Source organism: Amphiura filiformis, unplaced genomic scaffold (assembly GCF_039555335.1).
Source record: "Amphiura filiformis unplaced genomic scaffold, Afil_fr2py scaffold_29, whole genome shotgun sequence".
NCBI classification, from domain to species: domain Eukaryota; kingdom Metazoa; phylum Echinodermata; class Ophiuroidea; order Amphilepidida; family Amphiuridae; genus Amphiura; species Amphiura filiformis.
Window position 1 is genome coordinate 481,921 of NW_027305493.1, and position 72,089 is coordinate 554,009.

Below are 72,089 nucleotides of genomic sequence, written 5' to 3' on the forward strand. Positions count from 1 at the left end.
TTGCTCCTGGGACGGGCAAAATTAATGCCTTTGACAAATGCCATATTATGAATTGTATGTTTTGAGAAGCTAATTGACCTTTTTAGTAGACCCAATTTGTAGAACAAGGCCAAATCAGCACATTATTTGAACTCTTTGAACCCCCAATGGGCTATAGAGGTCTGGCAAATGTTTTAAAGGTCAAATTAGGACAGGCAATTTTATTCAAATGACGGGCAACTCACGATTTCTAGCTAAGACCCTGATGTGAATCCTATGTTGCATTTTGATGTTGCAGTCATTTGCATCACTTGAAACTAATTGGTGAAGGCTCATGTGGATCACTTGAAACTGGTGGTTTTGATGTTTGATGTTCTGCAAACATATCATTTTTGGAAAAATATGGGTTTTTTTCCCCATGTTGGAAATAAGAAATGTGTCACATTATGCAGTCAAATATTTAGGAGGGTATTTTTTGTGAATACAAAGATATAGGTGACAACATCAATAACAAAATAAACAGATACGTTGCAAGTCAAAGTCATATTATTCAGGTTAATTTATTTTGGTATGTACTCAAAACATTTCCGAACAATAAACATGTTTAAACTATTATTTACACTTTGGTGGGAAAAGTATTGGTCCATTTTAAATTTGATACAGTAATTATTATGTAAATGCAAATACTAAATAATACTTTTTTCAAGGCCTTATAAAATTAATGTTTTGGTTCTCCTCCCCTCCTTAATTTCTGGGATTTGTCAGGGTTTTTTTTTTTCCTTTTCTTATAAGATTTTTCAATTTTTTAGACTTTGGAATACTTTAGGAAAACTTGATATATGAAGAGCTTATTTCCAAAATTAAATCCACAACCCCATGTGTCTCATTTACTTGTGAGATACAATCATAATTACTTTGACAAGTTTGACATTAGCAACAACAAATTGTACCATCAACAAACTATTATTTACCATAACAATGCTGCATAACAATATGCAGACTATTGTTCTCATTTGGGAGACAAGTCCATCCACTGTTTGATTTGTAATGGTGCATCCAACTGAAACTATAATACCTAGCATCACAACACATTGCAATATCGCACAGGGAAATCAGAAGCATGAGATAGTGGACTTAATCGGTTTGGAAATAAGCTCTTCATATATATAAAAAAAAGTTTATTAGAGAACATGGATCACTTCAAAGACTTCTTGTGGTACTCTAGAAGGGTTTATCCCTCAGAATCTCACATTAAAAAAAAGGCCTCCTTTCCTCTTGCTCTGTTGGAAAACTACTAACAATGCTCATTTTACATTGGAAATAAAATTTTAAAAAACGCCTCCCATAATCCTCTAGATAAGAACCAAAACATTAATTTTATACGGCCTCATGTTCACAATTAATTTTCCATATATATTTTGTACACACTGCTATAAAGTTAGCTAAATATACCTTTTTTGCCTATTGGCCTACAAAGTAAGACTTGAAAAACAGGTACTTGGTAGGTGACCAAAAAAAAAACACCTGTTCTACAGGGCCAACCCAGATACCAGTATTTGGCATATTTTTGGGGATTTTTTTTGTAAAAAGGTTAATTGATTTTGACTAAAAGTGAAAAAAGTTTCATGATTAAACAGATTTGGGGTCAATTATACTAAGCTACACGTCAGTCTGCCCACTGAACAGGGTTTTTTTTTTTGATCACCTAATAAATAAACACTAGCTTTGGTTGATTTTACTTCTTTATACAAACGCACCCTCTCATGATCTGACCTCGGTCAGTGACCTGTATTGAAAAATATTGCATAATATAATTCTGACTAAAGCAGATTCAACACATTGTTGGACGTTTTTTCCAACAAATCCAGGCTGCCGGTCAGTCATCTTTAGCATGACCGCCCGGTGGCTTGAATTTGTTTGAATTATATTTGATGGGTTATGATTTTTAAGTGGATATTTTTTTTGCATAGAACCATTTATTAGGGCATAACAATGTAGGAACAGACTCCAGACCAATTTTAATCACAAGTTTGCAACATAATTATAGAGCTGACTGTTGCTTTATTAACAGTGGAAGCATACAGCAAAATACTAGCAGTACGGTAAGTTTTAAATGCTACAAAATAACTTAATTCATTCAAACAAATGTTATTCTACAATAGGACTGTATATCACATTACGTTTAATAGTGTACATGTTACATTTAATAGTGCACTACGATAAAGTCCTGCATCCTCCACTTGTTAACTTGTTTGGGGTATTTTGTATTATTAAAATTCAAAATGCTGTTACATTTTGTTTTATTTTTACTACCAAATATTGCTGCGGGCCACCCCAAGGTACACTGCTGCCCAGCTACCGTACTTCATTTGGTACCTTATAGACCCGTGTTGATACTCATAACTCATGAGTACACACATCAGAATCACACATGCAGTGCACACATTACAATGTATGTGCTGCAATGGTTCTCTATAGAGAAATTAAGTAGCCACAAAGTAGCTCGGCAGCAGTGTACATCTGGGGCGGCAGTAATTGGAATCTGGAAGCGTAGTGAACCATGCACGTTTTTGTATCCAAAACAGTCCCTTGTCCTGAGTTTTCACGCAAGATAGTTGAGTGCTGGACTGCTGGTGCACCACAAGAAAAAGGAATTTGTCTCATGCCCAGGGCAGGTTATCAGATGCATAGCAAAAAGCATCACACTTGATGTTTTGTTTTGGAAATTCTGTGCAAGAATGTTTTTTTGCAAATAGATTCCCGTATTCCGATAAACACAAACTTCTTGAAAGCATTCCTTGCCTTTCTAAAACTAATAAATTTGTATTTCCTTTGGAAGACAGGAGAGACTATAATACTTGGAGACTGAAACCAATTGTACTTGCGGCTGTTATAATACGTATATAGTTTATACATCATTTGGAGTTCTTCTAGCTACATAAATGCACATAGCTGGATAAATTTGCATACATTAAATTTGTTCGCATAGCTCATTAATCAACATGCATACATTGGTAGTTGCTTCAAAAATAGCCAGAGAAAAAACCCTTTACACTTTCTTCCTTCCCAAAATCAATCAACTGCATATTAAGAAAATATTATTTACAACAATATTACTCTTTGGTGAATTATGAATCTGTAAAATTTCTCCTTGCGAACTGCATATAGATTTGTTTAAAAAACAAAATATTGACTTGTTTTCAAAAAATCAGTGAGACCTTCCAGCCTTTTGAAAAATTGTGTTCCGTCACATCCCAAAGTTAGAGTACCTTTACTTATGAAAAAATGATTTGAAATGGTTAATACCAAGTCCTTGTTTTTCAAATTCAATGTGAATGTTATATTTTGAAGGAATTGCAAAAAAAATATAAATGTTTGTTTAGATTTTGCAAGTTTGACAAATTTGCGATCTCAATATAACTTTCCGAAGGTACCGTTTGATATGACCAATCCGTCACAAATGAAAAATCACTTACAATGAAACAAAGTTCATTTAAATTCTGTTTTCAACACCAATACGACACATCCATTTATACAATAGAACACAATATGGGAAGGGCATACAAACAATAAAAGATACAAATATGAATGTACCTATAGATATTATGTTGTACAGGTATAAAACTGTTTCAAGTTTACTGCACATTTTTGTGGTAGGTATGAAACAAGAATTTAACAGTCAGGTATGCTTGGAGTTGCGGCAAGGGATAGTTAGAAAATTTACATTGCCACGCTAATTAAGTAAACATGATTCGTACGTCGGAACCATGTACTTAATATTTATAAACGCATCGTCGCCACCATATTGTTCAAATGCTTCCAGCACTTCCTGAATCAAGTCTCCCATGTTTTCTCTTCTCTGTTGGCCGTAATCGATACCATCTCCAGAGTTCAGGTTATTGTTCTTGAAGATGTTGAGGATTGGAAGGATTTGACGATAGTAAGGCACCAATGCTTCTCCAACCATTTCACCCGAGACGACTAGATGTTGCAACACTTTCAACGTTGTGCAAATAACTTTGTGGTTGCGCATATTTAGTGCTTTCTTAATTGGAATAATTAACTGGGGAATAACAGGAAGAATCTTCGATCCACCATGCTCCAACATGTCGTGAACTCCTCGTTCTCAAGAAAAACTGAATACGGATGTGTGGTTTCACACAAGCCATCAAAAAACATGGGTAGGTAGTGGTGGTAGTCTAACTTCTCAATCTCAACCTGTGAAAAGGAAAAAAAGTGAAATTAATTAAATAATAATATCAAATGGAAGGACTTAGAAACTGCAACAATTAGAATCATGTTTCAGATTCTATGAAGCCCTTGTTAGAATGTGTAGCATGCAGATTGCAGGGCTCAAATTAGCTCTAGTATAGAGCCTCTCTGCCATTGCCCAATAGCACTTAAGTAATTTATATGAGGTCTGACTACTACCATACCACAAGCAATCCGCAGACTCAGAGGCATGCAGATTGCAGGGCTCAAATTAGCTCTAGTAACAGTACAGAGCCTCTCTGCCATTGCCCAATAGCACAAGTAATTTATACTAGCGGGATACCCGCGCTTCGCGCGTATCCCCGCTAGATGAGTAAATGGGAGCGTTCAGTATAACAGGAAAAATTACTGAACAGATAGAATCATTGAAAAGGTACATTTTTATTTATCTAAATCTGTCTCTTCTACACATTTTCTTTTTTAGTTTCTTCTTCTTAGCTTGTGATTTTCCGTTTCCTTGATATTTATTTATTTAACCCGTTCCCATTATTTTCTAAATCTGTTCTTTCTTACATTTCCCTTTTAGCATCTTTTCTTATTTGCTGCTTGTGATTTCCCGTTTCCATGTTTTTTACTTAATTCTGTTCTCATTATTTTAGTTTATTTTTTTCTTACATTTCTTGATTAGTTTCTTTCCTTCTTTGTTTCGTTCCCGTTTCATTTAGTTACTTTAACCCGTTGGCCTAATTACTCGTACCCTTTTTGTCCTCATTTTGTCTGCGGACGTGTTCACCCGGTATCCCGTGACCCGTCCATGTACCTTTTTGTCCTTTATTTTTCCTTCTTTCTGTGTTATCATGTCCACTGGTCTCTGGGTCGCAAGTGTGGCTTTGCGCCGTTCTGCCAGCGCATTAGGCGTATCATGCGTACGCACGCATAGCGCCGACGCTGCTGCCGCCAGCTGCAGTGACGCGTAGGCTGGTAACCGATTTTCATAACAAAAAACCCGTTTTTACCCACATTTTACTGTTTTTGCAGCCAATTCTTGATCGTTTCCAACCAAATTTTCGCATAACCGTCTCGGTATATGGTTCAATGTCCCGTATGAATTTGGCGACATTTGACTCGAAACTGACGAAGCCTTTATACAGGATACATACATAGATAGATAGATAGATAGATACACAACATTCCCCTATTTATAGTAAGATGAGGTCTGACTACTACATTACCATACAACAAGCAATCCGCAGACTCAGAGGAATAAACTTAAAAATTACAACAGGAAAAGCAAATTGGTGTTTTCTTTGACTGAAACTAAAAGGCCTGTCATGCCTGTTACTGCTATTAACCAAAATCATGAACTGGGGATTTCGCGAGGAGGGTGTCCCACTGTCTTCTTTGACAGACATTGGAAATGGGTAAGTGTAGACTGTAGTCATGGTAGTGGATGGTACAACCCTGACCGAGAGAATTTAGTGCGGCTTTGGGATTTTAGTTTTCAGCGAATTTGGTATATATCGATGATTGGTGCGTTATTCAAACCCATGCTTTGTAAGGAATATGGTCGCATGTCACAAATAGGTCACCCAAAAATGGGGGAGCCGTAACATGAAAATGCTTTCTTCACACTTCAAGTTTGGTTTATTCTAAAAGTATAGTACCTATTGTGGAAAGTTTGGTGTCATTTTGTAGATAATTATGTTCTTTATCCAATACAAAAAAACCCAAGTCAATTGGACAACTACTTTGAGATATATACTTCAATATGTAAGATGTGTCAATGGGGGAGCCGGGGCGGGGGAGCCCCATAGGGTTGTACACAAAATTGTGAAAATATGGAAAACTTCAAACCTTTGTATCTTAAAAAGTACAACTAGCATGGACTACAAATTGCACATATCATCCTGGATTGTAGATCTGCCTCATAGTAGATCAACTGTAACAAACGATGTAACTAATTAATTGCCTAATTAAATGCTAATTAAGACACTTTTTCCTATATGTTACTGTACAAAGTGTACACGTAATGCTCTGACATTTCTAAATGGCCTATCTTTGGCCGAATCATCCTGCTTATTCAAAAGTACACATATTTTTAAGGAAATTTGATGAGGAATTCAATTATGCTATTAGTTTTAGTGCCAGAAATGGAGGAAAAAGTTTTGATTGATATGTCATAAAAATTGTAAAATTATTTTACAATTTTTGACCACCCTGTATGTTTAACACTAGGGATACCAAACTCTTTCTTCCTAATTTGTTTGATGGGCCCATGAAATGTCTTTCTGAATCCATATTTATTTTGAGCTACATAGCTTTCAGAAAAGAAAAATATGGGGTTCACTGTGACAAGAAAGATGCTAATTTTGTTGATGTTCCACCCTGTATATTTCTTACCCACCCTGTATTATGATGTTATATTTTGTTGATTTGGCATCCTTGTAATATAAGCTTTCCAGAAATATATACTTATAATGGTCTAAAATGTATTTATTAAAAGTTGTGTTGAAGTTAGGCCTGGCATTTTCGGGTAATTTTGTACCCGGGTACCCGCCGCAATTTTCGGGCGGGTAACCGGGTACTGAAATTGCAAAAAAAAAAAAAATTTTTTTTTTTTTTTTTTTTTTTTTTTTTTTTTTTCGGTTTTGTAGTGGCTCTGGACCTAGACCTAAATGCCAGGATCATTCATGGTTGACCTAAAAAAAAAAAAAAAAAAAAAAAAAAAAAATTCAAGATAATTTGTTATTTTGTAAATTGATAATTTGTATTCATGTCATAGTCTATTAATGATTTCAAAATGTATTGAATTTGAATGCATTTTGAAATCATTAATAGACTATGACATGAATACAAATTATCAATTTTCATATTAAAAATAACAAAATATCTTGAATTTTTTTTTTTTTTTTTTTTTTTTTTTTTAGGTCAACCATGAATGATCCTAGCATTTAGGTCTAGGTCCAGGGACACTAAAACTCGAAAAAATAAAATCTTAAAAAAAAAAATAAAAATAATTTTTTTTTTTTTTTTTTTTTTGAATTTCGGGTACCCGGGAGGTATTTCCTACCTGGTAATGTAATCTCAGGCGGGTACCCGTTTACCCGACCGAAAATGCCAGCCTTAGTTGAAGTGAATCAGAATTGGTGATATTTTCCTCATTTTACAGTATGTTACACAAAAGATGACCAATTCATGACATGCGACCATATCAGCACTCTGTAGACTAATGCTGTTTTGTTTTTTAAATGATACATGGTACATTATTTAATTTTGAATGTTGGCTGAATATTTTTGATGAAAGTCAATCTTTGAAGATGTAACTTTGCTACGGAAAGTGCTATGTATGACAAAACGGTTTACAGTTTTGGCTTTACTCGAGTCGAGGGCTTTAATTTGATATATAAAATGATGCAGTTTGATGGCAAATTTGATGATGATGATCTTGAGTTATTCTTGACCCCTCATTTTTATAAGTTAAAAATTCTTTTTCATGATTTTTCAATCAGCAATCATCATATGCATGCATAAATGTGCATACAATTCATGTCATATTCATGATTCGATGAACAATTTCACTTTCAGCTGTGATAGGCATGTTCACAAAATTTTCAAGTAGGATAGGCCTATTTCACATGGAAATTATTTTGTTTAAAAAGGTGATTATTTAACTTAAAAAATGAGGGGTCAACCATGTCTGTAGGTCAAAAACTAGCCTGTTTTTAAAAAACTGCACTTTTCTGCGACCATCATTGAATGACAATGCCTTACAATGACTTACTGTACAAAAAAAGCATGTAATGCACCATTTTTTTCCACGATGATCCATTTTAAACAAAGGCGATTTTATTTTATGAAAATTTCAATTATTGAAATCTAACTTTCACTGCATGCTGACTTCTAATATCAAGGATAAAGTACCAGCACTTTTTAGACTACGTCGTGAAGTTTCTGGTGTCCAAATTTCAAATTTTTGTATACATACAATGAAATTTCCCTATCATGCCTATAGCTATGTATGGGGATTACACAGTTAAGCCATTGACTGTGAGCTACTGTGGTCCAAACTTTTTGGATTGAATGTCGCCCTCTATAATAAGCAATGTGGACATGTCTAGCTGTGAAAATGATTCAATTTCAAAATTTTACTTTTTAACTTTAGTTCAACCACTTTTCATGCTTAGTTTCAAACTCACCTTCCAAGCAATCTTGTTTCCTTTTGTGTCGTGTTCTAATGCTATTGGAAAGTCTCCTCTTTCGTAAAAATATCTGAAGTCGGTACCTTTGCTATCTAGCGGTCTTTCATCGAAAGCCCCCTCTGTTGGTGGTGGTAGGACTGTGGCATTTTTCATGTGTGATTTTGTTGAGAAACCTGCAGCTGTCAGCTGTGGTTTTCCTGTCACTGTCAGCTGTGGTTTCTTTCTGCTTTTCGTAGTGGCACTCATGATATCGGATGATAGTTTGGGTAAAAACCCTCTAAGAAATAAAATCTACACCACTTCAGTTCACTACGTTGTTAATATGGCCGAAGTTTGTTTCTAAATAGTTAACAAATAATTGATTTTCTCCACTGTGTGTGTTGTTTGTTGGCACCTCCGCCATAACAAGCGAGTTGCCTAGCAACCAAGCGTCCTCTTTCAGCTACACAGAAGTAGAGAAAGAAAACGTCTATATTATTGACCCTTAATTTAAAATCATTACGCTTTGTACAAATTTTATGTACAAATTCATAATTAATTTGTTCCTTAAAACAACTTTTAAGAATTTAAACTTTTGATTTTGTAAATTTAATATTATACTTTATTGTACAGTAATGGGTCATAGTTCGTATTACATTAGACTATACCATTTTCGCATAGGTAAGAATAATTACCATGTGCCGTGTGGTGGCGTCAGTTGCACTTATATTTCAGCAGGCGGTACAGGACACTTGTACAAGTCTTTTGTGGTACTCTAGGGGTTTATCCTCAGAATCTCACATTTGAAAAAAAAAAAAAAAAAAAAAAAAAAGGGCCTCATCGTTTCCTCGAGCACTGTTGGAGAAGACCGAAAACTACTGACAATGCTAATTTTACATTGGAAAAAAAAAAAAAAAAAACACCTCCCTCCCTCATCAATTCATGAAAATCCTCTGGACGAGAACCAAAACATTAATTTTATACGCCCTAATGGTTGAGGACGCAATCCGTCCATCCGTTGCGAGTCACAGTGCTGCATCAGATTCTTGGAATTGTCAAAATTCTGATTTTGACAATTCAAAATTCTGGAATTTTGACAATTGCAAGATTCGGACGCAGCCCCCGGGGGGAGGGGGGGCACTCCAACTTTGGAGGTGACGCGTATGTAGGGCTGTTAAGACCCCTTTTTCCGCTAGCGTCGCTGTCACAAAGACCCCATATTTTTTTACGAACATGTGTTCTGTCACCCGAAGACCCCCTATTTGTTTAGCTTTTTTCATTTGATCTGTCACCCAAAGACCCTTACATGTTCAATTTTAACAGCAACTTTCATCAATCACTGATTTCGTCACTTATTTTGAAAAAACAAAGAAATTTAAAGCCAGAACTAGAAATTCGATTTTCGAGGTTTTCTGTGGCGCTGTTTCGGCTCTCACCCAAAGATAAAGGTCATGCTATAGAGGTATATAGTAAGAAATAGCAAAAAAGCCGGGATTTTGTGAAAATCTACTGCCTGGGCGAAACATGCTCCGATATTACTGATATTTCAGCACAATACTACTATACCCCAGTAAAATTCTCCGAGAGTTCCAAGTCGATCCGAGAAAAAATGTGTTTTTTGGCCCACTCTAGTGTAGGCCTACAGCTAATACGAGCGTATTTAGTAGAACAATATCAATGTACTTCACACATGGTTTGTGTTATAAAACAAACGTAGGGGCCCGAAGGCCAGCTGACAAGGGGGCCCTGTCAGCAACTGCTGACAGCTTAAATCCGCCACTGCTGGCAAGGGGGCCCTGTCAGCTGCTGACAGCGTAAATCCGCCACTGACATGTAGCACTGAATAAGAGTTTAAATTTAATATTCAAGATCACTTAGCTGGTAACAAAAATGAAAGAAATTCTATTACTGAAATACAGTGTTGTAGTCCTCGAGTACAGTCCTTGGCCTCGAGGACTCCTCGAGGACAGGTTTTGAAGTCCTTGGTCCTCGGACATGTAGTCCTTGGCCTCGGACGTGTAGTCCTTGGCCTTGGCCTTGGCCTCGGACCCCAAAGTCCTTGGTCCTCGACAACAAGGACCCGACAAGGACAGGCAAAATCATCAAAAATGCAGGCAAATGTTTAAAGAGTGAAAGAGTACAATCTGCTGTTTAGGTATAAATTGAAACTTTTCATAGAGAAACATGACAATTAAGGATAGCTTTTTATTGTACCTGATTGAAATACAAAACAGTTTGTCAATATTTTGGTGCACTCTTAACTATCATCTTTGCTCTTTGCAAAAGATGCACATGGAGGCCAAATATGTGGTTTTATATTAAAATTCCACTCAGCCAATATGATTCCTAAAATAGGAATATCGAATAGACACAAGAGGTGCTTTAGATATTTTAAGAAACTCATTGGACGCTACTGTAGGACATGTTTCGATTACCTGGTAGACCTAACTGTGATTAAGGGGTATAATCCACGCGTCTAGTACGCACTCGTTTCTAACTGAAATTTCTGTGAAATCTTGTCCGCGCAGTTCTTGCCGCCACGCGCGCGTCAAACTAAAAACTGCGTGGAGTGTGCGTCAGGCGCTGGTAAGAAGTTCAGCTACGCGAGAGTACCATGTTTTTATCGCCATTTATCGGTACCAGTGATTTTTGTAAAAGAAAGAAAGATAAACAAAGTAGGAAGGAAATAACTAAAGAAAGAAATCAAGAAAGGAAAATATCAGGAGTGAAAGAAAGAAAGAAAGAAAGAAAGAAAGAAAGAAAGAAAGAACGAAAGGAAGAAAGAAAGAAAGAAAGAAAGAAAGAAAGAAAGAAAGAAAGAAAGAAAGAAAGAAAGAAAGAACGAAAGAAAGAAAGAAAGAAAGAAAGAAAGAAAGAAAGAAAGAAAGAAAGAAAACTAATAAAAGAAAGAAAGAAAGAAAAGAGAAGGAATAAAAGGAAGATAAAAAAAGAAAGACAAAGTGAAATAACAGAAAATTTAAGAATAAAGGAAACTGAACAAATTAATGTAATCAATCAAATAAATAACAACGACAGAAAGAAGTGAGAAAGAATAAAAAGAAGAAAGGAAACAAACACAAAAAAGACAGAAGAAGGAAAGGTAAGAAAAAAGGAAGACAGAATTAAATAATGAGGGAAAATAAAGATAAAAAAACCAAGATAACAAAATATATAGACCTAGGCCTAATTAGACTAGGGAGAGCCCATTTCAGAAATCCAAAAATGTATTATTTCATGGAAAAGAAAATTATGATGTAATTAAATGGTATTAGCGTTACACATCTCTCATTTGGTTACCTATAGGCTAAAGTGTAACTTCGTAATGTAATGTAACACAATTTAACTCAAGAGGAAATCAATAATACGTAAAAATAATATAGGCTATAGGTATATATAATTATTATAAAACTAGGTCTATGTTTTTTTCTTATGCATACTGTCCATTTAAACAGGCACAGTAGGCCTACGAAAAAAATATATAAAAGGCTGATGTCAAACGGCCTTTTATATTTATCTTATTAACTAGTATTATATAACTTATTTATTATAAAGTTGTTTCTTATTTTACTGATTGTTAATATAATGAAATTATTTCAATAGTATTTTAAGGTAAAATTCTGTAATTTGAAATATATATCACATGAAGTCAATTTTATTTTTTTAATAAAATGTCTATTTTCACATCTGACTTACTTCGCGTGCAACTGACTTTATAACTTAATCATGTAATGATAAAACGAGAATGATAAGTAGATCGAACCAAGTTGTCCCAGCAAACACAAAAAACGTTAAAACGTTTTAAACATTTGGGTTTTGATTTAAGTAAATTAAATGTCGGGTTATATAAAGGTTATGAAAACGTTTTAATACGTTTTGTATGAAAACACACTACAATAATATTTCTAAATTGTTTTCAAAGTGTTATTGTAAAAATATGTTTTGCAAATAGTTTTTGCAAAATATTTTGTCAACACTAAAATAACATTATGTTAGAATGTTTGCAGTATAACGTTTTTGAGTGTTTTGGAAACGTTTTATACCCCTTTAAATAACCCGACGATTAAACGTTTGCAACCTTTTCTAACCTTTGCGAATGATGTCGAAAATGTTTTGTGTTTGCTGGGTACATGCCCAAAATGAGATGATATTTGAGTAATATTAATATCATTCTAAACATGATAAATAACGGGATCCGCTAAAGTTAATAATTAAAGGCCTATTCAGTGATAGCCTGCAAAAAAATTAACATTGTTTATAAATTGCATAGGAGTGAAGGATAAGTCATTAAAGTTGTCATAGGTAGGCCTACAAGCATTTTTGCTATGCAAAACAACGAGAAAAAACGGCAGCATTGACAAAGTTCAAATTCAATTCAATTTGAAATTACAGATTTATGTAAAATATCTCATTTTGTTTGTTGGCGCATGGCTTAACTTTTGAATCAAGAGGGTTAATAAAACCGAAGAAAATCGCCCACTGTCATGTTGCAGGTGTTTGCGATATCACCTGCATACGCGGACAATATAGCGCGTATGAGCTGCGACAAGTTTTTTGCGAGTGACGCGCTATGATATCGGACTGGTATTTTGAACCAAAAATATGCCATTTCTGCTCAAATTGCGAAAAAAGTAACTCCGTGACCCCTCTTTTTTATTAGCTTTAATGAAATATCCCATCAGTGCGCATATTATATCAAAAAATAAGCAAAATTGTTCGGGTAGATTTTTTGTTATAATCGAAAACATGTCTAAAATTTCCATTTTCCCATAGACGCCTGTACTAATTTTTCCCAAAAACAGCATTTTTAAAATGGTTATTTCTTGAAAACTAACTCCGTGACCCCTCTTTTTTATTTTAGATATTCGAAGTATATCGATGAAATTTAATTGGTACTAAGTTTAAGAAAAATCGTTCGGCGGGATCTTGTATGGATTATACCCCTTAAATGAATTTTATCTATTTTGGTTAATCTCATCAGCTACATTTTGCTGCGTTTGATCTTAAGATAGATCAGTGCCCACATAACTGTCTAGCTTTTGATCAAACATAAGTGTGTTATATTGTAATCTTCACTACTTGTAACAGCCCAAAAGTTGAAGTCTTATTTACGAAAGTCCTTCCGTTAGGCCGCGATCACATATAAGTATACGGTATTCGCTATACGAAATTCGAAATACGCTCATTCGATCAGGCTGAGTTCACATAGTATACTCCTATGTGAACTCAGCCTGATCGAACGAGCGTATTTCGTATAGCAAACACCGTATATCGTATATTTATATGTGATCGCAGCCTTAGGTAGGGAGGCGGGCCGAAAAGTCAGATTACGTTTGTAAAAAAAGCTGTTAAAACATCGGTCAAAGTTGATCTTTTTTAAGGATTTAAAGGAGTATTTCGTGATCCTAGCATCCTCTATTTATGTCATTTTTCATTAGATATCCACGAAAAAAACCTATTCCCAAAATTTCAGTTGATTCCGATTTTGCGTTCACGAGTTATGCATGATTATGTGTATTACACTGCTCCATAGACAATGCATTGTAATTTCGTTCTGGTGCACCAGAACGAAATTCAAATTTCACGATATCTTTGCTAAACGAATTAATCTGCAAGAAATATTTTGTACATAAACATTATGTAGCCAGAGGTTTCCAGTGATATAAAAATCGCAACTTTTTTTGAGAAAAGTGGGGGGATGAGGCTGTGGATCACGAAATGCCCTTTTAATATAAAATTTCAGTATGTTCTGAAGTAGGCCTACGATATTGAAATTTTACAGTGGTTGCTTCAAAATGATTTTAAATCAATATAGTGTACAGTATTCGCAACCTGCAACTTGTAAGTTAATTTTGTAAGCAGCTGATTATTTTTCATATGAAAATCCAGCATGTCCTAATTATTTTTTTTTCGTGCTGAAAAGGTACGAAGAAAATATCTTAAAATAAAATAAAATATTTGTTTCTTCCATAAACATGATCACTAGTATCCTAGCATTGTCACACCCCCATCCACCATAGCGACGGAACTGTATCCTATGAATACAGGTTGGAGTTTCCGATATTTGACACTTGCATTTTAGGCATGTTTATTTTTAAAAGTTCTATAAATAGGCTTACTGTGCAGCGTTATTTAAAGTGCATATAAAATTGCCTTATGTTGACGACAATATGACCCCCCCATCGGGCGTGGTTTAGTATGGTTCATTATTATAAAAGTCCTTGGTCCTTGGCCTTGGCCTCGGAGACAAAAGACCTTGGCCTCGGAGGGGTGTCCTTGGCCTCGGACACCATGTCCTTGGCCTTGGCCTTGGCCTCGGACACCAAGTCCTTGGCCTTGGCCTTGGCCTCGGACATGAGGTCCTCGACTACAACACTGCTGAAATAATAGAAGTCTTTAGGCCTATGTAATAAGATTTAAGATAATGATTATCCCTTCAGAGTTTGTGGTTATTGTTTCAAAACTCATTGTACTAGCTAGTGTAAGATGTTTTACCAGAGGAGGCTTAATGGCATTCCTACAATGCACTATGATTGGGAATTTTGATCAATATAACCTAATTTTAAAGGCAAAGTCCCCATTGCCACACACACAAAATGGTAATTTTAAAACTGCAGCCAACGAGTTAATAGTTGAGACTTAGGACTGATATTTGATTTTCTTACAGGAAACATTCATAATTGTCCCACTGCATTAATTTTATTCCTAAGTCTCGATGTTTTGAATGTTAAATAATAGGATGAAAACACCAGCTATTTGCACACAATCCCAATGCAAGGTATGGTCAACTGTACCACATGTGTACAAAAGCCAGACATACAAGGTCAGAAACCCCATTGGGTTGTGGGAATGCCTTTAAACATCCTCTGATGTTTTACAGAACAAAAACATAACGCACTACTAAACGCAGTAAGATCTGGTCATGCTTGTTTTCTCTGATAAAAATGGTTATTAATCATTCTTGAAGTTCTTTATTGTATGCTCTTATATACTCCAAATACCCTAATCTACACAGTGATTCCCCTGTTTAAACTTTGATTTTAGATATAGATTTGAATGAAAACCCCCCAAATTCCCAAAATTTCCCATTAATTCCCAAAATTTCTGGTGGAAACTTTCCACCAAGGGTGAAAATAAGTGGGAGACGGGAGCCATTTAGCCCACAAACCCTGAAATGGCCCCTGGTCCCATCTAAATTTAAGCTGACCAGGGGACACTTATCTTCAGAAACTGGCCCCTGGTCACTATACCCAAAAATCCAATTCCATAGCCATAAATGTATGATGAACTTATCCAGATTAGAAGTTGATTAGAAGTCATTAGGTTCTAGTGATGTGGTCGAACCTAAAAATATTTTTGGCCAGAAAATCAAGTTATAGGCCCAAACTGACTTGTTATTCAAGGTAGGATACAAAAAGTTGGATGAACTTGTACATTTTGATTACCTTTGCTTCTATTGAACAGTCAGGGACACATTGAATTAGTATGCATTGCTAGCTGTTCAATAGAAACAAAAGTAATTCAAATGTACAACTTTTTCAACTTTGTAAAAAAAATTGGCATTTTTTTTTTTTTTTTTGAGTAGCAGTATTTCTCTGGTTTTCAACCTTGAATAACAAGTCAGTTTGGGCCTATAACTTGATTTTCTGGCCAAAAATATTTTTCAAAATTAAATTTTTTTTTTTTTTTAGAATTTTTTTTTTATGTCGACACACTGTCGACGTCGGTATACGAATTATATCGACATGTCGACAATAAAAAACGGTGCCACGGACCGCATCACTATTAGGTTCCATGCTGAATGAAGTGAACCAGGGGCCATTTTGTGTAAAAAGGAGCCCCCGGTTCACTATTTCTTATTTTCACCCTTGCTTTCCACTCCGAAAATTTCCTGTAATTACAACCCTACGAGAGCATTTTGACCATTGTGTTTTAGTGCTAGCTATCTACAGTAGATAGCATTTCGGCCATTGTAGTTTTGTGCTCTCTACAATAAGCCTATAGATAGCATTTTTCTATTAGGGCCTACGTGTTATGGCTATATCTATTGTAAATAAAATGTGAATATTGTGTTTTAATAGTGGTAGCCTATATACTGTAAATAGGTCTGTAAATAGCATTTCGACCATTATGCTTTAGTATCTACTGTAGATAGCATTTAGACTATTGTGTTTTAGAGCTATCTTCTGTAACTAAAGTTTTACTTATTTGTGATCTACTCTAGATCGAGCAGTTTGACCATGGTGTTTTAGTGCTATCCACAGTAGATAGCATGTTGACCATTACAGTTTTATGCTATCTATAGTAGATAGGTTTTTGACTTTTGTGTTTTATGGCTATGTAGTGTAATTAAAATTTGACTATTGTATATCACAGTCAACACTACGTTTTCATTTTGTTCGCTGATGTTGTAGTTAGGTTGCAAAGTTGCACAGTGATGTAGGGGAGAGCGGGGAGTGTTCGCCCTATATTTTTCTGACCAGCCTAGCGATGTCAATTTTAAGGTTAGGGGTGACCTGATTAGCCCATGTGAAAGCCCTATGTCTTAGCTATATACGGCCACAATCCCAGAACTATAGGCCTTACAATAGCAACAGGATAGAGCAAACAAAAAAGTTTTTCAAAGTGGCGAACTTGCCCCATATTGGGGCAGGTTCGCCCATATGGTGGGGTAAGTTCACCCTAATCACAAAAAAGCTTTAAACATTGCATAACAATAACATATTAAATGCAACAATTTAGCAAGGGTATGTACAGGGCATTCATTCTCTTCTAGGGAGTCACTAAATTTGTTGCAGGGCTCGGGTCAGGGTAAAATATAGAGGTCCAAAGTGAGCTTAAACGTATCATGTTTACAACTTCGGGGAGATTGTGGATTAGGACATCAAACGGTGGTATGAGTAATACTGATACCACATAACTTTTAAAAACATGCTTTTCAGTAGTTTTGTCTTGTTTAATGGTATAATTATAAATATTTTGCATAATACGCTGATGGGGCAGGTCCGCCCTCCAGTTTGGGGTAAGTCCGCCCGGGGAAGATATAGGGCGAACATGCCCCATCCTCAAAGGGCGAACGTGCCCCTTGTGCACATTTTTGTCTTTTCTTCAGGGTAGCCTATGCAAAATACAAATCGAATAAGGAGTTTATAACTGCATTAAATCTTTGACAAATCCCATGTTCCCAATACAGATTTCCATTAAAACCATCTGTATTTATGTATCAATGATAATACAAGATTATTAATGCAAGAAAATATTACGTTTTGGTGTAATTTTTTTGTTTTGGCTGCAGTTCGATGAACACGTCCCTATATGTCGAGTATACTAATATGAGAAGTTTATTATGACCTATGTCACCTAATTTTGCCATCAACAAATCCCCCGATAGCCGTAGTGCTGAGAAACAAGGGGTGGGCGAACCTGCCCCTAGGGCGAACACTCCCCGCTCTCCCCTATTTACAACGTTCATATTTTAACATATACATGGACATGATTTTAAAAAGCTTTTTTTGGAACATTTGGTAATGACGTGGTATTTACGTCTTAAACATGTATGAAGTTAGCTTTCTGAAATTCATATGTAATTGTTACACTATTTGACTGGACTTAGAAGTAGGACATTTGCATAATACGTTCATCGATAGAACGTCACAATGATGTTATATCAACTTCACAAAATCGAAATCCGAAATAACGTTGTCACCAGATGAATACAAGTCACAGAATTAAAACCAATACAAGTTCACAAATTTATATATTTACAACGTAGATGACTTTTATATGACGTTGTAACAACATAAAATTGTTGGCTAGAATACTGTAGATAGCATTTTGACCATTATGTTTTAGTGCTATCTACTGATAGCAACTTGAATTTTACTATTGTGTTCAACAGCTTTCTACTGTAAATAAATTCTTTTGTGTTTTAGTTGTATCTACTGTAGATAGTATTTTGACCATTGTGTTTTAGTGCTATCTACTGTAGATAACATTTTGACCATTGTGCTTTAGTGCTGCCTACAGTAGATGGCAATTCTGCCATTTTAGTTTTGTCCTATCTACAGTAGATAGCATTTTGTTTGTTGAGTTTTACGGTTATCTACTATAAATAAAATTTAGACTATTGTGTTTTAGTACTATCTACTGTAGATAACATTTTGACCATTGTAGTTTAGTGCTATCTGCAGTAGGTAACATTTTGACTATTGTGTTTTACGGCTATCTGCTGGAATTTGAAATAAAATTTTGGCATTTGTTTTAGTGCTATCTACAGTAGATATCATTTTAACCATTGTGATTTAGTACTATTTACCATAGAAAGGATTTTGACTATTGTGTTTTAAGTGTTATCTACAGTAGATAGCATTTTTACCATTATGTTTTAGTGCTATATATGTTTTTAGTGTTATCTACAGTAGATAGCATTTTTACCATTATGTTTTAGTGCTATCTACATTAGATAGCATTTAGCTGCATTTTTACCATTATGTTTTTAGTGTTATCTACAGTAGATAGCATTTTTACCATTATGTTTTAGTGCTATCTACAGTAGATAGCATTTAGCTGCATTTTTACCATTATGTTTTAGTGTTATCTACAGTAGATAGCATTTTGCCATTATGTTTTAGTGCTATCTACAGTAGATAGCATTTAGCTGCATTTTTACCATTGTTTTTAGTGTTATCTACAGTAGATAGCATTTTTACCATTATGTTTTAGTGCTATCTACATTAGATAGCATTTAGCTGCATTTTTACCATTATGTTTTAGTGTTATCTACAGTAGATAGCATTTTTACCATTATGTTTTAGTGCTATCTACAGTAGATAGCATTTAGCTGCATTTTTACCATTATATTTTAGTGTTATCTACAGTAGATAGCATTTTACCATTATGTTTCAGACTCCAGATAACATTGTTGACCTTTTATAATTACTATATACTATAATAGATATCATCGTGATTCAGTCCTATCTACTGCAGATAGGATTTTGATTATCAAGTTTTAGTGCTATCTACAGTAGATAGCATCTTTACTATAGTTTTAGTGCTATCTACTCAGTGTAATAAAGATAGCATCGTAGACCATTTTTTATAATTAATGCCATCTACTGTTTGATAGTAGGCCCCTATGTGTGTGTGACCCTTGTCTTTTTATTTTGACCATTGTATTATAATGGTATCTACATACCTGTAGATAGCATTTTTGACAATTATGTTGTAGTGCTATCTACTGTAGATAATAAAGCAACAATTAAGTCATCCAGTTGTTTAGTTTGAAAGATAAGAAGGCATCTCATCTTACTAAGGCCCAAAAAAAAAGGGTTGTCTCAAAGCTTGCACATGCATTTGTAAAATTGTGCAATTTGAAGAAAAAGAAATGCGGAATTTTTTTAATTAAAAAAGAAAATTGTATTTTTTTCCGGAAAAATTCGGTGTAAATCAGATTTTTTTTTCTCAAAATACCATAAAAATACCAAGTCGAATTTAAAAAATCAACAAAAAAATCGCATTTAGCATTTGTTTTCAAACCGCTTGTGAGCTTTGAGACAAACCTTTTTTTTTTTGGTCTAACTGGCTCAAGTTACCCGTGGCCGCTGGCACAACTAACCATCACTCTCCTTTACATTTTTAAATGCAAATGTTCCTTTTGGTCCATTTTTTTATGCCAAATTTATTTCATTTATTGCACATGTAATTTACACTTCTTTACTATCTTCTCAAACTTGACAATTCTCAATCCTTTTTGACATTAAAGTCTCCAAATATTTCTCATAAACATACCATACACTACCTATTGTATTCACAATCATACCAATTACATTTAGTACTGTAAGTTGCACACCACCAAAAGTCACCATACCTATTAAGGTAGTTACTACTCCCTTGATTACTCCAACGATACTTGTTGTTAAGGCAGAGTTCAAAGTTGTACATAGAAATATGGAGTAATTTAACATCATCCCCATGCACATTACCAAAACTAGTAATGAGATGAACAAAGGGTCCTTGATATATTGATAGGTTGATAAAGTTGAGAGGTCAAAGGTCACCAGTATAAAGATGAATAGAAATGGTGTGCAGATTAAAGTGTTTAGGTATAATATTCCCGTAGCTGTCATTTTGCTGTTTAGACTAAGTTTTTGAACTAATGTGAGGTATGATGCTTGTGAAAGTACACTCAATATTCCTGCAATGTAGGCTGTTAGGTCGAAGGTCAGATCACCAAGTCCTGTAAATAAGAAAGAAACAAAAATCATTTGCTGTTGTTAGTTATTTTTTTAATGTGGAGCAATTGGGTTGTGTGAATGTGACATTATTGTCAAAGGAATGTAAGCCCTATTGACAAGTCTCATCCCCCCATGTCCAAATTTCTTTTAAAACTTGAGATTTTGGTATCAAAAGAAAACTTATCTTTTTCTCATCAATTTAAGTTTAAAGCCAAAGATACGATGGTGAATTGTGGCAACCACAACTTGAAACACAATAGGCCTACTATCCTATGGGGATAACATTTCTATCCTATAGACATGTTTTTGCTTCGTTGAATAAGTTCATCAGGTTTGTTGATTAAATAAATAAGAGACATTTTTGTGTGACAAAACCAAGTGACAAAACCACAAGCCACTTTACGTGTGGAGCTTTACATGGGAGATATTTTCACTTGGTTTTGTCACACAAAAATGTCTCTTGTTTATGTTTTTGCTTCTTGTATAAAAATTGTAAATAGAATTTAACATGAAACGATTGGACCACGCTTCATATTTTGACTTACTAATGTTCAAAGCATTTAAACTGTTTATTATACATTATTCTATTTTTTTTTCAACCAAGCTTCTCATCCCTTTCATCCATTCTTTTCTTTTGCAAATTTCCTATCAGTCTTTCTTTTATCTTTTGTTTTTCAAATGGGATCTAATGAAAACATTTGCTCAAGAAAAATCATCTCAAAGCCATAATGTATGATTTCAGTCGAATTTTAATTTTGTTATTCTCTGTCAAAAATTATTTACATAATAATTATTATTAACAGCTGTGGAGCTAATAAATATATTAGTAACAGCTGTGGAGGAGGTTTGCATTTTTAAGTCAAATTTAAATAATGAGATAAAATTATGAAAACCACAAGCCACTTTACGTGTGGAGCTTTACATGGGAGATATTATTTAATTTGGCAAATAAAACAGGGATCCCTGTTTTATTATAAAAACTATCGATTTTACTGTATAGTACTTTCACATGCAAAAGTAGAAATGCAAGAAAAATTGAGGGTCTTGCTGTGGAGCAAATCACACATTGTGGCTTTTAAGAAGTTTTTTGTGACTCCAGCGAAGGTGTAAAAACTTAAAACTGTTGATAAATTGCCTAAAAGTGAAGGATTAAAATTGTCATTTAGGTATTTTTCCTAAGAAAACTTAGGCAAAAAACAAAACAAAAATAAAAAACAACAGAAAAACAGCCACAGCATTGACAAAGTAGCCCCATTCAAACACATGTAGATAATAGTATACAGAAATTACAGATTCATGTAAAATGTCTCATTTTGCCTTTAACACTACAGATTTTAAACCACTATTAAAGCAGGCTATGTTGCCAATTTTACTGCCAAAATCTGAGCAAATGGACCATTTCATTTAAAATCCACACTACCCCTGTGGAAGATTTAGCTAAAGTCTGCCACAGAGGGAGTATGAGTTTTGAATAGACAATTGAGTGTTCTTCTATTTGAAATACTTACTCCAGTTGTGGAAGATGTAGGTAAAACTATAATACAGAGGGAGTATGGGTTTCAAAATGATTAATTCTAACCAATTACATTTGCAAAACATACTCCCTCTGTGGAAGATATCTCCAAAATCTTCCACAGGGGTAGTGTGGATTTCAACTGGAATAGCACAATCATACCCACCTGCAATGACGCAACCAACAGTGATGACCAAAACCGATGCAACCACTCCCATCCGTGGCATCCCTCTACCAAGTACTGTTACAGCCAATAGAAGATTAGCAAGGGGAACACATCTTTTCAATACAGTGTACATGGGAATGGACATACCACCCAGTGCACTCAACGCGAGTCCAGCATGGATGGTGTAGAACACTGATGGTAATGCACATATGATGAGGTTGTCATAGGTAACATCTGGTAGGAGGAGATAACCAAGTGTCTTCAGACTTCGTAGGATGATGCTGGTGAAGATCATTTGTCCAAACAAGAGGATACTTGGATGCTGTGAATGTGATAATAAGTAATTACATACATACATACATACATCGATTTATATTGCGCCTATACAATTTTAGCTCTAGGTGCATTACAATGATAGAAAACAAAGAAAGAAATCAGGCGGCGGATGACATGATCGAGCCGGCAACTCGTGAAATCGCCCGGCCGTATGGCATTTTCCATATACTCGGTTAGTTTTGTGGGGTTCATTATCGAACCCCAACGGTTTTAGCTTGTATTTATATTATTTATCAACATAGGCCTATTTGTTTGTGATATTTCAAGCATTTTAAAATTTCAAAATAATCCCATTCAATTACACGGTTGACGATGAAAATTTACTGAATTTAGGGAATGCATGTCATACACCACCTGAAAGAAATGGCAATGACAAGAAATGGATCAAATTTGAAAAAGATGGGTTTTTAAAAGCTTTTTGAAGCTGGCCAGTGTTTGGGCCTCGCTGATGTTGCATGGGAGGTTGTTCCAAATTCGAGGACCAAAGGAAGTGAAGGCGTTATCACCAGCTAATTTGATTGTGAGAGGAATGGAGAGCCGTATTGTAACATTTTCTCACAAGCCCACCCTCAATTTTGATAAAAATCTGATTTTTACACTAAGGCCGTATAAAATTAATGTTTTGGTTCTCGTCCAGAGGATTTTCATGAATTGATGAGGAGGGAGGTGTTTTTTTTTTTTTTTTTTTTTCCAATGTAAAATTAGCATTGTCAGTAGTTTTCGGTCTTCTCCAACAGTGCTCGAGGAAGCGATGAGGCCCTTTTTTTTTTTTCAAATGTGAGATTCTGAGGATAAACCCCTAGAGTACCACAAAAAGACTTGGAAGTGATGCTTGTTCTCTAATAAACTTATTTATATGTATGAAGATTTCATAAATCATTCCAAAGTCTAAAAAATTGAAAAATCTAAAAAAAAAAAAATCTGACAAATCCCAGAAATTGAGGAGGAGGGGCGAGAACCAAAATATTAATTTTACACGGTCTTAAGCTTAAAAAAATATGTTGACTTGCCCTTATTGACCGACCCAAAATCTGAAAAAACAGGGTCACTTTTTTTCAGATTTTGATAGTTTGGTTTATAATTTCAAAATATTTCTGCGTACAAACAAATTCCAACTCAATTTCTGCATAGTTTGTGTTTCATAAACTCTGTGACTATGTTGAAAACATGCTCTATTTTATTTTTTTGAAAAGATATGTTACATTGTAGTAATCACAACAAATTTCTGAAAATGAGTATCTAAGGGATTGAATGAAAAATAATGATTATATTGCTACTGGCGTCACCCAATTAGAATGAACAAAAGCGCATAACCATTGGCAAAAAACAGGGTCACTTTTTTTCAGATTTTGATAGTTTGGTTTATAATTTCAAAATATTTGTTTTATTTATGTTTAACTGCGTACAAACACATTCCAACTCAATTTCTGCATAGTTTGTGTTTCATATAAACTCTGTGACTATGTTGAAAACATGCTCTATTTTAATTTTTTGAAAAGATGTTACATTGTAGTAATCACAACAAATTTCTGAAAATGAGTATCTAAGGCATTGAATGAAAAATAATGATTATATTGCTACTGGCGACACCCAATTAGAATGAACAAAAGCGCATAACCATTGGCAAAAGGCCGCTGATAATGAAACCTTGAAAATGATGAATAATGAATAATGAAATAGTTGCCTCATTATGAGCTGAAAAAATGGGACGCTAAACTCAACATCAAGTTTCAATAGCCTTACCCATCATGCATGCATACATGTTGTATTTTGCAGAAATTACAATGATTAAAAAAACCCTAAATAAACCGACCGACCCAGGTGTTGGCACCTAAGGGAGTGTTCATAAATACTTTGGTGGGGGGAGGAGAATATGGGGGGATCGAAATTCGATTGAAGCACTACAACAAGTAGCACATAAAACTGAATTGAGCGGTATTAATTAAAGCTTACCTGGAAATTGTATGAAGTCAGAATTGTTTTGTTGAGAAATGCCATGGATCCTGAGCAGAATCCATAGAAAATGGCCGAACTAACACTCATTTTAATCTATCTCAATCATGTACACAATGCCACGTCCATGAATACCGTTTATTTCAGGTGAATGGTTTGTTTGGTTAGCTATGATCTATGATCCATGCATCAACACACTCATTTCCAGGTGCTCATTTCGGTGTTTGTTTTGTTTTCCTACGGGCTGCAAGGGGCGGTCAAGCTTCGTGTACACATGCGCAGTGATGATGAAGATCATGATTTTGATTAAAAAAGTGAGTGAACATTTCTGAGAACATTTCATGCTGCTAAATTACATATTTTACAGCAAGATGGAACTTTTTATGTGCTAGTTATAGTATACTAGTATTCCTGCCAGCATTTTACAAACCAGTACAAAGCTGAACTTATTATTATTATTATTTTCCGGCAACGAAAAGAAGTTTAGAAGGTAAGCTTAAAAAAAAGTTAAAAATTGAATAATTTATTTATCAGGCTCCCATAGCTTCTCGTGTTATGTTGAGTCCCAGCATGTCAGTTAACAGATTCAACTTGACAAAACAGGGAACTTAATATAATATTTGTAGAAAAAAAAGGGCTGTGTGCATGCAAGCAATCAGGATCTGAGATGTTTAACCGGGGGTCACTCAATACTTTACTTGCTACACACCCGCGTCCAAGAAAAATTTCTAAAAGGGTATGTTTTTTCACCACACGGCGTCATTGACATCTTTTTGAAAGAAGGGTACTTTTTCAGAAGGCATCGCCATTTTAGGGGTCCTTTTTCAGCCAAATCCTTGGACGTTATTGTTTGAGTGAGTTTGCACTAATTTGATAAAAATCTAGTTCGCAATTAACACAAACTTAACGGGCAAAACAGACACATCATTTATCGGTATGACATTTTCGTATTGGTGCTGCCCTATCTAAGTTTGCACTGAAGTGCCATCTCAGTTTTGGTGCGCCGATGTGGTTCATGTGTTAATGAATTTTTATTTATTCTGGATAAATAATAGGGTATTAATTACAATTTCAAGCATAAGAGTTTAGACAAGAAGTACAAGAAGCTGTGTAATTAATATTATGACAAACATGCAACTATTTAAGCTACAGGAGCCTTGTATTTTTTAGTGCAAAGTTGCACTAGCTTTTTGTACACACTTCATCCCATACCGTTGTGCAGAGCTATTTTGATCTCATATGTCAGAGCGGTACCGCTCCGAGTTGACTTGAATTCAACTCCCAGCGATGCTGCCGCATGGGTAAAGCGGGGGTGTGATTGATATTTCGGCTAGCCGGTGGTCACTGCTAGAGTTTCTGGTAAAACTGCACAGTGAAGCAAAATCATCTTCAGAGCGGGAAAGCGGCAAGCGGTAGGAAAGTATGAAACCAGCATTACAAATGTGCAATTTCCAACCATTTGTTGAGCCAAGATTTCTTTGTGCTGTGGGCCCATGCCATGCCCATGCAGCTATAGATCGATGCATGCAGATTAAAGGAATAAGAGTCAATGGCACTGTACATTTTAAAAACTTCACGGCATAGCCCTGGAGTTTCAATTATTGGAACTATAGACCTGACATGACCTCCGAGACCTTTTTTTACATGCATTGTATAATGCGCCAAGAAAGTATCCTTACAGTTGGAAAAATAATCACAATTTCAAAATTGAACCATATTGGAATAAATTTGTTTTTGACTTTTTGTAATAGATGCACGATCTAATCCTGCACATTATGACACCACATTGAATGCAATGTGACCTCAAGAAGTAAAGTTACAAGAAATTGAATAGACAAAAGTCCAGTTTTAAAAGTGACAAACTGGCCTATACAAGGCACAAAAAAGATTCCAACAAGCGCAACAAAGAGACAACACAGTTTCTTCAATGAAGCTTTATTTAAAGTCTTTTCAGTTTTTACTTCTCTGTAGGCCCCTACTTTTTGTAACTTTCATTTTATTTGTCAGTTCTTTTGTTTCAGTTTTCTTTTGTTCATTTTGTTTAAAAAAAATTAAAGGCATGCATAAATTAGCCATTCACCACTCTCAAACCAGATGTCTAGTCTGTGGAGTTCTGAATAGGCCAGTTTGTCACTTTTAAAACTGGACCTTCGTCTAATCAAATGCTTGTAAGTTTATATTGCTTCTTGAAGTCACATTGGATTCAATGGGGTGTCATAATGTGCCGGATTAGATAGTGCATCTAATTAAAAAAAATTATCCCAATATGGTTCAGTTTTGAAATTGTGATTATTTTTCCAAGTGTAAGGATACTTTTTTGGCGCAGTATACTAGAGACCTGTACCAAAAACCGAAACCACATTTGTATTCCAAAATGACGATTGAACCGAATAGCTTTCCTGGTTCAGTCCGGGTGCCTGCTCATCGTTTATATTGTACAAAAATCATATGCAGCTACTATCATATCTTGAAGTACATACATCGAATATATGGAGCCGGTATAAACCATCTTGTGAAAAGCCGTAACTCACACATACGATGGGTGTAATCTTGAAGTTATATCTTTTTAGAATTGTTTTTTATCATCTCTCTTCATATATTTTCAGGGAGACACAATGGATGTATTGAGGCAGGACATAATTGTCAGTTTTGGAATACCGCTATTGGATATGTCTGCAACAGTTGATACACAGTTCTTAAATAAGTAAGTTTCAACACTTGAGGGTGTAACCATTATTCAGTCTGGTCATTCCATGGTGGGGTGGGATAAAAGCATGGTTGTTGAGATATTTGTTCTGAAGGGGAAACACAATCAAACAAGGGCTGATTAATTACAGTACGGTACGCCAGTATGGTAGTTTTTCTTTTCTCTTCCAGGAAAATAAAGATTGCATCTAGAAAGGTTATGCCCAGTTCCAGGAATGCAAACTCAGCTAGTAGTACTACCAATGACATGTGCATCAGATGATGAGAATGACTGCTAGCTGAATGTCAGTTATTGGAACTGATGTTATGCCCCACGCCCAGTATATGAGCCGGGGGGCACTCAAGAATGATAGTGTACGCATGTGACCAAATTTTTATTTTTTTAAGCACCCCCTAAACAAGTTTTACCCTACCAGCAAATTTAGCCACTTAATAAGGTAATTTAATATAGAATTTACCCCTAATGAGTTTTGGGCTAGTAAAATGTTTTTGGACTTGTAATTTACCAAAAATTTGAAAAGGTACCTTAAACAAGTTGTTCAGTTTCAGAAAACTACCATTATTCTTGAAAATCAGTGTTTTTTAGACCCTAAATATGTCACATGCGTAACTTGCCTTGCCTAAAAAACACCCCTTTTTACTTTTTTTTGGTCACGCATGCGAACAGACCCTTTATGTGAGTGGTCCCAGGCCACGAGTATATGGGCCAGTATCAAATGCCTTTGTCATTTCATCTTGCCTAATTATTTGATGCAAATTGAACCAATTTAGTGAGATGAGAAGTAGGAGTAATATGTGACATAATAATTATGGTGAATGGAGGCCAAAGACTGCAAATTGGAAATATTTGGAGTAAAAATAATAAAATGTATAAGAAAATAGACATCACAAAACTTCATACTTTAGAACCAAGTATCCTAGTCCTTTCGGGCTTTCATTATATATGTGATGCGATCAAGCAAAATCAGTCGGAACTCGGCGATAATAAATTTTCAGTTTTCTATAGGATAGTAAAAAGCATTTACAAAGCTGGATTTTGCAGAAACCCCCATTGAAATTGAACAACCAATTCCAAAGATATGAGCAATTAAAGAGTTTGCAAAACAATAGGAAACAAAAGGAAATATTGCCTTTGTTTGGCTATATCTCAAAAGCAATATTTCCGAGTTCCGACTGATTTTGCTTGATCGCATCACATATGATGAAGTTGAACTTATTTTACTCAATTGTCAATGGACCAGATCATGCCACATACTGTAGGCCTATAATATACATGTACTAGGCCAACATTTGACATGTCATATTGTTTTTCCCAGGTACAAGTTGGGTGCCAATGACTCAGTCCAAGCCAACAAGATTCAAAGTGCCTTGTATGATGACGCAGTTAACACTTATGAAGTAACATATGTAGCAGGTGGAGCAGCACAGAATACTATAAGGGTTGCACAGGTAACTTAATCAAATTTTGTTTTTTGTTGGTTGGTTTTTATGTTATACTTTTCATATGTGACCCTTTCCAATAAAACAAAGAGCTTGTCAAATTTGTACTTTTTTGTGCTTTTGATATCTAGCAGTAAAGAGCAGTCAAGTTAGCTCAATCAATATAGAAGGTGTTGCGAGAGGTTGCAGGTTCAAACCCCGATGGTGGTTAGTATCAGGGTTTACGTTAACGCACAAAACACACATATTTACGCGCTCAGGCACTTTGCGGACCCCTTCAAATCCAAAGGCCCAAAGTCCAACACGTACAAAATCTTGAAAACATATGCGTTCAAATATTGCAAGATTTGAATAAAAAAACACCCGATATTGTACATTTATTCTCGGCTTATGGCCTTTAGGACCTACTCCCGATATGCAGGGCCCGTCACATTTTGTCAGCGTCGATCCATACATGTTTTAGTAATTGCGAGTCTCAAGACTTGTATAGTGTCAGTGGACCTGTGTAATATTTGAAATTTTATAAATTGAGTTCGGGTCCTTTTTTCTTTTTAAAGCAATAGTGTAAAATGATGCACCAAATGGCTTCAATTGAACCTTCATTTTGCAAAATTTTCCCTCGCAGGAGGATCATCCCTCTCAGACACCCCATGCGTAGTGGATAAACAAGTGGCCATTTTCTCTTCTGCTTTTGACATTTTTCCAAAAACTGAGGCCATATGTTTAACACAATTTATAGGCCTACAATAATAGAGACAACGTGGTTCGTCATTTCACAAATTTTGGGCTTTTTAACTGTTCAAACTTAAATTTTACACAGTAATAGTGCCAAAATGGTCCACCAAATCGCTTCAATTAGGTTTGCATTTTGCAAAATTGTTCAAGTTCTGAGGGGGGAGCATCCTTCCTGCGTAGTGGATAAACAAATGGTCACTTTCACCTCTGCTTTCGACATTTGCCAATTTATGTTTAACACAATTTATAGGCCTACCATAATAGGGAAAACTTGCCGTCTACAAAAGGCTTCGTGGACTGCGCGTTTCACAAATTTTTGGCTATTTTTAACTAAAATTTTACACATCTAATTTAATACATGTAGTGCCAAAACTGGTCCACCAAAGATCACTTCAATTAGGTCTTCATTTTGCAAAAGTTTCTTACTTCTCAGGGGGCATTTTTTACATTTTATTATTTTCTTGTAAATTTGCACCCCCCCTCTTTCTGACTATTCTAGATCCGCCACTGCTCCAAAAACACACACATTGTTTAAAAATGTCCTCAAAAATAATATTATAATCTTTAAGCATTTTGCTGAAGGGGTATTTTCAAATTTGTTGGACCCTTTCAATTGTGAATTTTTCCTCTGAAGGAGTCCAAAACAAAGGGGTATTTTTACTCCTTCAGAGGAAAAATTCACAATTGAAAGGGTCCAAAAAATTTGAAAATACCCCTTCAGCAAAATGCTTAAAGAAAACCCTGGTTAGTACATGTATGTTCTTGTGTAAAAAATTGAATTACCTTGAAATTCCCTTGGACAAATAACTTACTGCTAATTATCTCATTCTAACCCGCACGAAAGTCAGGGAGCTGATCCTGGCTGAGGTCAATTGTGAAATGTCTATGGTGTGCATTTCTTAGCTGCAAGTCCCTGTGTTGTTGTTTAATGGTTTATGGAATGATATTAGGGCAGTAATGGTCAGTGACAACCTGTAAAGTGACAGCCTGTAAAATGTGCTGAGGCTTGTGGATCAATGTTTAAGCATAAATAGACTTATTAAGGATGTCCATTGTGTAAGACATATGGTTGTCTTAAGTTTGCAACAGCGTTTTGCAAACCAGGCCGTCCCAGGTACTCAAGTTTAAACTGATCCCACATAAATGTATTTGTATCATACATAACTTTTGAAGACATAGTACAATTTGTCATTCTTCTTGGTATCTTCAATTATTAGTAATTCTGAGAAATAAGGAAATCTGTGCTGGGCACATCATGGCAAAACATTAATACCCTATTTTCCCCTCAATGACACACACAAACAAATTGAAGGTTACATGCAAGAAAGGCCTATCTGCAATAGCTGTCAGGTGCCATGTGTACAATATAGAATGTAGAAATGGTCAAATTGTCTATAGAGCAGCTATTGGAGATAGGCCTTTCTTGCATTAAACCCTTGAAAAATATGATTATGGTTTAGTCTGGACTGCCCTAGTCTACACTCTCAAGGTTTAAAAATGTGTATACCTAACCATCAAAGTTTTATTCTCTTTATTATCAACAGTGGCTACTGGGAGCACCAAAGGCAACCACCCTGTTTGGTTGCATTGGGAAGGATAAGTTTGGAGATATACTACAAGGGAAAGCAGAGCAAGAAGGGGTATGTGTATGCTATGAGAGGCATAAAGAGTTGGCTACTGGAAGGTGTGCTGTCCTTATAACTGATAATAATAGGTAAGACTGACCGGCCTACCTGGGTTTATCCTTTGTGTGTAGATGAGTTGACCTTGATGTTTATCAACAAAGACAAGGGACTGGTGTATCGATATGCTTGAGTGAACCCTGTGCAACCACTACACTTTTTAATAGCCCTATTGTGATGCGAACAAAATATGATGGCGTGCGCATACTGCCAGGCAAAAAAACAATGGAAATTGTGATGATGCGTGCACTTACTGCCAGGTCAACTCATCTATAAACTGCATGGAATTAGTCTAGCACAGAAATCTTCTGTTGAAGGATTATGCAGCTTTATTCAGTAAGCTGGAGTCTTTACACTAGCCTTGAGCAGAGGATCACATTATGTGACTCAGAAAGAATGTCCCCTCATCTCTGTTCATGCTGTTTTTCCTCTCTTACATATCATGAGTCTTTGTTCCATCTTGCCTTGTTGTCATTTTCCTCTGTCTTCCTATATGATTGATATTCTTTCTCAGTCGATTATGTGGTTTGCCCTTGCCATGTGATCAGTGATAGGGGATTTATTTATTTTAGTAAGTGATTCCTTTCATTTGGAGCAGGTGTATTCAAGTTTACCACTCCAAAGCAGATGGATCAAAAACATCATCAACGCTTTAAGAAAGCTAAGTAATTTAAGCTGTCAGCAGAAAACAAAAGTTTTTCCTTTGGCCACAAAGAACTCTAAAGACTTGAAGAGTGAATAACTGATTAATGATAGACCTGATGAACCTCATCAAACACTGAAAAAAACTTTTTCTGTTTTAAAAATATATGAACATGTACAGGTGTTTGTGTGCGGAGTTTGCAGCAGCCAAAGCCTACTCAATGAATCACCTCCAGCAGCCAGAGAACTGGCAGCATATAGTACAGGCGCAGATAATTTATGTAACAGTAGGTATCAGATTTTCATGTTTTCATTTTGTAAATGTTTCATTACCTGCCTAGGTTAAAAAAGGTAATGTACAAAAATTTGACAAAAATGCTGGTAAACCATTTTTCACCCTGGGTGCAGAGTTAAATCACTTACGTTTGCTCAAAGCGATGGCATACACACACACGCAAGCAAAAAGACACAGCATAGATGTGCGAGCGAAACAGCTGCCTAAACACATTGATGTCACAGCGCCACATCAGGCTGAAAAATGGTATAGAGGATATGTGTGGTGCATGCATGTAGAGCAAAGGATTTATAAGATTGTGAGTTTGAGCCCAGCATGGCATATATAATGTTGTGTATTTGTTTGAGGAAGATGTTATACCCTTAAGGTTGGTCTGAACCCTGGAATTATGGAAACTTTCGGGCCTCAATTTGTCTCTAAATTGTTGGTCTAAAGTTTATAAAAGTATACATATTTAAAATGGCAAAGACTTGATAAGTTCATCTGTAAGGTCAAATTTGGGCAAAAATGCCATTTTTGGCCCAAAATCCCCAAAATAACGTTTTTGGCACACTTCTTTTTCGTGAATCGTAACAAAAAAATTCTTGGGCCAATTTTTTTTAAATTAATTTTTAAAAACTAAATAAAAATATCTAGGACCCGTTTTTTTAGTTTTTTGAATTTCGACTCTTTGCCATTCTAAATATGTATACTTTTGTAAACTTTAGACCAACAATTTAGAAGTTATGAGGCTCGAAAGTATGTCCACTTGGTTGTCATTTGCCTTAAAATTCCAAACTGCAGGTACCAAAAATAATTTTCTCTTTTTCTTCTGTAGGGATATTTTCTACATTCATCGCCAGATTGTGGCAAACTTTTAGCTGAAAGTTCAGGAAATAAAGAAGGAAAGAAATTTTGCTTCAATTTATCAGCCCCGTACATATGTCTTGAAGCAATGGACAGAATCAAGGAGATTTTCCCATATATCGATATCTTATTTGGAAATGAAGCAGTGAGTATAATTATCAAATTATTCATACCATATCCTACAGGGATGTTTTGTTTTAAAATTCATTTGAATCAATTCTATAATTGTCATGACCTGCCCAAATATGGCTTATCAGAGCAGACTAATAAGCAAAATTTTTCAGGTTTTAACCTGAATTATAGCTTTTTTGAAGTCCAAATCGATGTGCTTTTATTTCTTTTTAGCCCATTTTGGGACTTTTGCCTCCCCGTCACCCAAAAGAAAATAAATAAATGTTATTTTAGGCTGGTTTATAAATAAGTTTTTAGCTTTTGAGCATATCTAAGTATGTAGAGTGCACACCAGTAAATAGCCTCCAATGACTTTTTGTACAAACAAGGGCCGGAAAAACATCATTTTCTTGACCTGAGAGGGACTCAGTTCTTCAAAACTTACATTTTCTGTAAGTTGAAGGTCAGATAAAGACAGGCAGTTCAGTGAAAACATGAAACAAAACACATAAGTTTAGCCAAATCTTCGTAAAAAGTCAAATCCTGCTCATTTTTCATGTACAATCTATTTCCCAGGCCTAAATGAGGAATAGATATGAATCAGGGCCTAATAGTTGAGGTTTAAGCCTTTTCTAATGTATTGCATTAAGTCTTTCTCACTTTTCGAAACACTGATTTTTCTTCCAAGGATATAGGAGATTTGTATTTACTGGTGTGCACTCTGTAAGGCCACATTTGTTGTGTTTATGAAATTAATTATCTTTTTTGTTTTGTTTCCAGGAAGTAAAAGCACTAGAGAAAGAGCTACAGCTAAAGGTAACACATGCAATTTGATGATCTATTCCATCTATTTGTGGAAGATATGACCTTAAGGGGGTACTACACCCTGCCCAATTTTGTGCCTATTTTTGTATTTTTCTCAAAAATTATAGTGCATTGGGGACAAGTAAGATATGTATATTATTGGGGCAAGGACTACAACTACTGCAATGGAAATTTTATTTCAGCACAGACAACAGTTGTGGAGTCACAGTCAAAAATGAGGGAAACCCAATATTTGATCAATAAATCAATAACTACTTGCTTTGAGTTGCAGAATTTTCATTACAGTAGTTGTAATCCTTGCCCCTATAATATACATATCTTACTTGTCACCAATGTGCTATAATTTTTGAGACAAATGCAAAAATAGGCACAAAATTGGCCAGGGGTGTAGTACCCCCTTAATCTCCCAAACATGGAGTGTGAATTTCAAATGGAGTTACCTGAATGTGTGACTCCATACCTCCTGTGGCATGTCTTTTATAGTGGGTGTATGGATTTCAACTGGAATAGCATAATACTTGATAATAATATGTGACATATCAAGGGGAGTGAGTTGGGTGTCGCTAATATTGTTTTTGAGATATTGGCAAAAACAGTGTACAAATTCTTTTGTTTTATGTTGTTTTCAGCCTTTAATCTCATTGCTCATAACTCAGTAACCAGATGTCTGATTTTGATGAAGGGGTTTGCATCAAAATGTAGTATTCGTAAACTGCCAGAAAATGATGTAATGAACTTATTATTGGAAATTGCTGATATGTGACTAATTCCCCTTGATCATGTCAAATATATGTTAATTAAAAGTAATATTGATGTGACTGTGCTGAATTTGCTTCCTTGCTCACTTGCTTGAGGGGTGTTCTCAAACCACAACGGCACACCGTCCATATCCTCCTGTACATGTCCTATGGCTGTTCCCAAATCTATAATCCAGTGTCCTGTTTGAGTACGTCAGAGGGGTAGCATCTGAAAATATAAATCAAGCTATTGTTACATTTGCTTTAAACCAATCAATCAATTTGATTTCCTTTTCCCCTGTTGCATTATTTTCAGAATGATTGCAATACTACTCAGGAAATAGTCTTTCAAGTTGGTCAATTACTTGAGAAGCAAAGGGGTAAACCGTGTACTGTAGTAATCACACAAGGGAATAAATCAACTGTGGTATATCATGGTGAGTATTATCATATGAGATTGATCAGTTAATCAGGAAATTGATTGATTGATTGATTGATTAATCGAATGGCAAGTGGATGAGTGAGAAAGTAAGGAGACTGAACACATGAACTCACTCTTATTGGGAATAAAGGAGTGATTTCATGGATCAGAGATGTCACGCTTCGGATTTATCCGGATTTCGGATTTTGTATGTGCTCGGATTTAAAATTTTTTATTTTTTTTTTATTTTTTTTTGGTTTTGGAGTGTCCCTGGCCCGGTCCCTGGACCAAGAACTAAATGCTAGGATCATTCATGGTTGACCTACAAAACATATTGTTTGTGTTTTTAATATACAAAGTGATGATTTGTGTTCATGTCATACTCTACCAATGATTTCAAAATGGATACAAATTCAATACATTTTAAAATCATTAATAGAGTATGGCATGAACACAAATTATCACTATGCATATTAAAAACACAAACATTTTTTCCCTTTTTGTAGGTCAACCTTTCCTGCGGTGAAAAATGTGCAGAAACCCTCTGGCCTGCACATTAAGCCCCCACATGTTGTTGGCCCCCTCCCACATACCCGAAGAGGGGGTGGGGTCAAAAATTTGATGAATTATCGTTTTTATATTGCGCATTATTATATCAATTTCAGCCATGTAAGCCATGTTATTAGGCAAAAAAAAAAACTTTGAAGAATGTCTCTCATGTACAAAAGAATAGGAAACTGAACATTTAAAACCACTTTTTTAGGATGAAGGAGGCATTTTCAAAAAAATCTAAAACAGGTTTTAATGTCAAAAATGTTCTCTTTTGGGGTGCTATATCTGCTAAAATGTTTGTCGTCCTGAAACTAAAAGCACACTGACCATCAAGGCCCAGAATGGGGTGCCGGTTGGTGGGGCAGGCAGTGGATGCCAAGCACAAATGGTTAATTATTGATTTATTTTTCTGCTTCACATATATCAACATCAGCCATATTGGTCTTGTAATAAAGCAAAAAAACATTTTTAAGAGTGTCTCTTGTGCATAAAAGTATAGGAAACTCAAAACTTTAAAGCATGTTTTCTGGAAGAAGGAAGCACTTTTTATTAAAAGTGTAGGACAAGCCAGGAGCTTTGAAATGTTCTTTTTACCCTCTGAAATGGCCTTTCCTGTGGTGCTAAACGTGCAGAAACCATCTGGCTTCGGGGCACATCGCCCCCTCGACCCCCACCGGGGCGTTGTCCCTGGACCCCACCAGGGGCCCTTAAGCGGGGCCCCCAGACTCCCCGGCCGTGCTGGGATATATTTGAAAGTGTACTTTTTTTTTTAAAGTACACCGTCGCTTTCTTTTCGATGGGGGTGCGTCGCACCACTCGCACCTACCCCCATTTTCGTTTGGTGGATTTGGGCCCCCGCCCCATACAGGCTTGCCCCCCCTGGAAAAAATCCCAGCTACGCCACTGGTGGTAGGCCTTATTTGTCCAAAATTTCGTGCGGGCCATTATGTATCCTTAGCCCACAACCCCTAGCAACGCCACTGCCCGCGTCTGGGGCGCCAATTTTGTTTCTTGCCCCAGTCGTTACCAACCCTAGTTACGCCACTGTTAGTGATTGGCTGGTTGAATAGTTAGTTGCCTGCCTGATTAATTAACTATTGACTTATCACGATCAATTTTCAATTCTCATTCACAATACCTTTCAGATTCAAAACTCACCGAGTACCCAGTAGTTGCAGTCCCTCCGGCCTGTATAGTGGATACTTGTGGGGCTGGTGATGCATTTGTTGGAGGTTAGTATATAAGAATGTTAGTATGAAATTGTCATATTGAGCTAATAATTTGGATAGTTGATTTGTTTCATTCAGCTATACTTTTTGTTAACTCTGTTTTCATGTATACTTGTATTCTTGTTTGTATATGTATCTGGTTTTTTTTGCGCCTTGGATTAGATTTAATTTTCTAGATAAATGGCACATTATAAATGCTTATTTATTATTATTATAGCAATATCTGGACATGTAAAAGTTGCAGGCCTTTTAAGTAAAAAGAGCAGGGGATCAGCCCGGCCTGTTGTCTGTCACACTCAGCATTGAGGTCAACTTGCGCTGCCCTTTGGGGCTTGGCAGCATATCGACCGTGGCACGCTTTGAGGAATCTGAGTATTCAGAAAGCGTGGATAAATGCCGTTTTATTTATTGTATTTTATTTTTTTGTATTTTCTCAAAATAGGATTCTTGGCCAAGTTGGCATGTGGTAAAGACATCGCAGAATGCATCAGGTGTGGCCATTATGCAGCCAGCAAGATGATACAGTGTCAAGGTATACAGATACCAAAGGAAAAAGCTGATTTCTGGACTTGAGGTAACAATATACCAGAATGCATTGCTGCCAACAACAGGAAGCTAGACGAAAGTTGAGATATTAAAATAACTTTTGAACTGTAGTAAATGGTATGCCTTATATGGCCACTGATTATATAAGATCAGGGTTCAGTGCCAAGGTAGATACAGATGTCAAAGATAAATGCTGATTTCTGGATATGAGGTAACAATATACCATAATGCAGTGCAGCGAACAGAAAGCAGGACTGAAATCAAGAAATGACAAAGCTAACTTTTGAGCTATAGTAAATGGAGCCAAGGTATTCGCTGTCAAAAGGACGTAATAATTAGATTAACTACCATAACAATGGATGAATACAATTTTTGACTATATTGCCTTGCACTACAACGTTCACACGGTATCTATGCATTGAACCATATCATTCTGATCACTCGCACCTGTAAGATATGTATCTTTGAAAAGATTGGTATCGTATTCAATCTATGATTGCAGAGGCACAGGTGATGAGTGCAACCTGCTTGTAGTGCAGGGCGATATACCGTAGTCAAAATTGTATTCATCCATTACTATGGTAGTTAATCCGATTTATTACATCACTTCCACAGCGAATTTGGATGCCAGATGAAAAGGCTGATTTCTGGAAGCATAACAATATACCATAGTTCCTTGGAGCCAGAATGAACTTGAGAAATAAAAAAGCTAATTTTTGGGCTGTAGTAAATGATAGGCCTTAGGCCTACTGTGATCATGGATCAGTGCCAAGGTATATAGATACCAAAGGAAAAGGATGATTTCTGTACTTGAGGTAACAATATACCATAATTCATTGCTACCAGTAGGAAGCCAGAATGAACCTGAGAAATCATGGCAAAGCTAACTTTTGAGCTGTAGGTCCATTACATTACCACTGTAATGAGTCATTAAATAGGACTGGTATACATGTACACAGATACTAGAAGAAAAGTACATATTTTGGACCACAGTGTATCAATGGTTGCATATTGGTGGATCTAGGATTTGAAAATGAACATGGAATGGGCCCGGGAATGGGTGCAGCTGAGTGTCTGCAATTGATGTGAGGTTTTGAACAACAACATCCCCCTTGTCACTATAGCTAGGTCCAGTAGCGTAGCCAGCGGGGTGGTAGGGGGGCAGAGTGCCCCCCTGACAAAAAAAGAAAAAACTGCCCCTCTTACAAAAAATTAAAAAGAAAATCTGGAGGTCAAAGGAAGAAAAACTTCACCCTGATCATGGGCCAAAATAGTGTAAAATACAAAACTTTTGCACGCTGCGTGCGCACATTGTCAAAGTAAAGCCTTTTTATCCCGATCAGGGGCAAAAATAGTGTAAAATACCATTTTTGTGCACATCATCTCTCTAAAACACAAAACCGGTATATATATTGTATGATGCAACTGCAATTTTTTTCGTCTGTGTCCCAAAAATTTTATTTTGCCCCCCCCGACCAAGAAAGCTGGCTACGCCCCTGGCTAGGTCAGGAGACTTTATGGGAAGTGGCGTTTTAGCTAGGGGTTTTCAAGGCAATAACATTTGACGTAAATATCTAAAATATAACAGACGGCAGTCAGTATCCAGAGATGGGCAGGTCTCACGGGGAAAGCTTCCATCCTCCTTGGCTATGCAACTGTTCATTGGAGACCCACAGAGGACATTGCATTTCTTCCTGAGAAATCCAAAGGAGCTGGTTTAAAAATGGCTAAGTGAAAAAATTATGTTTTGCATCCCAGCCCGCTTCCTTTTTTAGGGATTTTGATTTTTTTTCCCTTTTTTATTTCAGGTGTAAACTTTTCTTTATGAAAATGTTTCTGAAGTTTTCATATTGACATTGGCAATATATTTGCTTCTATCCAATAAGCCTTTTGCAAGTATCAATACTGTAAAGGTTCGCCTAATGGTGCACCTGGGCTCCTTTGCCTTGGGGTAAATTTCATGTACAAATAAAGAGTTCCCTCCTCTGAAAATCCGAACAAGAATTAAGGGTACCTGCGCTTATTTGCTGGTGGGATTTCTTATCATTATGGGAGGGCACTTTTAGTTTGCGGTGCCTAAATTCCAAGTTATGTCAAGGGAGCCCATAGCGCCATTAGGCAAATCTTTACCGTATTACAGCCTGTGGTGTTAATTAACCCATCAGAAACATCATATAAAGATTTTACAAAAGTTTCTTTCTCTTCAAGTTACACAACTGATAACGATATAATGGGATTTTTTTTTACTTTGCCTGTTACAACCCGGTCTATGGGGGGGGGGAGCACTCAGAATTATACTTGTAAGCATCCGTGTGAAAGAAAACACAGATTTAGGGTGGTTTTGAAAAGCAGAACGGGGATACACACGGATCTGCGATTAGGGGCTCAAAACACTATTTTTTTCAAAGAACAATCCTCGCTTAGGGTAGTCTTTTGAAATTATTTGATTAACAGCCATTATATAGTGGTGACATATTTATCAAGTTATTCGGCACAAAAGAGCAAATTCCAAGTCAATTCCTCCCTATGTAGGCCTATCTCCTTGTTTAGGGGAAATTTCAAACCAATTCCTCGCTTAGGGTGTTTTTAATTGAGTAAAATCCTCGCTTAGGTGACGAAAAAAGAAAACCCTGTTCTACGGGCCCAACCGAACCAGATTTTAAACAAATTCTGAAAAATATTGTTCCTGTACAAGTGAAAGCCGACCCAAATTTTGGAAATTTCAGGAACAAAATTTTTTTTGTGTGTGTTTTCTCAAATTGCAAATTGTTTACAGATATTGGTTATTTTTTGGGTCATTAAAAAAAAAAAGCAGACCGACCGACCCTACTTGAAAGGTCTGTCCGCCTGTAGAACAGGGTTTCTTTTTTTCGTCGTCTTAAGGTTAGTTTGACAAAAGTTTGACATCCTCGCTTAGGGTCATTTTTGAAAGTCAATTCACGCGGATGCTTACAACTTTTATACATTAGTGCCCTCCCCCGGGCCCAGTCTGAAAGGTATCACTTTCAGTGGGCCTAATTTGTGTGGCCTTGTGTTTTTTCTTTGCAGTCCTATTAATTTAAACAATATAATGTGAAATAATTACAACAAAAAGATTTTTGTTCTAAAACCTGACCAATATATCAGAAATGGCGAAAAAAGGCAAGTTTGGGGGGAATTGCTCATTTAAAGAAAACTAAGATGACCGCTTTAAGCACACAACACGTAGTTATCAAATTTCACAGTTGGTCTTATTTTACCTTACAACTCAAGAAATGTATGTCAGAAATGAATCAAACTATACTTTTTCTGAATCCTTATGAGAGGAATACATTGGTATATGGATTTTAACCTTGAAAATTGACCCCTGCATAAGGAAAAACTATTATTTTGTTAATATACTTATTCATTTGTTTGGTTTTTAAAGGAAATGTGTAAATTTTTGTGTTTTAATACAATCACTACCTGAAGAGAATTGGTCAAAAATTGAATTCCCTCCCGAGGTTCGTATCTGTCAATGAGTTGACCAGATCACAAGGATGTCATTATAGCTAGAGACAGCATATACACACAAATGGGTCAATGAGTGAAATAAAAATGACCTTGTGTGGTATTTGGTTCCCAGGAAGTGAGTTTTGCCTGGGGCAATTTGTGGATAAATGTTGATCCCTCACTACAAGAGTTATTACCATCGATTTGGTTGAAAAAACAGGTAAGACATAATCAGATCTCTCCAGGTAACAAAACGTAATGTATTTATAATGGACCAATGTCAGCATGTATAAACTTCATTGTATATTTTATATTACCATTGTAAATCTTAAGATTGTACTCATACTGAATAATAAATTGGAGCTAAATATAATTCTCTAAAGATACTCCTTGTCGCAAAATATTATGTTATTTAAATGTTTGCAAAAAACATTTGAATCAGTAGGATGACCATATGGGGACGTGTCGCAAACACAGGTAGCATGTTCAGCCTTTTGGTATATCAATGACCCCCTTTTCTAGGTCAGGCTAATTTTGGTATATGGATGGATCCTTTTTTCAAAAAATTTCTCGGAAAATAGCCCAATTTTGCCTCACTGTATCCAACATTTTTGAAGTGTCCCCAAAATTTGGAGGAATTTTTTTTTAAATTAAGAAAATTTGTGTTAAATTTGGCCAAACTTGAGTATCCCCCCCATTAGCGCCAATGCCGTTTTACCGGCCCCGGGATTTTACGCACTGAATCCTTCCATTTTGCCCTCTGAATTATCATCATCTAGAACGCGTGTTAGGCAAAGTTGACCAAAATTTAAAACTGTACTTATATAGCAGAGATGATGAAGGAAAGAAAATAATAAATAAAACAAAAAACAAAAAACAAAAACAAAACAAAAACAAAAAAACAATGATGATTCATTCAGTACGCAAAAAATTACTTTATGTCTCATATAAACCCGGCATGATTGCTATCTTCGGTAGACAGTCATATCATTAAACATAAAGAAAAAAAAATTAGAGGTATGAATCAAGGCCCTAAATGCTATCTACAGAAGATAGCAAGGAAAGCAACAAACATTCAAAATAATAATGTTCCAAAATAACATTGCCTAACACGCGTTCTAGATGATGATAATTCAGAGGGCAAAATGGAAGGATTCAGTGCGTAAAATCCCGGGGCCGGTAACACGGCATTAATTTGCCGCTCGCCTAGGAAAATAAAATCGGCATTAGGCCGAATGCAAAGCTATAAAGAAATGTTAAAATGAAGAAGTTGACCAAAATTTAAAACGGTACTTATATAGCAGAGATGATGAAGGAAAGAAAATAATAAACAAAACAAAAAAGAAAAAACAAAACAAAAACAAAACAAAACAAAAAACAATGATGATTCATTCAGTACGCAGAATATTACTTTTTGTCTCATAAACCCGGCATGATTGCTATCTTCGGTAGACAGTCATATCATTAAAAAAATCATTAAACATAAAGAAAAAATTAGAGGTATGAATCAAGGCCCTAAATGCTATCTATAGAAATAGCAAGGAAAGCAAAAAAACATTCAAAATAATAATGTTCCAAAATAACATTGCCTAACACGCGTTCTATATGATGATATTTCAGAGGGCAAAATGGAAGGATTCAGTGCGTAAAATCCCGGGCCGGTAAAACGGCATTAATTTGCCGCGCGCCTAGGAAAAAAATCGGCATTAGGCCGAATGCAAAGCTATAAAGAAATGTTAAAATGAAGAATTTGACCAAAATTTAAACCTGTACATGTACGTATATAGCAGAGATAATGAAGGAAAGAAAATAATAAATAAAACAAAAAACAAAAAACAAAACAAAAAACAATGATGATTCATTCAGTACGCAAAAAATTACTTTTTGTCTCATATAAACCCGGCATGATTGCTATTTTCGGTGAGACAGTCATACCATTAAAAAAATCATTAAACATAAAGAAAAAAAAAAAAATTAGAGGTACGAATCAAGGCCCTAAATGCTATCTACAGAAGATAGCAAGGAAAGCAAAAAACATTCAAAATAATAATGTTCCAAAATAACATTGCCTAACACGCGTTCTATATGATGATAATTCAGAGGGCAAAATGGAAGGATTCAGTGCGTAAATTCCCAGGGCAGGTAAAACGGCATTAATTTGCCGCGCGCCTAGGAAAAAAAATCGGCATTAGGCCGAATGCAAAGCTATAAAGAAATGTTAAAATGAAGAAGTTGACCAAAATTTAAAACGGTACTTATATAGCAGAGATGATGAAGGAAAGAAAATAATAAACAAAGCAAAAAACAAAAACAATAAACAAAGCAAAAAACAAAAAACAAAACAAAACAAAAAACAATGATGATTCATTCAGTACGCAAAAAAAATACTTTTTGTCTCATATAAACCCGGCATGATTGCTATCTTCGGTAGACAGTCATATCATTAAAAAAAAATCAGTAAACATAAAGAAAAAAATTAGAAGTCTGAATCAAGGCCCTAAATGCTATCTACAGAAGATAGCAAGGGAAGTAAAAAAACATTCAAAATAATAATGTTCCAAAATAACATTGCCTAACACGCGTTCTAGATGATGATAATTCAGAGGGCAAAATGGAAGGATTCAGTGCGTAAAATCCCAGGGCCGGTAAAACGGCATTAATTTGCCGCGCGTCTAGGAAAAAAAAATCGGCATTAGGCCGAATGCAAAGCTATAAAGAAATGTTAAAATGAAGAAGTTGACCAAAATTTAAAACTGTACTTATATAGCAGAGATGATGAAGGAAAGAAAATAATAAATAAAACAAAAAAGAAAAAACAAAAACAAAACAAAACAAAAAAACAATGATGATTCATTCAGTACGCAAAAAATTACTTTTTGTCTCATATAAACCCGGCATGATTGCTATCTTCGGTAGACAGTCATATCATTAAACATATAGAAAAAAAATTAGAGGTATGAATCAAGGCCCTAAATGCTATCTACAGAAGATAGCAAGGAAAGCAAAAAACATTCAAAATAATAATGTTCCAAAATAACATTGCCTAACACGCGTTCTAGATGATGATAATTTAGAGGGCAAAATGGAAGGATTCAGTGCGTAAAATCCCGGGGCCGGTAAAACGGCATTAATTTGCCGCGCGCCTAGGAAACAAAATCGGCATTAGGCTGAATGCAAAGCTATAAAGAAATGTTAAAATGAATATTTTTATCGTAGTGGATACCAGCTGTGCCGGCATCCACTACTCAAAATATTGGACCTGCCTGTCGTCTATCACACGGTAGAGGATAGGCAAAATGAAAATTCCTATCGTTTATTCTCTAATTAATTTGCCGCGCGCCTAGGGAAAAAAATCGGCATTAGGCCGAATGCAAAGCTATAAAGAAATGTTAAAATGAAGAAGTTGACCAAAATTTAAAACTGTACTTATATAGCAGAGATGATGAAGGAAAGAAAATAATGAATAAAACAAAAAACAAAAACAAAACAAAAACAAAACAAAAACAAAAACAAAAACAAAAACAAAAACAAAACAAAACAAAACAAAAAACAATGATGATTCATTCAGTACGCAAAAAATTACTTTTTGTCTCATATAAACCCGGCATGATTGCTATCTTCGGTAGACAGTCATATCATTAAAAAAAATCATTAAACATAAAGAACGAAATTAGAGGTCTGAATCAAGGCCCTAAATGCTATCTACAGAAGATAGAAAGGAAAGCAAAAAACATTCAAAATAATAATGTTCCAAAATAACATTGCCTAACACGCGTTCTAGATGATGATAATTCAGAGGGCAAAATGGATGGATTCAGTGCGTAAAATCCCGGGGCCGGTAAAACGGCATTAATTTGCCGCGCGCCAAGGAAAAAAAATCGGCATGAGGCCGAATGCAAAGCTATAAAGAAATGTTAAAATGAAGAAGTTGACCAAAATTTAAAACTGTACTTATATAGCAGAGATGATGAAGGAAAGAAAAAAAAAAATAAAACAAAAAAGAAAAAACAAAAACAAAACAAAATAAAGGACAATGATGATTCATTCAGTACTCAAAAAATTACTTTTTGTCTCATATAAACCCGGCATGATTGCTATCTTTGGTAGACAGTCATATCATTAAAAAAAATCATTAAACATAAAGAAAAAAACTAGAGGTATGAATCAAGGCCCTAAATGCTATCTACAGAAGATAGCAAGGAAAGCAAAAAACATTCAAAATAATAATGTTCCAAAATAACATTGCCTAACACGCGTTCTAGATGATGATAATTCAGAGGGCAAAATGGAAGGATTCAGTGCGTAAAATCCCGGGGCCGGTAAAACGGCATTAATTTGTCGCGCGCCTAGGAAAAAAAATCGGCATTAGGCCGAATGCAAAGCTATAAAGAAATGTTAAAATGAAGAAGTTTACCTAAATTTAAAACGGTACTTATATAGCAGAGATGATGAAGGAAAGAAAATAATAAACAAAACAAAAAGAAAAAACAAGAACAAAAACAAAACAAAACAAAAAACAATGATGATTCATTCAGTACGCAAAAAATACTTTTTGTCTCATATAAACCCGGCATGATTGCTATCTTCGGTAGACAGTCATATCATTAAAAAAAAATTAAACATAAAGAAAAAAAAAATAGAGGTATGAATCAAGGCCCTAAATGCAACCTACAATAAATAGCAAGGAAAGAAAAAAACATTCAAAATACTAATGTTCCAAAATAACATTGCCTAACACGCGTTCTATATGATGATAATTCAGACGGCAAAATGGAAGGATTCAGTGCGTAAAATCCCGGGGCCGGTAAAACGGCATTAATTGGCATTAGGCCGAATGCAAAGCTATAAAGAAATGTTAAAATGAAGAAGTTGACCAAAATTTAAAACTGTACTTATATAGCAGAGATGATGAAGGAAAGAAAATAATAAACATTAAACAAAACAAAAAAGAAAAAACAAAACAAAAACAAAACAAAACAAAAAACAATGATGATTCATTCAGTACGCAAAATATTACTTTTTGTCTCATATAAACCCGGCATGATTGCTATTTTCGGTAGACAGTCATATCATTAAAAAAAATCATTAAACATAAAGAAAAAAAAATTAGAGGTATGAATCAAGGCCCTAAATGCTATCTACAGAAATAGCAAGGAAAGCAAAAAAACATTCAAAATAATAATGTTCCAAAATAACATTGCCTAACACGCGTTCTAGATGCTGATAATTCAGAGGGCAAAATGGAAGGATTCAGTGCGTAAAATCCCGGGGCCGGTAAAACGGCATTAATTTGCCGCGCGCCTAGGAAAAAAAATCGGCATTAGGCCGAATGAAAAGCTATAAAGAAATGTTAAAATGAAGAATTTGACCAAAATTTAAAACTGTACATGTACGTATATATCAGAGATAATGAAGGAAAGAAAATAATAAATAAAAGAAAAAACAAAAAACAAAAACAAAACAAAAACAAAACAAAACAAAAAACAATGATGATTCATTCAGTACGCAAAAAATTACTTTTTGTCTCATATAAACCCGGCATGATTGCTATCTTCGGTAGACAGTCATATCATTAAATAAAAATCATTAAACATAAAGAAAAAAAAAAATAGAGGTATGAATCAAGGCCCTAAATGCTATCTACAGAAGATAGCAAGGAAAGCAAAAAACATTCAAAATAATAATGTTCCAAAATAACATTGCCTAACACGCGTTCTAGATGATGATAATTCAGAGGGCAAAATGGAAAGATTCAGTGCGTAAAATCCCGGGGCCGGTAAAACGGCATTAATTTGCCGCGCCTAGGAAAAAAAAATCGGCATTAGGCCGAATGCAAAGCTATAAAGAAATGTTAAAATGAAGAATTTGACAAAAATTTAAAACTGTACGTATATAGCAGAGATAATGAAGGAAAGAAAATAATAAATAAAACAAAAAAGAAAAAACAAAACCAAAACAAAACAAAAAACAATGATGATTCATTCAGTACGCAAACAATTACTTTTTGTCTCATATAAACCCGGCATGATTGCTATCTTCGGTAGACAGTCATATCATTAAAAAAATACATTAAACATAAAGAAAAAAAATAGAGGTATGAATCAAGGCCCTAAATGCTATCTACAGAAGATAGCAAGGAAAGCAAAAAACATTCAAAATAATAATGTTCCAAAATAACATTGCCTAACACGCGTTCTAGATGATGATAATTTAGAGGGCAAAATGGAAGGATTCAGTGCGTAAAATCCCGGGGCCGGTAAAACGGCATTAATCGGCATTAGGCTGAATGCAAAGCTATAAAGAAATGTTAAAATGAAGAAGTTGACCAAAATTTAAAACGGTATTTATATAGCAGAGATGATGAAGGAAAGAAAATAATAAACAAAACAAAAAAGAAAAAACAAAACAAAAACAAAACAAAACAAAAAACAATGATGATTCATTCAGTACGCAAAATATTACTTTTTGTCTCATATAAACCCGGCATGATTGCTATCTTCGGTAGACAGTCATATCATTAAAAAAATCATTAAACATAAAGAAAAAAAATTAGAGGTATGAATCAAGGCCCTAAATGCTATCTACAGAAATAGCAAGGAAAGCAAAAAAACATTCAAAATAATAATGTTCCAAAATAACATTGCCTAACACGCGTTCTAGATGATGATAATTCAGAGGGCAAAATGGAAGGATTCAGTGCGTAAAATCCCGGGCCGGTAAAACGGCATTAATTTGCCGCGCGCCTAGGAAAAAAATAGCAGAGATAATGAAGGACAGAAAATAATAAATAAAACAAAAAAGAAAAAACAAAACAAAAACAAAACAAAAAACAATGATGATTCATTCAGTACGCAAACAATTACTTTTTGTCTCATATAAACCCGGCATGATTGCTATCTTCGGTAGACAGTCATATCATTAAAAAAATCATTAAACATAAAGAAAAAAAATAGAGGTATGAATCAATGCCCTAAATGCTATCTACAGAAGATAGGAAGGAAAGCAAAAAACATTCAAAATAATAATGTTCCAAAATAACATTGCCTAACACGAGTTCTATATGATGATAATTCAGAGGGCAAAATGGAAGGAATGGAACTCTAAATTTCAATGGTTTAAAATAAATCCTAAAGGATTGTGTTCAGGAACCAATTAAGTATTAGATTTAAAATTAAATCATAGGGCTGCAGATTTAAAATTATTCTTTTAAAGCTATTTTTACCTCTTCCTCTCCCCCCCTCCTCTTTTTTCTTTTTTAATAGCGTGGCATTATGCCGAATGCCGATTTCTTTTTACATCGCGCAGAGTAGCCGTGCGTTGATTATGCCTATCTACTGAAGATAGCATTTCGAATCTCATCCCGATTCATTGCATCTTTCTACTCTAGAAGTACGTTTTACATTCTGAACACTATCTTGTAGCTACATCATGTAGCGGCGAATATTTTCTTTCTAATACATCAGTACCGATCAAAAAGTTTAAAGCGACAGTATATATTCATCACTTTCCGCATCTGCCTGTTTCTCTATTTTTATCTCTTTTTCCTCCCTTTTTTAAATAGCGCGCCAGATGACGATTTTTTTTTAAATCACGCAGAGTACCGTAGCCGTGCGCGTTTTAGTATTTTTTTTCTCTACAGGCCTATCTGCTGAAGATAGCATTTAGAATCTCACCCTGACTGTTAAAAAACAAAAAACAAAAACAAAACAAAACAAAAAACAATGATGATTCATTCAGTACGCAAAAAATACTTTTTGTCTCATAAAACCGGCATGATTGCTATCTTCGGTAGACAGTCATATCATTAAAAAAATCATTAAATATAAAGAAAAATGAAAAAAAGAGGTATGAATCAAGGCCCTAAATGCTATCTACAGAAGATAGCAAGGAAAGCAAAAACATTCAAAATACTAATGTTCAAAATAACATTGCCTAACACGCGTTCTAGATGATGATAATTCAGAAGGCAAAATGGAAGGATTCAGTGCGTAAAATCCCGGGGCCGGTAAAACGGCATTAATCGGCATTAGGCCGAATGCAAAGCTATAAAGAAATGTTAAAATGAAGAAGTTGACCAAAATTTAAAACGGTATTTATATAGCAGAGATGATGAAGGAAAGAAAATAATAAGCAAAACAAAAAGAAAAAACAAAAACAAAGCAAAAACAAAACAAAACAAAAAACAATGATGATTCATTCAGTACGCAAAAAATTACTTTTTGTCTCATATAAACCCGGCATGATTACTATCTTCGGTAGACAGTCATATCATTAAAAGAGGTATGAATCAAGGCCGTAAATGCTATCTACAGAAGATAGCAAGGAAAGCAAAAAACATTCAAAATAATAATGTTCCAAAATAACATTGCCTAACACGCGTTCTAGATGATGATAATTCAGAGGGCAAAATGGAAGGATTCAGTGCGTAAAATCCCGGGGCCGGTAAAACGGCATTAATTTGCCGCGCGCCTAGGAAAAAAAATCGGCATTAGGCCGAATGCAAAGCTATAAAGAAATGTTAAAATGAAGAAGTTGACCAAAATTTAAAACGGTACTAATATAGCAGAGATGATGAAGGAAAGAAAATAATAAATAAAACAAAAAAGAAAAAACAAAAACAAAACAAAACAAAAAACAAAACAAAAAACAATGATGATTTATTCAGTACGCAAAAAATTACTTTTTGTCTCATATAAACCCGGCATGATTTCTATCTTCGGTAGACAGTCATATCATTAAACATAAAGAAAAAAATTAGAGGTATGAATCAAGGCCCTAAATGCTATCTACAGAAGATAGCAAGGAAAGCAAAAAACATTCAAAATAATTATGTTCCAAAATAACATTGCCTAACACGCGTTCTAGATGATGATAATTCAGAGGGCAAAATGGAAGGATTCAGTGCGTAAAATCCAGGGGCCGGTAAAACGGCATTAATTTGCCGCGCGCCTAGGAAAAAAAATCGGCATTAGGCCGAATGCAAAGCTATAAAGAAATGTTAAAATGAAGAAGTTGACCAAAATTTAAAACTGTACTTATATAGCAGAGATGATGAAGGAAAGAAAATAATAAACAAAACAAAAAACAAAAACAAAACGAAAACAAAATAAAATAAAAAAACAATGATGATTCATTCAGTACGCAAAAAATTACTTTTTGTCTCATATAAACCCGGCATGATTGCTATCTTCGGTAGACAGTCATATCATTAAAAAAATCATTAAACATAAAGAAAAAAATTAGAGGTCTGAATCAAGGCCCTAAATGCTATCTACAGAAGATAGCAAGGAAAGCAAAAAACATTCAAAATAATAATGTTCCAAAATAACATTGCCTAACACGCGTTCTAGATGATGATAATTCAGAGGGCAAAATGGAAGGATTCAGTGCGTAAAATCCTGGGGCCGGTAAAACGGCATTAATTTGCCGCGCGCCTAGGAAAAAAAATCGGCATTAGGCCGAATGCAAAGCTATAAAGAAATGTTAAAATGAAGAAGTTGACCAAAATTTAAAACGGTACTTATATAGCAGAGATGATGAAGGAAAGAAAATAATAAGCAAAACAAAAACAAAAAACAAAAACAAAACAAAAACAAAACAAAACAAAAAACAATGATGATTCATTCAGTATACGCAAAAAATTACTTTTTGTCTCATATAAACCCGGCATGCTTACTATCTTCGGTAGACAGTCATATCATTAAAAGAGGTCTGAATTAAGGCCCTAAATGCTATCTACAGAAGATAGAAAGGAAAGCAAAAAACATTCAAAATAATAATGTTCCAAAATAACATTGCCTAACACGCGTTCTAGATGATGATAATTCAGAAGGCAGAATGGAAGGATTCAGTGCGTAAATTCCCGGGGCCGGTAAAACGGCATTAATTTGCCGCGCGCCTAGGAAAAAAAATCGGCATTAGGCCGAATGCAAAGCTATAAAGAAATGTTAAAATGAAGAAGTTTACCAAAAAAACAAACAAAAAAAACAAACAAAAAAAACAAAAAAAAACAATGATGATTCATTCAGGACGCAAAAATTACATTTTGTCTCATATAAACCCGGCATGATTGCTATCTTCGGTAGACAGTTTATTTTATTTATTTTATTTATTTATTTTATTTATTTTATTTAATGACATCTTTAACGAGGGTAAACCCTGATCAGTGCAAGCACTGCTTTTCACAGTCATATCATTAAAAAAAATCATTAAACATAAAGAAAAAAAATAGAGGTATGAATCAAGGCCGTAAATGCTATCTACAGAAGATAGCAAGGAAAGCAAAAAAACATTCAAAATAATAATGTTCCAAAGTAACATTGCCTAACACGCGTACTAGATGATGATAATTCAGAGGGCAAAATGGAAGGATTCAGTGCGTAAAAAGTGATGAGGAATTTAGAGGAAATTATGTAAAACGTTGCTTCCAGAGTAGAAAGATGCAATGAATCAGGGTGAGATTCTAAATGCTATCTTCAGCAGATAGGCCTATAGTGAAAAATAATCCTAAAACGCGCACGGCTACGGTACTCTGCGTGATTTAAAAAAATCGTCATCTGGCGCGCTATTTAAAAAGGGAGGAAAAAGAGATAAAAATAGAGAAACAGGCAGATGCGGAAAGTGATGAATATGTACTGTCGCTTTAAACTTTTGATCGGGACTGATGTATTAGAAAGAAAAAATTCGCCGCTACATGATGAAGTAAAAATTTAGAGAAATAAATGTAAAACGTTACTTCTAGAGTAGAAAGATGCAATGAATCGGGATGAGATTCTAAATGCTATCTTCAGTAGATAGGCATAATCAACGCACGGCTACTCTGCGCGATTTAAAAAGAAATCGGCATTCGGCATTTAATGCCACGCTATTAAAAAAGAAAAAAGAGGAGGGGGGGAGAGGAAGAAGTAAAAATAGCTTTAAAAGAATAATTTTAAATCTGTAGCCCTAAGATTTAATTTTAAATCTAACACTTAATTGGTTCCTGAACACAATCCTTTAGGATTTATTTTAAACCCTTGAAATTTAGAGTGTACATTTTTCTTATATCGCTTTAAATTTAGAGGAAATTATGTAAAGCGTTGCTTCCAGAGTAGAAAGATGCAATGAATCAGGGTGAGATTCTAAATGCTATCTTCAGCAGATAGGCCTATAGTGAAAAAAAATCCTAAAACGCGCACGGCTACGGTACTCTGCGTGATTTAAAAAAAAATCGTCATCTGGCGCGCTATTTAAAAAAGGGAGGAAAAAGAGATAAAAATAGAGAAACAGGCAGATGCGGAAAGTGATGAATATGTACTGTCGCTTTAAACTTTTTGATCGGGACTGATGTATTAGAAAGAAAAAATTCGCCGCTACATGATGAAGTAAAATTTAGAGAAATAAATGTAAAACGTTACTTCTAGAGTAGAAAGATGCAATGAATCGGGATGAGATTCTAAATGCTATCTTCAGTAGATAGGCATAATCAACGCACGGCTACTCTGCGCGATTTAAAAAGAAATCGGCATTCGGCATAATGCCACGCTATTAAAAAAAGAAAAAAAAAGGAGGGGGGAGGAAGAGGTAAAAATAGCTTTAAAAGAATAATTTTAAATCTGTAGCCCTAAGATTTAATTTTAAATCTAATACTTAATTGGTTCCTGAACACAATCCTTTAGGATTTATTTTAAACCCTTGAAATTTAGAGTGTACATTTTTCTTATATCGCTTTAAATTTAGAGGAAATTATGTAAAACGTTGCTTCCAGAGTAGAAAGATGCAATGAATCAGGGTGAGATTCTAAATGCTATCTTCAGCAGATAGGCCTATAGTGAAAAAAATCCTAAAACGCGCACGGCTACGGTACTCTGCGTGATTTAAAAAAAATCGTCATCTGGCGCGCTATTTAAAAAAGGGAGGAAAAAGAGATAAAAATAGAGAAACAGGCAGATGCGGAAAGTGATGAATATGTACTGTCGCTTTAAACTTTTTGATCGGGACTGATGTATTAGAAAGAAAAAATTCGCCGCTACATGATGAAGTAAAAATTTAGAGAAATAAATGTAAAACGTTACTTCTAGAGTAGAAAGATGCAATGAATCGGGATGAGATTCTAAATGCTATCTTCAGTAGATAGGCATAATCAACGCACGGCTACTCTGCGCGATTTAAAAATAAATCGGCATGCGGCATAATGCCACGCTATTAAAAGAGAAAAAAGGAGGGGGAGAAGAAGAGGTAAAAATAGCTTTAAAAGAATAATTTTAAATCTGTAGCCCTAAGATTTAATTTTAAATCTAATACTTAATTGGTTCCTGAACACAATCCTTTAGGATTTATTTTAAACCCTTGAAATTTTGTGTACATTTTTCTTATATCGCTTTAAATTTAGAGGAAATTATGTAAAACGTTGCTTCCAGAGTAGAAAGATGCAATGAATCAGGGTGAGATTCTAAATGCTATCTTCAGTAGATAGGCATAATCAACGCATGGCTACTCTGCGCGATTTAAAAAGAAATCGGCATTCGGCATAATGCCACGCTATTAAAAAAGAAAAAAGAGGAGGGGGAGAGGAAGAGGTAAAAATAGCTTTAAAAGAATAATTTTAAATCTGTAGCCCTAAGATTTAATTTAAATCTAATACTTAATTGGTTCCTGAACACAATCCTTTAGGATTTATTTTAAACCCTTGAAATTTAGAGTGTACATTTTTCTTATATTGCTTTAAATTTAGAGGAAATTATGTAAAACGTTGCTTCCAGAGTAGAAAGATGCAATGAATCAGGGTGAGATTCTAAATGCTATCTTCAGCAGATAGGCCTATATAGTAAAAAAATCCTAAAACGCGCACGGCTACGGTACTCTGCGTGATTTAAAAAAATCGTCATCTGGCGCGCTATTTAAAAAAGGGAGGAAAAGAAATAAAAATAGAGAAACAGGCAGATGCGGAAAGTGATGAATATGTACTGTCGCTTTAAACTTTTTGATCGGGACTGATGTATTAGAAAGAAAAAATTCGCCGCTACATGATGAAGTAAAAATTATTTAATAATATTTAATAATTTTAAATCTGTAGCCCTAAGATTTAATTTTAAATCTAATACTTAATTGGATCCTGAACAGTGCAAAATAAACTCCTCAACAAAAGTTTGGAAAGTTTTTTCAAGCATCTGTATCTCAAATTATTTGTACCATATTCATATCGTGTTGCATATCAATGAATAGCTACAATACCATACTGCAGTTACTGTCCGTTTTCCTATACACAATACACAGTGCTCTCACCATTGACGCGTGACCCTACAAATGATGTATGTTGGGAGAATGGACACTTGCCTAGTTAACATCACTGTGTGAAAAATAACCAGCCAATATTTTATTTATTCTCCAAAACTTCTAGCAAATATATTTCTCTAACATGACCTAAAATTACAGCTAGGTTAGATGTTCAGAAATGGTCGCACTTTTGTAAAATATGAGTGAGGGCAAGGCATAGCTAGCCAACTCCCCGTGTTATTTAAATGGAGATTCGACCGAAAATATTGGTATCGGACCGCTCACTTCTGAAGGATGCCACAAAAAAACCGGTAAAAGCTACATTTAAATTATTCTAAATAGGTTCTAGAAAATAAAGTTTTGTAACATGTCCTAAATTTTTAGCTAATTTAGGTGTTTGGAGAGGGTCGTACTTTTGTGTTTTAGGAAGGACATGTAAACGACAGATAACACCAAAAATATGAAGAAATTATTTCTAAACCGTGTTAAGTCAAAAATCATTATGTTGCTCATTTTCAAGAATGCTGGTTTACAAAAAGCACGACATTGCCTCATTTCAAATATATAGTTTTAGTTTTGGTTTTGGTTTTGGTCATGTGGTTTCCTATTGTCCTGCCTAACCACTTGAATCACTAGATATCGAACTCTTTGTTTCTACCTTTTGTTTAAAACTAAACATTTGTGACAGGTAGTTTCGGTTTTGGTTTCAGTTTCTTATAAGTGGTGTGACGAATAAAATTACAGGATTTTCGAGTTACCTGATCTAAGTATACAAAAGAAATGTTTAAATTTCGCAGTGCAATATTCACGAGCAGAGAAGTCGAACAAAACAGTCTACATTTGAAAGCATTGATTTAGTTTGAAAGCATTGGCTTGAGACTACGAAATAGCCTAAGCTGATTTCACTGTGAAAATATATAGACCATCGAAATATTTGCATTCGACATTACAAAAGGGTCCACTACTGTAATTGTATAGGTGCTATAAACAAAATCGATTCATGTCCTTAATCCCATGTACCAGAATCGATGGAAGGCCATTATATGACCTCTAATAACCTAATGACTTTTACTGAAGCAATTTTACTGCAAAAAGTAGCAGATAGAGGGGAGAAGATTGGGGTGTGTGTGTGTGTGTGTGGGGGGGGGGGGGGGTTGGAGGGCAAGGGGATATGGGCCGGGAGAGAGAAAACATATGAGAGAGAGCATTGGAAGTGAAAGAGAAGGGGAGGAGAGCTCGAGATGAAGATATCGAATGTAGGGGAGGAGGAGGGGAAAGGGGTAATTTAGGAAATAGGTGGTTATATAGGGAGGGGAGCCCCCTCTTAAAGAGGTATGGGTTGTGCTTCCCGGGGATAATAAACTAATTCATAATCAAATCATCTCCATGCATCGTTTATGTTTCATACAAACAAACAAATTCCCCACCCCACCCCATCCTTCAGTATACGCGCATGTATATGATTTCTAGGCCTAGAACTCGTGAGTGTAATATGCCACCTACCTTCGACAGAGAGCATCAACTGTCGTCCGCGGATAGATTTCCGATATCAATCATGATAATAATTATGTTAGCACAATAGGCTATTGTATACTTCTGGTTATATACCCTATACTATGTCCTCCCAGCATAATAGTGTTATGATTGCAGATCAGATCAGCTCTACTTTTTAATCCCTTGATTTTTGGTTTCTGAACAAAAGAGAAACCAAAACTATATATTTGAAATGAGGATTGTCTGATTTCGTGAACAAAGCCACACATAACATTGTTTCCTTTCGTTTCCTTTATAATCGGTTACCCAACTGAAGCTATGAATACCAGCTTTATTGCGATATCGCACATGAAAACAGTCACTTGTGCACAACCAGAGAAGATCCAATTTAATCAGTTGAGCTGTTTCAATGAGTGTTATCTTGGTTTAATAGCTTTTAATGGGGTTAAGTCCTGCAAAGGTCGAGATGAATTCTACTGTAGACATGACTGCATCATGCTCCCCTTTACAATGACGCCCATTTGAAACAATAACATGTTTTGCGGCTGAGTACACGCCTTGTGAATGTAGTGAGGTCTCAAACAGAATTTACCAAATTGACCATTATTCTGTGTTCAAACAACGCTAGCCAGTAACCTCAATAGCGGGGGAAAACCACAGGCAGCAACAATAGTCAGGCACCTTCTCCTCATGCTGCTCACCGACCTGGTTACACGTTACTGTGGCATGGCAGTCCATTCTTCAACAAGGATTCGTCACAGATCATTCAATGTGGTTGCATATGGGCTTCTCTGCCGGGCTTCTCTGGCACGCACAGCACGATCAAGCTGGTCCCACAAGTGTTTAATCGGGTCGAGGTCTGGCCCCCTGGTCTGACCTGATGGCAGGCCATTTTGGCTCTACTCCCATATTCTGTAGGTAGTCGTTGACTACAGTGGATCTGTGGGGCGAGCGGTGTCATCTTGGAGGATTGCATTAGGTCCCATATTGTGAAGATATGGGATTGCAGCTTGCTGCACAGAATAATGGTCAATTTGGCAAATTCGGTTTGTGACCACACTACATTCACAAGGCGTGTACTCAGCCGTGAAAAACGTGATTGATTCAAACGTGGTGTCATTGTAAAGGGGAGTATTGTAGCTATCCATTGATATGCAATACGATATGAAAATGTTACAAATAATTTGAGATACACATGTTTGAAAAAACTTTCCAAACTTTTGTTGAGGAGTTTATTTTGCACTGCACAGAATTAGAAATACATATTTGTGAAGCGTTTTATGGAAAACAGCTCAAATGCAAGGATTCAGCAGAACTGAAATAACTCTTAATATTTGAGAACTTTCAAAAGAATTTGTGAACTTTCAAAAGTTTTGCTGAACTTTATCTTTTCCGTCAAAGGGGAAGATGTGTTGATATGCGATTTCAGCTATGTTAGCCATGTTAGCGCTAGCGTCATCATAATGTATGTTAGGCCGGCAACACCATGTTTACATTGCTGTGATAATAATACGTGACGAGAGTCAATACCGATAGTTTGGTTCGGTTATTTAAAGCCTTAATGTACGATCTTTTTAAATTTTTAGATTTTTCTTTTTTCTTCTAAAATGATAATATACAATCATTATGAAAGTTTTCAATACATTTGGACGCGAAACACATTGGGAATTTGCAAAGAAAAAACACCATAAACTTCACCTCTATCACTCGAAACATCTCGCACTATTTGGATTAGGACAGCGAGTGCGGCTTCAGAGTTAGTCTCCTACGCGGCCAGTTTGGTTACGCTCCCTCCACATGTGGAGGGAACGTAACCAAGCTAGTTTTGTACGAGACTACGGTTTGCGATCGTGGCCGACATAAAGTCATAATCTAAAAAAATTATGACTTTATGTCGGACCAACAGAAAATCGTCCCGTTTTACTACAAATAGGACGAATTTGACAGCTTGCTCATAGATTTAAGTTAGAACATGTGTAAGTATTACAAATATGCCAAAAAATCGGTTTTGAAAAAAATAAAGGTAAATTCTGAAAAAATATCTTACATTATTACTTTAAGAAGCCGGTCGAGTGCAGATCCGTCGGAACAAGCCATTTTTTCCAAAGTGACATACAGACTGCATGGTGATAGCAATGAATTGCCATATTTAGAAGTCAAATCAAGCTATTGGACTCAGAATAAGATGCCTATATAGAATGACAAACGCACTCACTACACGTCCTGATAGGACCAGATTGGAGCAAATTGTTGCGTAAGTGGTAAAAATGTACATACACCTTAAGGAATATCAACTGGTCTCCATTTTGCCAGGTAATCTCCATGGTGATCTTTAGACGTGCTTCTCTTATCCCTTGAAGCATCTCGTTTACTCTTGCTACCGCTTTCCTTAGATTTGCTTTTACTCTTTTTGCTTTTGCTTCCGCTCTTCTTTGATTACTCCCTTTACTTTTCCTCCCTTTACTTTTACTCTCTTTACTCTTGCTCTTACTCTCTTTACTACCACTCTCCTTACTTTTGCTACTCTTTGTATCTTTACCACTACTTCCCTTACTCTCTTTACTTTCTTCGCTACTTTTAGTGTCTTTGCTGTTATTTTCTGAAGACTTTTTCGTACTTCCTCCGCTTTCCTTGCTTGAAGACTTGCTGCCACTTTTACTGCCACTTTTGCTGCCACTTTTGCTGCCACTTTTACTGCCACTTTTGCTGCCACTTTTGCTGCCACTTTTACTGCCACTTTTGCTGCCACTTTTACTGCCACTTTTACTGCCACTTTTGCTGCCACTTTTACTGCCACTTTTACCACTTTTACTGCCACTTTTGCTGCCACTTTTACTGCCACTTTTGCTGCCACTTTCACTGCCACTTTTACTGCCACTTTTGCTGCCACTTTCACTGCCACTTTTACTGCCACTTTTGCTGCCACTTTTACTGCCACTTTTGCTGCCACTTTTACTGCCACTTTTACTGCCACTTTTACTGCCACTTTTACTGCCACTCTCTTTACTGGAAGATTCGTCACTGCCACTGTCTTTTGTGGAAGTCGTTATCGCCTTCGTGGTAGTCTCAGATTGTTCAGCTGATGTTGATGGCACTCTTGGTGGAGTTGTTGCTCTGGACATCGAGGTTGATGGTAAGGTTGCAGTGGTTATCAGGGGCATCGTCGTAGTTGCTAACTTTGTTGTTGTACTGGTTGTGATAATCGGTGGATATGTTGTTCTGGATAATGAAGTGGCGACTGGTGAGGTCTTTGCAGTTGTAATCTGGGGTCTCGTGGTAGTTACAGATTGTGTAGTTGTCGGTTTTGAAGTCGCCGTGGTTACGGTGGATGTCAAAACTGATGTTATTGGTTTTACTGACGAAGTTGTGGCAGAAGTGGTGAACTTTCCAGTGGTACTCTGTGGTTTCGTGGTTGATTCAGATTTAGTAGAATACTGTGTAGTCGGTTTGGATGTTGTTATCGTAGATGATAGAGTAGTAGTTGCGGTGGTAGTTTTAATTGATGTTGTTGGTTTCATTGTTAAAGTTAGGGTATAAGGGGTCAGCGATTGTGACGTCACTGGTCTGGTAGTTTCACTAACTTCAGTTGACCTGACTTTAGAAGTCAGTGGTGTACTTTGATTAGGTGTCGTTGGGACGTTTGTTGTTGGACACTGACCAGGATAACAATCAGGTTTAGTTTTAGGAGCAATTATTGTCGTTGTCGGTGCCGACGTTACTTTCGTCGTAGTTTGAAGTTGAAATGTCGGAGCGGGTGAAGTAATGTCAGAGTCTTGTGTAATTTCTAGTACGTCCGTGATTGGTTTAGGGTATGTCGACATCTTCGGAGATATCGGGCATTGTCCTGGAGCACAATCAGAATTAGATGTCATTTTGGAGGTCGGAGGAGGATTCGTGGGCGGTTCAGGTGCTTTTGGAGAACCTGATGATATGGGTGGAGTAGACTTCACTGAAGTCGATTCTGATGGATCTGCCTGTGGCAGCGTAATCACAACATGCCATGGGATAGTTGGTTTTGGAGGATGGTTGATAGGGGGACACGCCCCGGTATCACATGGTTCAGCTTCCTCAGCATACTGGTAGTCATTTGCATCGATAGTGTCCAAGATATCCATGACATCATCTGGGTTGTTGGCATGTTGTTGAAGGATTGTATTGAGAGGATGACAGGGTTGCCCATCGTCACAAGGAAGAAGATTCTCAGCTTGCAGAAAGCGTAGAATTCTGAATCGATTATAAAGATCCTCGTTGTGCTGATTTGGTGCGTGATGTGATGCAGCGTTACCATGGTTACCATTGAGCTCGTGACTGGTATCTTCAAGCTGAAAAGAGAAAAGAGGTATTTAATATCAACGAATTACTGCATGGTACTGGGCTATTTCCATGCACCCCCCTATAGAAGAGTTTGGATTTCCGGATTTTTTGTCCAGTCATGATTGTTGAAATCCAGACTTTTAAAGTGTCCAAAAGGCGAAAAATCCAGTCACTAATAGTTTAAAATCAGAAATCCTCAACTTGAGAGCTCATTTTGGACATTTCCGTGATTTTTCCTTCATTTAATTGGATTTCCAAGCTTTTTCAAGTAACATTGGCAACTGGAATTCCAGTCTTTTCAGAACATGCAGAAAGTAAACTTGGAAATTGAGACATTTCTTTTATTGAAAATTTACCCCTCTATAGAGTGTGTGCACTCATTTTCTGGAATAGCCCAATACATATTCTTTAATGCAAGTGATCATTTGATTATAAAAAAAATTGCGTTCGTGCAGTCAAATCACATAATTATTCAATTTTACTCATCTACTGGGATATGCTGATAAAATCGTAAAAGAAGACCTTAAAAAGCGCGCAATTTCTTCTAATCATGATATTATACTCAGTTGCTTTAATTAATTTGCGTTTATTCTGATTGCCTTTTCACTTATACTGTATATGGTGACTGTTCATCATGTTATTTGTCCATACTTTTAATGATGTGTAGGCATACTTTTAAGGTAGTGTAAATTTAGCGAACTTTTTAAGGTGAATTTTTAATTTTGTTCTGTAAAGAGCCTTGATGCCTTGGATTTAGGGCTATTTAAATCTGGTTATAATTATTTTCAAAAAAGTAAAAAATTCTGATAAAACCTGGTATTTTTTAGCAATTTGAATATTTAAACAAAATTGCCAGCAACTTTCAGCAACAAAAAAATCACAATTGAAAACATTCGGAGAACAAGCATTTTCATATGGCATGTAACTGCCTGCGTCATTGGGATATATGTGACCCCTCGGCACAACTGAGCCCGGATGTCGCCAGTGCCACTATTGAGATATGCTCCATCGAACTTAACAATAAACAATAGGAAACAAAGGATTTATTGACTGTTTTATTGATTTTTCACTACTTAAATGTCAAGTACTATAGACATGATATACATCATTTTAAAGCTAATTTCAAGCAGAATATTTTGGTTGAATATCTCAAAAATGATGATTGGCGACTTCAGGGCTCAGTTGTGCCGAGGGGTCACATATGTGTAAGATAGAAACAAAACATGAAAAATCGGACCACGCCCCTTCAATACCCTCTACATAAAATATACATTACAACCGCATCATTGTCTCATTAGCACAGAACTCCACCCAATTCCAACACTACCAATATAAACATCTCAAAAAATTAACTAAACCCCTTAAATAATGACCATTATTCAAAAACGGGTGATTGTATTACAAATCTGTAAAATGCGTTGGAAGCAGAACACACCACTCCACGCCATACATAAATTCTGCCAGTCACATTTCCCCAATATGAAATTTTTTTAAAGTAAAATTTCAATTTTAATTTTACTTCATTAAAGTTTGGCGGAGGCGAGGTTCGAACTCACGGCGGCGGCGGACTGCTTTGGATACACTATGAACCCAGCGCCTTAGACCACTCGGCCATTTGTCTTCTTGGAATTCATTTGAAACTTATTTGAAGGTATAATCGCAACTTCAACATAGGCCTACCACGTGACAAGCAAAGGCAGAAAACGTACCATATTTTGGAATTTTATTAGCCTAAAAACATTTATGTGTATTATTAGCGCTCAATTAAGTTAACTGCGTGTTTTATACAAAAAAATCCAATAATAAACAGTGATAACTGGGCGTCTGTATGGACAATACATTATATCGATTTTGACACGTGCTTGTGTCTCAGTACATTTCCATGGTCAGTAAAATACTATAGAGGAAAACCTACCATTTTCTTGTATCACGTTCGATGTTTTTATCAATTACATAAAAATTCCATTTTAGACCCCAAATGTTTTTTCAGGAAATAAAAGATTAGATTAGGCCTACCATAAAAACGAAACAGTAATCTTTTGCCGGGTCTAATGTAATATTCACATAGGATTTTCAACGTTTTTTCTATCCTTATTTTTGCTCAATTAAAAAAATATTTTGGCGTATATAAAATTGAAATAAAATTCTCTGCTTCTTAAACGACATCAAATGTGCCACAATTGGGTATCACGAATCGTTATATATGATGTGCAGTTAATATTCATATTTTCTTTTATGCAGAGGATGCTTCAGTTTTGACAGGAAAAACATTTTCTTGAAAACCCTCTCACTCGGTTATTTTAAAAAGGTAACCACGCTTCCCTAGAATGTGCAATAAATTAGCATTAAAATTTTTCTTATTCTAACAGCAAGCGTTTCTAGAATGTATTTTGGCGAAATGTGGTGTGGAAGCAGAATTTATACATATGTAGCAATTGACTAAATATTGACGTCACAGCGTACATTTAAATCAATGTAACCCAAGATTTGAAAGTGACAGTACATTGTATTGATTTTGTATTCAGTGTAATGGGCGCATCCAGATATTTTTGGCCCACCCCCTAAAGAAGACATGGGAAAATCTTAATCTTTTTTAAGATCTGACCTCGTAAACAATGAGGTCAGATCATAGCCAGCAGTAGTGCATAGAGTATCATGCCTACGGATTTCATCACAGTCTTACCTTAGCACGCTGGTAAGCAGCGTTTGAGATGGTGTTAATCGATAGTCGATAACCGATAATCAATGATCAATCAGCTATGAATATTTAATTGGATTCTAAAAATAATGATCACGGACTCTCATGTTCAAATGTGTGTGTGTGGGTTTGGGGGGGGGGTGTATACCCCCCCTCGCATGTTGATGCTCGCAATTGCTGAGGACGGCTTTTTACCCCTAAAGAAGACATGGGAAAACGCAAACTTATTGGGAATCCCATGTCTTCTTTAGGGTAGGTGCCGTTAATTTCTGGAATAGCCCAATGGAAGGAAATCTGTGTTATGATATCTGAGTGTTTTTGCATTGTAAAAATTTGTACGTAAGTGTTATAGGCAACTTTCAAATCTGGACCTCACTAAAGAAGACATGGGAAAACGCAAACTTATTGGGAATCCCATGTCTTCTTTAGGGTAGGTGCCGTTAATTTCTGGAATAGCCCAATGGAAGGAAATCTGTGTTATGATATCTGAGTGTTTTTGCATTGTAAAAATTTGTACGTAAGTGCAACTTTCAAATCTGGACCTCACTACATTAAATTGACTGGTGTTTTATTGTTTTCTGGGCTATCGTATCAAATGAGGTGTCAAAATGCGCAGAAATAAATTCTGCTTCCAACGCATTTTACAGATTTGTAATACAATAGCCCTTTTTGAATAATTGGTCATTATTGAAGGGGGGATACTTACTTTTTTGAGATGTTTATATCGAAACATAGCAAAAATAAGTGTTAACAGATTTAGGAACACTATTTGAGTAACACTTTATAAACATGTTAAACCGTTAATGTATTAACATATGTTAGAATACAATTGTGTGTTAAAATATAAACACAAAATAATATTTGAACACATTAACGGTTTAATGTGTTTAAAAGGTGTTACTCAAATAGTGTTAATCTATTAACATTTGTTCTTGGAGAGTGTTGTTGACGTGTTAAAGCGTTTAAAAATTAACATCCTCATTTAATCATAGTGTCAATGTGTTAATTTTAGTAAATGTGTGAAAGTGTTAATATTTAAGGGCTGGGGTATGAACGTTTGGACAGTATTTATTTTGGGACATTAGAGCACATCAGACATATCGAATTGCATTCTGAATACGAAGAATGTCATTCTGATATCAAATAATTTTGATTTTTGAAATTCGCAATTTTATACACATTTTATGGCAAATCATTAAAATTGATATTTTTGATATTTAACAGTACTTGAAGTAAACTTTATAAATCTGATGATTTATACTTAAAGTGTATGTAGGTGGGATGAAAAGCCGACGATCAATTGAAAATTTTGACCTTTCGTATTGAAGATATGGATTTTTTCCCAAAACACCAAAAAAAAATTGGTCTTTTTGGGAAAAAAATCCATATCTTCAATATGAAAGGTCAAAATTTTCAATTGACATTATATTGTGATTTTTAAAAATGAAAATTATTTGATATCAGAAAGACATGCTTCGTATTCAGAATGCAATTCGATAGGTCTGAGGTGCTCTCATGTCCCACAAAATACTGTCGAAACGCAATAAACGCTCATTTTGGATCCCTTAAACACACATTGTTAATATTTGAACACATTAACGGTTTAACGTGTTTAAAAATGTTACTGAAATAGTGTTAACCCATTAAGCTACTTACAGGTTCTCTTATTTCACTCGCCATTTCTTCTGATGATTCATCATGTACATAAGGCGAATTTCGAGATCTTCCAGACGTTGCTGGTGCTGACAACACCAAGGCAATTTGCAAGAGCACAAACCCCAGAATAAACGGCAGGAGATGCCTGCACGCCATCTCTATGCGAGTCGACTCGAATTAGCGAGAACTTGATCTCAAGATGGAAAACATCTTCGATGAATACATGATAAAAGTTAACATAAGCAGATGAAATGCTGCTTACTCTCGAAATGGTTTTACTAGTAGAACAAGCATGATAGGCCTATTATACGTCATTGTTGTTATGGCTCACATTGCAACCTCCGCAAAGTTATCTTTGGTTTTAGTTTGATGACAAAACAATTAGGCCATAAATGGTCGTTTTGAAGATAAGCTCTATGCCCGTTCTTACCGATGTTTTCTTAGACAATAGTGATAACTACACATACACAAATATCGTAAAATTGAAGTTCGCTCGCATTCTTGATTGATGGCGATAAAGATTTGGAGCGTTAAATCATAAAACTGGAGCATAGCAACATTGTGGGGAGACAAGAATGTATTATGGCTACGATGTCTTATCTGGTTACCATGCAGGGTGAGCAAATTTTTAAATAATAATTATATAATGTATAGGCCCATAATAATGAGTAGCTTAGGACAACTTGTCGATCATATTGCTGTGTGAGAACTTGCTCAATTTAAAATTGGATGTCCAAAGTCCACGACTACACAAAGAAATATTTGAAATTAAGTTGATTTGTTCCACATATATATATCTGAATCTTAAAGCCATAATGTACGATTTTGGGTCTCTTTTTTAAAGACATCATGAAATACTGTATAGCAAACATACATGTATATTAGTAAACAACAGTCAGGAAGGTTTAGTGGTCATTTTCAGGCCGCTTAATTCTAGGGATTTAATTTCTTACTGATACATTAATTCAATATTGTTCCGACATCTTGTAAATATAGTGTTGGATCATTAGGTTTTAATATTAGATATAGACCTATATAGATCTACCGTAGAACATCGTTGCGTTTTATAACATTAATACCTACCATTATATAGATAGATATCATATTTCCCAAAATGTAAAAATAATTAGCGCACTAATTGAAATGACTTATTGAATGTGTGCTTATTCAATGTATATATATATGAATACAATAATGATTTTGCCCTCAACTAGTTACTCTAACACCATTCCTAAATTGAACTCATCTTCAACAGACCAATTCAAAGCCATAATATACGATATTTTAAACTGAATATGTTGTATTGTAAATCAAAGTAAATAATGGTTCAATAGGCTAACTATATTATAGTAGCAATAAAAGTACTTATGTCTTATACATCTTACATTACAGCCAATGAGTTTACTATGGTAGAATAGTCCTGATGTGCTAACTATACGGTATTATAGCACTGACACTTTATAGTCCAATGTGCTATATATGTACGGTAGATAGCCCTTACGATTTATAGTCCAATGTGCTATTTACGGTAGATAGCACTTACGATTTATAGTATTTTCTACGGTAGATAACAGATACTAGGTAACCCAGGCAAACCTTAGTTAACACATTTGCTAGTCAGCGAAATTCGCCGAGACCGGGGCCCAAACACAATGCATATTTACATAGAAATTTGAATTTATTTCGAGAATAGGTCGGTGAAGGAAACCTACATAAATATGTTTTCTATACTTCACTTGACCCAAATATATGATTTTTTATGGTGATAATCAAGTCGCACATGGAATTATAGAGGGATTTGATAGCAGTTCCATTAAAAAAGCTGCTATCGCCATGAGACTAAGATCTAGAAACACCCCGAAATGCCGTTTTGGGGAATTTTGCTAGCTGAATCTTTTTGATGAAAGTCAGTCTTTGACAAGATGTAACTTTGCTACGGAATATGCTATGAAAAAAAGGTTTTCAGTTTTGGCTTTGTTTACTCAAGGGCTTTAATTTGATATATAAAATGATACAGTTTGATGGCAAATTTGAATTCACCTAGCATACCTACAGATACTTTATAGTCTAATATGCTATCTACGGTAGATAGCACTTACGCTTTATAGTCCAATGTACCATCTACGGTAGATAGCACTGACACTTTATAGTCCAATGTGCTGTCTACGGTAGATAGCACTTACGCTTTATATAGTCCAATGTACCATATACGGTAGATAGCACTGACACTTTATAGTCCAATGTACTATCTTCGGTAGATAGCACTGACACTTTATAGTCCAATGTGCTGTCTACGGTAGATAGCACTTGTAACGCTTTATAGTCCAATGTGCTGACGCTTTACAGTCTAATATGATATCCTACGGTAGATAGCACTGACTCTTTATAGTTCAATACATGCTATCTACGATAGATAGCACTTACGTTTGTTTTATAGTCCAATGTATTCTGTGCGGTAGATAGCACATATATCAGTGTGTCGTAAGTCCGTTCCGCCTATATTCCGACTTCCGCCGGAGCGCAGCATCAATATGGATGTACTCCCTCTGTTTATTTGTATCGTTGGGCTACTAGCTGCAATGAACCCAAATGTCGGTATGCATAAAGGAGTTAGACCGGGTTTAAAGGTAGACCTGGTCTAAGTGGAATATAGTCCCAGGAGAAAGGACATTTTAATTTACACTTGCTTAAGTTATTTTGTATTATTTCTGAACATTGCATTAAAATCTTTAGAACCTGTTAGCTACTCTGGGAAGGAAATTAGAGTAAAGGATCATTCCTGATGGAACTAAATTAAACCAGGTCTTAGACCAGGTCTAACTTTAGACTCGGTCTAACTCTTTTGTGCATACGAACCTAAGGCTCATTGCAGCGAAAAATATGTCGGTCATTGTATTAGATTTTTGGAGTTAATTTTGTATGTTTTGACGGATTTAAAGGTCTGCAGACCTCGGACATTTAATGAAAAACAACAATAACTGAGGTGTGCAGACCTTCGGAAGTTATCGACCATAAAGAGACAACAACTTGAAATTGCTAAGTGATTAAACAATAACCAGTAACAAATTAATATCAAATTAATTGTGTAAGTTTAATCAATCAATCAATCAATCAATCAATCAAATTTATTTCCATCAAAATTAAAACATACAAATAACAAAACATGATAAAACATTCATATCAAATTCAGTAGTATTAACCAAATGTTACCATATCAATGAATAAACATAATTCTACTTGTAAATATCAAAAACAGATTTCAAGTTTGACTTAAAATGACCTAAGGTTGCTGACATTTTAACATTTTTTGGCAATGCATTCCAAACTTTTGGTCCAACCGTTAAGATACTGTTGATTTTGTGGATAGGTATTTTATAATCATTCCTATTCCGTGTATTATTATTATGATTTTCTTTGTGAGTCTGGAAGACATTTTCAAAAGATCTAGGTAACATTTTGTTATTATACTTAAACATAAATATAGCAACTTCCTTAGTGAACATATCAAAGATATTTAATACGTTAAACATTTTGTACCTTAAACAACCAGTCATGAGATACTCCCCTAAACCCATAGTGATACAATTTATGAAATAAAATATTATGATTAATAGTGTCAAAGGCTTTTGATAAATCCATGAAGATCAATTTAAAACATGTTAAAATGCTTTTCTACTGTAGATAGCTCTGACACTTTATAGTCTAGTATGCTAGTACAGTAGATAGCAATGAGACCTTATATAGTTCAATGTGCTATCTACGGTAGATAGCGCTTACGCTTTATATAGTCCAATGTATTCTGTGCGGTAGATAGCACAGATACTTTATAGTCGAGTCCAATATGCTCTCTACGGTAGATAGCACTGACACGTTTTATAGTCCAATGTATTCTGTGCGGTAGATAGCGCAGATATCAGTGTGTCGTAAGTCCGTTCCGCCTATATTCCGACTTCTACTGGAGCGTAGCATCAATATGGAAGTACCCCCTCTGTTTATTTGTCTTTGGGCTATACTAGCTGCAAAGATCCCTAAAGGCTCATTGCAGCGAAAAAACATGGCGGCCGTTGTTCTAGATTTTTAGAGCTAATTTTGTATGTTTTGACGGATTTAAAGGTCTGCAGACCTCGGACATGTAATGAAAAAACAACAATAACTGAGGTGTGCAGACCTTCGAAAGTTATCGACCATAAAGAGACAACAACTTCAAATAAATTGCTAAGTGACATTTATATTAATCTAAAACAATAACCAGTAACAAATTAATATCAAATTCATTGTGTAAGTTTAATTTAAAACATGTGAAAATGGTTTTCTTATGGGGGAGGAACAGACTTATGACACATGGTCAACTTTATAGTTCAATATGTTACCCACGGTAGATTACACTTACGCTTTATAGTCCGATGTGCTATCTACGGTAGATAGCACTGACACTTTACTTTATAGTATAATGTGCTATCTAATCTACGGTAGATAGCACTGACACTTTATAATATATATAATCATGATAATGTGCTATCTACGGTAGATAGCACTGACACTTTATGGTCCAATGTGCTATCTGCGGTATATAGTACTGACACTTTATAGTTCAATGTGCTATCTACTGTAGATAGCACTTGTAACACTTTATAGTCCAATGTATTCTCTGCGGTAGATAGCACAGATACTTTATAGTTCAATATGCTATCTATGGTAGATAGCACTTACGCTTTATAGTCCAATTCTCATAATACACTGGAATACCCAAATGAGGGTAAAAAATGGTACCGTGTGATACACGACTTCCAGGAAGCCAAAGAAATTCAGCAATTGCAAGTTAATAAACCACAACCACAGACTAAGAGTAGTAAATATTCATTTCACCACATTGCATTGCCGGCCCTGTACAAATAACTACACATTTCCTTCGTGTATACTTAACTAAGTTCATTTATTAGTCACAGAAAGCAAACCAGTTGTACTTTCGCACGGTAGCCGCGCTCTCTAAATGTAAAAGAGTGAAAATCTCACTCCCGAAAAGAGTGATTCACTTATAAGACCATTAAAAGGAGTGAAATGCGTTTTTTAACTTTAAAACAACTCAAAGAGTGAAAACCACTCTTTAAGAGTGAAATTTAACTCTTTCAAGGAGTTAAATGAAGGACAACTCTAAAAATGTGTTGTCCTTCATTTAACTCCTTGAACGAGTTGAAATTCACTCTTTTAGAGTTGTTAAAAAAAACACATTTCACTCATTTTTGAGTGGTTTTATAGGTGAATCCCTCTTTTGGGGAGTGAGTTTTTCACTCTTTTACATTTATATATCAAGCAAATTGTCTGCATAAGGCATAATTTGTTTCCTATGTGGTTGTGGTAGCCTATATCATATGTAGTTGAGTTCATGTTCAACAAACAATGACCTGTGAGTTTCAACAAACCGAGTCAATGTGTATTTACGTGTGATTGCAAGGAAGTCGTATGTCTGCAATAGCTGCCTTTTGAACTTTAAAATCTGTATCACTGTAAAGGTGCCAAGTCTATAAAGTGGGACTTGAAATTCTTTTCAGGAGCAACTCTGTGCACCCAATGAACAATCTCATAACCCAATGCCTCATGAGAAATATATCTCAAGTTTTTGGATTCCTCTGTAGGCCTATAGGCCCTATGTATAATTTCAAAATCTAACACAGGGCCGCTATTGTATCACTTTCAGTGACTCACACAATGAAGTGTAGCAAAATTCATCGGAAGAAACAATTACAAAATATCAGCGAAGCGTCACAATACTACAGTGCAAATCATCTGTAACAAATTAACCAAACCAAAATCTGACTAATTAGTGTTCATGAACGGCCTTGCACTATAGAATACATCCTGCAATATTTGATTATGATTATGTTTAAAGGAATATACAGTCCGTTATTTTGCCAGCAAAACAGATTTAAAATTTTGGCATCCTTCAATATAATTGGGTAAAAAATACCCAATCCATAAGGGTTGTTCATATATGGCACTCAGTGGTTGGGTAAAATTTACCCCAACCGGTTTCTTACCCAGTGTTCTAACATTATAGGCCCATACATCACCGTACCATGCAAATCAGTGATTTGCTCATCCGGACAATCGTAAAAATCATCAAAATTCAGATTTGGGTACCTTTGTCATTGTCATAGATGTGCTAACATAGTGGTTCAGCCGAAAGCCGTGTATTTAATAAGAAAAAATAAGGCATTTACACGAATCTGTAATTTATATGACAGTATATAAATTAACTACTTGTATGAATGGGGCTCCAACTTCGTCAATACTGCGTTTTCTTCGTTTTTGACCAAATTTTTCATTTCAAAAAATACCAAATGACAATTTGAATGACTTATTCTTCATTCACTTTTAAGCAATTTATAAACAGTTTTAATTTTTTACACTTACGCTGATGGGATCACTGAATGGGACTTTAAGGCGTGAAGTTCAGAAAAATAATAGAAAGTATTACCTCGTAAAATGTTCAGTTGAATGATTTCTTTGAACAGAGGTTCGCCAGGTCATGGTAAAAGAGTTCGTTGAGCTACAAGCAATTAATTCTGTCTGTATCAATGTAACTTTAATTTTGCGAACAACTTTATTTCATGAGAAAGGAATAATTATCTGTACATGACTATGGCTGCAGTGAATTCCGCTTGTATTAAACATGTAACATAGGCTCGAGTTTGCAACTTTTGTATTTTGAGAATGTTTGTTTTGCGCTGAAATAAAAACAACGGACTTGTTTTTAATATCTGTTAAAAAATAAGGTGGAATAAAAAAAAGTACCTATTTAAACAAGGAAATAAGAAATTGGTACAATTGGTAGTCTTTTCATTATGTATGACATGGCAATGACGTTCTTAATAATAACGGAAAATCAACATAAAGCGGATATATAACTTGGTCTTAAACATGTACTTGCGATGACGACTTTCCACCAATATGGCAAAAGGACTGCTTTTGATCTTCTTTATTTTGCTACTTAAAGGCCATATGGTCCGTGGACAAACATATTCCCGTATCGAGAATATTTCAAATTCAGTTTGTTACTATAATGACTGGGATGCATTAGGAGAGTACGTTCGTAGCCAGAATAGTACTGAACAACCTAAATACATTGAAGATGTGTCGACAACAAAACACGGAGTCCATTTTGAACTTACGACCTCGAAAAACGAAGACAACGACTTAATTACGGGTTTGTGTACTATTTTTATATTATTTTTTGTTTTAAAAGAACTAATTCAACAAAATTGCATGATTTGGCCTTCGAGATTGCCTGTTGAATAAGTTTGCTCTATAAAAATATTGCTCTATTAGTGTTAACTTAACTGTTAACCATGGTAACAATACAAAGGCTAGAAATGTTCTGAATAGACCAGTTGAAACTAGATGATATCAAGTGCTCAATTCAGCATTTTTATATCGCCAGACATTGTAAATTTGTTTGTAAACATGGTAAAGGTGTTGCTTCTACTTTACATTAAAGATGGCTCGACCCTGATAACGTCTACCCACCCTTACATTACGATACAGTCTCATAAATTATTAATGGGGGTTTGGCAAAAAATTGTCAAAAATGGTCGAGGTCTGCCATATTTATTTTTTGCCTAGAAATATTTCTCACAGGTACAATTTATGGTGCATATTTAACTCAACTTGTATGTTTCTTTCTTTGTCCATATCCAGTAACTCTGATACCAGTGGACATTGGTACTAATTCCATCATAGGTTTAGGGGTTCAGGCGTTTGAATTCAACAGTGGCTTGTCTTCAGGTAGCCCTCTAGGAGCATGGCACCAAATGGGTGATGTTAAAGTGAAAACATGCGATAATACCCGCCCAAACAGTACCGCGTATGAA

At 35.4% G+C, this 72,089-nt stretch overlaps 4 protein-coding genes across 5 annotated transcripts in view; 2 read left to right on the top strand and 2 right to left on the bottom strand.

Moving 5' to 3' along the window:
- Positions 1–507: 507 nt before the first annotated feature.
- Positions 508–8,809, bottom strand: LOC140143810 (parkin coregulated gene protein-like). The gene is given in 3 exon segments (XM_072165621.1): positions 508–4,105; positions 4,108–4,197; positions 8,388–8,809. Coding segments are annotated over 3 exon segments (732 nt in total). The 5' UTR covers positions 8,637–8,809; the 3' UTR covers positions 508–3,712.
- An 11,253-nt stretch (positions 8,810–20,062) lies between these two features.
- On the bottom strand, positions 20,063–24,782 carry LOC140143812 (uncharacterized). The gene is made up of 3 exons (XM_072165623.1): positions 24,568–24,782; positions 22,279–22,600; positions 20,063–20,601 (listed from the first exon to the last, which is right to left on the bottom strand). The coding sequence occupies exons 1-3, from the start codon at positions 24,655–24,657 to the stop codon at positions 20,090–20,092; spliced, it is 924 nt and encodes a 307-aa protein (XP_072021724.1). The 5' UTR covers positions 24,658–24,782; the 3' UTR covers positions 20,063–20,089.
- Positions 24,783–24,874: 92 nt separating this feature from the next.
- Positions 24,875–41,177, top strand: LOC140143811 (uncharacterized). Its single transcript, XM_072165622.1, has 10 exons — positions 24,875–25,057; positions 27,174–27,271; positions 28,590–28,722; positions 30,993–31,162; positions 31,954–32,059; positions 32,885–33,058; positions 33,805–33,840; positions 34,903–35,023; positions 36,705–36,791; positions 37,231–41,177. The coding sequence occupies exons 2-10, from the start codon at positions 27,183–27,185 to the stop codon at positions 37,359–37,361; spliced, it is 1,047 nt and encodes a 348-aa protein (XP_072021723.1). The 5' UTR covers positions 24,875–25,057; positions 27,174–27,182; the 3' UTR covers positions 37,362–41,177.
- A 29,672-nt stretch (positions 41,178–70,849) lies between these two features.
- The window catches only part of LOC140143842 (uncharacterized), a 9,330-nt gene continuing 8,090 nt past the window's right edge, over positions 70,850–72,089 (top strand). Inside the window, exons 1-2 of one of the 2 annotated variants that reach the window (XM_072165653.1) lie at positions 70,850–71,425; positions 71,917–72,089. The exon at positions 71,917–72,089 is cut by the window's right edge and continues 86 nt beyond it. In XM_072165653.1, the coding sequence (XP_072021754.1) occupies positions 71,170–71,425; positions 71,917–72,089 (429 nt within the window). In that variant the 5' untranslated portion in view covers positions 70,850–71,169. The remainder of the gene's footprint in view (positions 71,426–71,916) is intronic. The other variant, XM_072165652.1, reaches the window with a different exon arrangement.

What these genes read in the sequence shown, in the direction of transcription:
- LOC140143811 (XM_072165622.1), top strand. Translation starts at nt 27,183, where the DNA reads ATGGATGTATTGAGGCAGGACATAATTGTCAGTTTTGGAATACCGCTA. An exon ending in ATACTATAAGGGTTGCACAG is followed by an intron (nt 28,723 to 30,992) that starts GTAACTTAATCA and finishes TATTATCAACAG; the next exon opens with TGGCTACTGGGAGCACCAAA. An exon ending in CGCAGATAATTTATGTAACA is followed by an intron (nt 32,060 to 32,884) that starts GTAGGTATCAGA and finishes TTTCTTCTGTAG; the next exon opens with GGATATTTTCTACATTCATC.
- LOC140143812 (XM_072165623.1), bottom strand. Translation starts at nt 24,657, where the DNA reads ATGAGTGTTAGTTCGGCCATTTTCTATGGATTCTGCTCAGGATCCATG. An exon ending in TGACTTCATACAATTTCCAG is followed by an intron (nt 22,601 to 24,567) that starts GTAAGCTTTAAT and finishes TCACATTCACAG; the next exon opens with CATCCAAGTATCCTCTTGTT. An exon ending in TGTTGGTTGCGTCATTGCAG is followed by an intron (nt 20,602 to 22,278) that starts GTGGGTATGATT and finishes TCTTATTTACAG; the next exon opens with GACTTGGTGATCTGACCTTC.